Raw genomic sequence first — 60,948 nt, forward strand, 5'->3', positions numbered from 1 at the left:
TTCGTAGATTCTTAATCAAATACATCGGAAAAAATCTAGGAAAGACCTGGTTTCCAAGTACTCAGCGGTGGAGAAATACTTGTAAATGTGGAGAATGCTAGCTAGTTTACGTGATAAATTAAAATATCACGAAAAGTCATTGTCATGATTTAGTGTACAACCAGACAACATCTACACGAAGTAGCTCTGATTTCTAGAGTTGATGTAGTTGAGACCACAGACTTGAATTTTATAATCAGTTTTACATATTCAGGAGACATTTGAGTTGGAAAGGGGCATTGATGCAGGATGCAAAACATGAGACTTCTCTGGAAGACTGGAACCAACGAGTTGATTTCGTAGATTCTTAATCAAATACATCGGAAAAAATCTAGGAAAGACCTGGTTTCCAAGTACTCAGCGGTGGAGAAATACATAGGCTGTACTCTTAATAACATTGTGCTGTTTATATGATTATTTTTTTCTGTTAAGATTGTGAGAGACTGCTTTGGTTTCTAGGACAAAAAAGAGTTGAAAGATATATTGTTAGTTCTTCTATATCTTACCAGTAAACAAATTATATGCTGTTGGCAACCTCCTTTTCTCTGATATCCAAAAAACCTCTGATTTTGGCTGGCTATATAGCCCTGGGTCTATTATGACAGGCTTGGCTCTTTGATCTCTGCAGGGTTCAGAAAAATCCAATTTTTAGCAAAAACTTAAATACAAAATTGAAGATGAATACTCCCCTCCGCACCCTCCCTTAGGCTATGTTTGGATAAAGTGGAAGGATAGAAAGGGGAGAGGATGGAATCATCCATCTGGTTGTTTGGTACATAAAAGAGAAGGATGAGAGTCAATCCATCGAAGTTGAGAGCATTAAGAGTTACAAAAAAGGAATATTATAGGAGCCAATTCGCCATATTTGAAGTACAAGTAGGGAAAGATTGAAAGGATCCTTTTGATCCTTCCTTAGGTCTCCATCCTTGTTGTCAAACAAAGTGGACACCCAATTCCTCCTCCCTTATCCCTCCCCTCTCTTCCATCCTTATCCAATCTCACGCCGCAAACATTCCAAAAAGAAAACAGAGAGAAAGGTATAGAGAGCAGATAAACCACATACTTCTTCCATCCAATGTCACTGGTATGCTCGATGAAGTTAAGGTCTCTTGGAATATCAAAGAGTGTATGAAGAATATCTGTGAGGAAGAAAACAGAAACCACAAGTTAATGCCATCAGAAATCAATCTGGGCTTGCACAGAGTACAATTAAAACTTCCCAAAATTTTATAGCTAAAAAACTTAATGAAATCAGCTGTTTGCATGTCAATGAATGCATGGTAAAATAGAATAAGCCTTACCAACGCCAGGTTTTAAAGTTATGAAGTTAAACTATAATCTGTTTATTATAGCTACGCTAGTTGATGATTTGAACTCACCAATATGAACAAAAAAATAACCCTAAAATATCGACGTAATCAGTAACGAGAGCAAATAGTGCGAACGGTTGCTAAAAATGGCATGTACTAACGCAAATTTAGTACTTACTGATCCTGTTAACATGGAACCGTGACCATCATAATCAAGCCAAGAAGACAACAGAAGTTATGTTTGTGGCTAAGCTAGCAAGCAGAATTGCTGTTGACAGCAAAAACTAGGAGATGCCCATTAAAGCAAATGGATTTCTAGGTACTCCGTTCTTCCCCCTTCTCTTAAGAAAATGAACAAAGATATATATATATATATATATATATATATATATATATATATATAATATATAAATCACCGATTCCAAAGGAGGACCAAACCTACTTTACTTATAATCAAGTAGTAATTAATTACAAAGTATTGTATAATATAAATTATGCATTTATTACCATCTTGAGTCATCAAAGGATAATCAGAAGCGCTCAAATTGATAAACCAATCCCAAGATTCCCCATCATCAATATCCTTGAGCAAAATTGCAGCAGCATGAAGCGTATTGCTAACCATAGTTAGACCTCTATAAGTTACCAAATTGGATCTCACAACCACCCTCACATTTCCCACCTCCTCGAAAACCTTCTCCTCACTCACCCATCTCGCCAGCTCCAACCTCTCCTCCGCGGTGGCCTCCAAGTCCAAATGCACAGCATACTGATTCCTCGGATGGTAGAGTGCTTTTAAAGCCCGTTTCAAGCTCACTCCATCTCCAGCAGAACCTGAAATTAAGTAGGCAAGGCGGGGTACTTTATGTACGGGAGAAGAAGGTGAGTTTTTCAATTTAGGTTCCACAAAGCGTGGAACCTGCTGGAAATGGAATTTGTTGCCGTGTGATTTGTATAGCAATTGAGGGGAAGATGAGAATGATGCTATGGTAGTAAGAAGCAAGATGGTTGAAGATAATATTAACAGTAACAACCATTTCTGCTTCTTTTGTTGCAGAAGCAACTTCAAGTACTTGTTGTTTTCCATTCTCTAACTTTGTTGACTTTAACTAGTTTTCAGTAGCAGTGGTTGTAGGAGTATAATTCAGAACCAAGACCACCGGAGGGGCGGTGGACGGAATCTTAAAAAAAGTTGATGAAAGAAAGACGGTTGACTCATCATAAAGACCAATGCCGTCACTTTATTCAATTTCTTAAAAAAGACACTTGTATGTATGTATGTATGTATGTATGTGTAGATATATATAATAACAGTCACATCTATAAACAAGATGTATTTAGCTGGAGGGGGGATTTGTCGGTTGTCATCGTAAAGGGACCCGATGAGCACCATGCTTCTTTCTTCTTCTTTTTCTAATTTAGATTCCAAGCTTAAGAGCTGGATCTTAATTCCTAATAGATGGGGAAAGAATTGTATGTTTTGTATATAATTAATTTAATTCTTCTAAAATTACCTTAAAATTAGTTCAAAAAAACATAAATTACCTTAAAGATTATTTAAAAAAACAATCTTTTCTTTTTCAATTACAGAGAAAATGTAATATTTTTCAAATAATTTTAATTTGACTAAATTTGATATTAAATAAATATATAATAAATATTTTAAAATAGTCCAACCACTTTTCCTATATTTCTCTTGAGTTTTTTTGGTATTCAATGGTTTTCTTTACATGTCATTATTTAATTTTTTTCATGCGTAATTCTTTTTTAATCATAGATCCATAAAATCCTGACATGTGATATACAAGATAATGAAATTGGATGGAATGAAAAATACCTTGATAAAATAATAAAAAGATAAAATCTATTAAAAAAATTATGCACCAATAAATCTTTAGAATATATATAAAAAATTATAGGGAAAACATACGATTATCCCGAAGCCATAATTTAACCGGTTACAATTGACATTCTTGCATTAAAATAAAATGATGGCGTAATGCTAAATTTTGATTTGAAATAATGGCCTGCTAGAATCTTTCAATCCTTCGTCTTTTCAAGTGATTTATTACTTTTTTCCCAAGTTCTTGTAGCATATTCTAGGTGTTCTTTGTTCAGTATCTTGTACACATTATTTCACACTTCTTCTACAAAGATTCACCAAAGCCATTGTTTGTGTAGCATTTTGATTCTTGAAAAGGAAAGTCGTACTAATGAGAACCTTACTGCTTGTTGAACTCCTGTACCTCCAATTATTTGAACGACCTTTGTCTTAGTCTCAGAGTTTTTTTTTTTTTACTCTAGGCTAGTTATGATTAATAATTTAAATTGTTAGGTGAAATTTAAAATATAATTTATATTATTTTATAATATATTATCCCAAGTAAAAGTTCTTTAAATTTAAAATTTATACAAACTCACATTATTTTTTGCTTTATTTTTTATAAAATAAATAAAGATGATGAGATTTGAACATGTGACCGTTTGGTCATCAAGGCTCTGATACCATGTTAAATAACCATCTCAACCCAATAACTTAAACTGTTAGGTAAGGTTTAAGATATGATTTATATTATTCTCTAACACTTGCTTTATTATTTGTTGTATAATTATTTGTGTTGTTTTACTTTCAAATTTATTAAAACGTTTTAGGTTTTGTAGAGTTCTGAACAAGTTCAATATTCAATTTTATAAAAATAGGTATAGATTGTTATTCAACTATTTGATCGGAATGAAATTTTGTTAAATAATTCTAAGTATCTAATTATATAAAGGCAACTAGCAAACTTGTCGCTTTAGTTTTCAGACCCAAATACTATTTCAAAATTGTTTTTTTTTCCTTTTCAATTTAGATTAGAAATTTCAATTTAATTTGAATTTTACTAATTAGAACATTTTTTGTATTGAAATAGCCTTGTAAATTATTTTTCATAAAACAATTTATGAAGTAAAGATTTTTCAAAAACTATAAAGTTTTGAAACTTTTCTTTACAGTGAAGAGTTGTAACTTTAGGAATGAGAACCCTAGTTTATTTCTCTATAATTTAGAGTGTAAACTTTAAGAATTGAGGAACCATATTCACACTATACATTTGATCAAGTATTCTGCCAGACAATGAAAATTTAAGTTGTGGTGTTTTTTTCCTATCCTTAATCCGCGTTGCTATTTCAAAAAGTAGTTTTCCAAGTTAAAGAACTTGATCTAGGATGTAGGTTGGCGAGTTAGTATTTTCGTGCTTTGAAAGAACCCAAACCCATAATAGGGTGTTAACCCAATTGAACATGGGTTCGGCAAGATATCAAACCCAACATACTTAGATCCAATTATAAGTTGAACCCATGTTTTCTTTTGCTATACCTAATATACTGAGGTTTAACTATGAGTTGAACCCAAGTCATTCTGAGTCTAGCAAGATGTTGAACCCAATATACTTGGATGGAGCTATAAGCTGAGCCCGTATCACCCTTAGTTCAACAAGATACCAAACCCAACACACTTGGGTCCAGTTAAGAGTTGAGCCCAAGTCATCATGGGTATGGCAAAATGTCAGATCCAATACATTTTGGTACAACCATGAATTGAGCCCAAGTCTTCATAGTCTTGTAAGATACCAGACCCAATACACTTAGGTTTAGCCATATACGGAGCCGAAGTCATCGTGGGTATAGCAAGATGCCAAACCCAACACACTTAGGTTCAGCCATGAGCTAAACCCAAGTTACCATGGATCTAGCAAAAATGTTAGACCTTACATACTTGGGTTCAACTATGAGTCGAGCCCAAGTCATCATAGATCTGACAAGATATCAAACTCAACACACTTGGGTTCAGTCATGAGCTGGGTCTAAGGCATCATGGTTCTGATCAGTTGCCAAACCCATTTCCCATAGGTTTGGCTACACATCAGACCAGTCAGTCTTTAAAATCCATGTTAGGACCATAGAGTTGTATCTTAAGATTATTGATATGATAATTTCATGTCAGAAATAATAAACTCCCTACACTTGTAGGTGTGTAAAAGATTTTCCAATGACCTACAATATTTCTATCTTATTAATTATATATAAGGGATATTTACTCTTCATTAATAACGTGTAAGGAATATTTATTCCTCATTATTGTTATCAAAAGCTAATGACTTTCCGGTCCTTCTACTCCCTAAAGATGACAAGGTTTGGGGGCTATGAATACTCCCCTTAACCTTCTAGTGCTTAGAGTATTAATAACATACAAACAAGAACAAACATTCTTGTTGTTGGAATTTAAGGGTTTTCTTTCATTTATTACCATTTTCGCTTAAAGTTACTGATTTTATCATCGAATGGTTTTTAAGTCTCATCGATAAGGATTGTTTTGCAGGTACCAGGACTTCTACCATCAATTTTAAAGTTTATGGGAAAAGGAAAAGGAAAAGGAAATATTAACATGAATATCTAATTAACCATTATTCAAATACCAAATAACCTTATTCCTAAGCATATTAGATTTTAGATCATCAGTTGGCGCCGTCTGTGGAAAACACTTTTAAAAAGCCAGTAATTATCCTATTGTTTTATTAAGGTTCCAATTTATTATTAATGATAACAATCAAGACACTTTTGCATGGGACATGTAATTGATCTCTCTGTCACAACAGATACTCCTGCACATCCAACCCTTCAACAACTTATTGATTAGGTGCAATTTCTCATCTAAGTAGTGTTGGCGAATCAATAAATAAAAGAAAACACTCCTCAACAAGTCTTAGTGCCACCTCAACAAGCTTTCATATCCTCCTTACCACCTCCACAACATCAAGTCATAATAGTGCCCATAGACGGTTACACTACCTCGAGGAATATGGGTAGAATGAATCTATAAGAGGTTTTCAGCTTAAAGATCATCCAACCATTCCAATAAGCATACAAGCCCTTATAGCACTCGAGCATGCAATAGATATTCTAGGCATTTATCTTGTCATCACGGGAAGGAGCCTAGCCATAAATCTTGTCATATCACGCTAGAAACCTAGAGTTCCCCATCACTTTATACGCAAAAAAAAAGTGGATAGTAGCCTAAAAAGGAATACATGTAAGAAGAGGCTTACCCTTCTGCATCAAATTCCAGATTTTTTTCTATTAAGACGAGTGTTGAAAACTCGTATACCGAACGATTGCATCTCTACCAAGATGACATTGGATAACTATAATGGTCTCACAGACTCAAGGAAACATGTATGTAATATGTGAAGCAACTTGAAACTGGTTCTCTAAGATATCCATGTCATATGTATGATCCTCCATATAAATTTTAAGGGGTTGGTATATGTAGGGTACAACAACTTAGAGCCAAGCTCCATTACAAGCTTCAATGATCTATATGTCAAGCTAGTGGAATGATTTAACACAAGCATTCCAACAATGAAGAGTTCTATTGAACTTTTTAGGGTCACTTAGGCAGCTGATGAGTCCACACAAGCACCCCTGAAAAGGTTCAATAAGGAATTAAGGACGAAGAATTGATTGAGCTTGTAGCTTCTAAGATGGAGTGAAGGGAAAAGCTCTATAGAAAGAATTGTATGCTTCACCGAATAGAAGCTTGTTGAAAGTAAAGCAATCCATGAAAAATCATATTTAGGTGGAGAAAGCAAATGTGTTGGGTCCTTCCTATTTTTCTAAAAACAAATAGCCAGAAAGGTCTTCCAAACAAGATCGCTTTCCTAGGATGGATAGTAACCCTAGGAAAGGTTAAAAGAGACTAATCAGAGAATGCCTATGCTACCTTAAAATGCGTACCACCCCATTGAACATTACCCTTATAGAAGTCCTCATGGCTATTAAAGGTAAAGAGTTTGTTCGTTATCCTCCACCTATGAAATCTCCACCCAACACCCATACATCCAGGAAGTATTGTTTGTTCCACAAAGACAAAAGACATGACATAGAGGATTATTATATCTTAAAGAAGGAGATTGAAAGATTGATAACTAAAATCTACCTCAACCAATTTCTAAAGAGGAATTCTCACCATGAGTAGAATAGAGAAGAGTCAAGTCAATCTATACCAACACTACCCGAAATCAATATGATCTTGGGTGGTACCTCTATAGGAGGTGATTCTAATAATGGAAAAAAAAAAGTATAGGAAGTAGGCCCTCACAACTGTTCATCTATTAAACCAATAGCTTGAGCCCATCATCTTCACCCCTAGAGATGAAAAGGGAATAACTTTCTTATGCGAAGATGGTCTAGTCATCGCTATAGTTCTTTCTAACCATCAAGTACATCGAGTGTTAGTGATTGATAGCAGTGCATTCATTATCCTCTCTAATTGAGTAATGACCTGGATGGGGATACACCTCTTAAGACTAACTCTAGTGAAGACTCTCCTCATTGGGATAGAAAGCTTGGGCATACCAATGTAGGGCCTCATAAAAATCCTATTCACCATTAGCATTCCTTTTAAATATGTCTCCCTTCAGCAAACCTTTATGATTATTGACATGACATTGACCTATAACTCCATTTTGGGTATACCACTCCTCTATTAGATTAATGCAATCACCAACCCTAGGAACTTAGCACTAAAATTCCTAACTCAAAAGAGAGTGAATATAGTGTGAGGGAATCAACTTCAAAAAAATATGCCTCTATTTGCTTGAAGGGAAAAAATTTCCTGGTATTAAACCACCAAAGATCCTTGAAAAAAAAATTAAAGGTTTGAACTGAAGCTGCTGAAGAATTGAGGGACATCCTTTTAAAAGAAGATGAATAAATCGTCATGAAAATGGGCTCCACCCTAGCACTAGCACAATACTAGTCATTGAAAAAGCTCCTTTATATCAAAAGATTTATTTTTTCAACAAACACCTTTGACATCCCAAGAATTAGTCCAAAAGTTATAATTCACCAATTAAAAGGTTGATTTAAATGTTCATCTAGTCCACTAGAAGAAGATGAATTTTAAGGGTGAAAGACATAATAAAACAATGACACAAGAGGTAGATAAACTTTTGGTTGCTAGTTTTATTAGAGAACTGATGTACCATATCTGGTTAGCGAGTATAGTGATGGTCAAGAAAAGCAACGATAAATTGCAAATATGTGTGGACTTCACAAATTTGAACAAAGTTTGCCCAAAAGATAGTTATCATTTCTCTAAAATTAACTATCTAGTTGATGCCACTATAGGTTTTAAATATTTAAGCTCCTTGAATGTTAATTCTAGGTATCATCGAATCTTCATGCACCTTAACGATAAGGAAAAAACAACCTTCATAACTAAAGGAGGAACTTATTGATATAGAGAAATGTCATTCGGACTGAAGAATGTTGGAGCTACTTACTAATGAATTGTTAATAAGATTTTTAAGAATTGACTTGGGAGAAATATGGAGGGATATGTTAATGGTATGTTGGTAAAGAGCATGGCATTTGAGCAACACCTCTTAGACCTAGAAAAAGTTTTCTTCATATTAAGTCGTCACCAGTTGAAACTTAGAAAGAGTTTGGCTGCGTGGTGGCTTCCACGTTTTAATGTCACCACAGATATCAGTTGTTTGGTAAATGATAAACCATTATTTACTGTAAATGGGACCTACCAAAATTTGTGTATGCGTTCCGTTGAAAGCAGCTCCAAGCTGCTTTACCTGCGTCTGCGTGGTAACCAGTGAAGTTTTCTTCAAATTGTGTCTCAGCAAACAGTGTACCTTGTCATACAAAGAATGTTCTCATTTGATAATTTTTCCATCCTTGGATATATATAAAAGTGAATTGCACTGTTCACTCAGAACAAATGAATAGTGCAATTCACTTGCATTTTTTTTTCAATGTGTTTATTTTTTGTAATTTTTTTAAAAAAAAACTAGTTTATAATGAATTAAATTTACTCGTATTGTGAACAATATTTTCCCCTAAAAAAACTAGTGTAGAGTAAATTAAATTCACTTGCACTGTAATATCAAATCAATTTTATTCCTTATAATATTTTATCTAAATTTATTGCACGCTCAAAAAATTATGAAAACTGTAGTTCTTGTCGGATGAATTTCGTACATAATAGAATTGTAGATGGTTTAATGGAATAATAAAAAATATTTTATATAAAGTATTATTTATTTCATGATATAATAGCAATAGTTAAATCTACAATATTTAAATTAAAACCCATCAATATTAAAATATATTTTTAAAAATTATTTTATAACCTCAATTTCAAAAGCATTTTTAACCAAACACATTAAACTATTTTTTGTTCAACCTCAATTTCAACCACACTTTTAACCAAACACCTATTTTTTCAATCCAATCTCAACTAAAAGTACTTTTTATAAATAACTTTTTTTCAAATCACAACCACAACACCTACCGCAATACCAAACACAATATTTCTTGTCGGATGAATTTTGTACATAATAGAATTGTAGATGGTTTAATGGAATAATAAAAAATATTTTATATAAAGTATTATTTATTTCATGATATAATAGCAATAGTTAAATCTACAATATTTAAATTAGAAACCATCAATATTAAAATATATTTTTTAAAATTATTTTATAACCTCAATTTCAAAAGCATTTTTAACCAAACACATTAAACTATTTTTTGTTCAACCTCAATTTCAACCACACTTTTAACCAAACACCTATTTTTTCAATCCAACCTCAACTAAAAGTACTTTTTATAAAATAACTTTTTTCAAATCACAACCACAATAGCTACCGCAATACCAAACACTTAATCCTTTCAAGTGTGTCTTTGCCATCAAATAATAAACATTTTTAGGTTTTCTAGTTAGCTCCAAAGGAATCGAGCTAAATCCATAAACAATTCAAGTCATACTAAATAAGACTCCTCCTTTAACTTTGAGTGGACTTTTGATTGTGAGGAGGCTTGAGAGAAACTTAAAATTCATATTTCATTTCCCAAGATCTTGTCTCAAACAAGGGAGAATGAAAACCTCTTTTTTTACCTATGGGTGACAAATTCAGCTTTGAGCTTTGTTTTGGTAAGAGAGGATAAATGAATACAACATCCAGTTTACTACTTCAGTCATATTTTTTTATGATGATAAAACACTATATCTGAAAGTGGAGAAGATAACTCTTGCTCTGGTAAGTGCTTTCAGGAAGCTGAAACCATACTTCCAAGCTTGCCAATTTATAATCTTAACAAATCAACCTTTGTGATAGATTCTCTGCAAGCCAGAAATGTTTAGACACCTAGCTAGATGGACTATTAAATTAAGAGAGTATAGCCTTCAATATAAACCTAGAAGAGCTATAAAAGGTCAAGCCTTGAAATACTTATTGTTGAATGCTCTTTTAAAGGTCTTATATAGACATCTAAATCCCTATCTTCAACCACAACTTCTTTTACTATATCGAAGGCCCTAGTAGAAAAAACTTTGATGATCCCTAATTGGAAATTTTATGTTAATGGCCCTTCCAATATTAATGGAAAAAGTTAGGATAGTGTTTGTTAGTCTTAAAGAATAAATAATTGAATATAAAGTTTGTTTTAAGTTCCCAACTACAAATAATATATCAGAGTATGAAGCTCTTCTAGTAGGATTACACCTTGCTAAAGACTTCAAGCTTATAGTGACTCCTAGTTAGTCGTTTGTCAATGCGAAGGAATGTATGAAGTTAAAGAGCCAACCTTTTTAATAATTTCTTTAAAAGGTTCAGCCTTATTTGAAAGATAAAGACAAGAACATTTCAATCACTCACATTCCAATGGAAGATAATCACCATGCATACCTCCTGTCTAAGCTGGCAAATTTCAATCCTGTAAACCTCATTGTGAATGTTTAGGTTGAAGTTTTGGAAAAACCGAGTATGGGTAAAGAAGAGTTAATAATTGTTCCCATCAATATTGAGGAAGATTAGAGAACCTTAATCATGCATTACATGTTTACTAAGGGGTTACCTTCAAATTAAAATGAAGTCATATGCATGACTAGGAATGTCATAGGCTATTATGTAATTAATAATGTCTTATATTGACGATCTACCTCCACTCTCTTACTAAAGTGCTTATCTTTAGAAGAAAACACTTATGTTTTTAGAGAGATACATGAAAGTATATGTGGTTTACATACAGGATCCAGAGCTCTTGCTACTTAGACAACATGAGCAAGTTCCAACTAGCTAACCATACTCCATCATGCCACAGACTTAGTGAAGAAATGTGATTAATGTCAGAGGTTTGTATTAGTCTCTCGTTAGCCATATATAGAGATGATCGCCATAACCTCTCTTTGGACTTTTATACAATAAGGGATAAACATTCTAGGTCCATACCGTAAAGTTACAAGCCAAAGATAGTTTGTCTTAATGGTTGTTGATTATTTTACTAAATGGATTGGAGCATAGGCCAATAACCATCAAGAAAATACTTTTATTCTTTTAGAAGACTATCATATGCCAATTTGAGCTTCCCAAAGTCTTGATAATAGACAATGAAACATAGTTTGACAACCACAAGATAAGATAGCATTGTCAAAGGTTTCATAATGATTATTGGTTCTTCTTTGTATCACATTCTTAGACCAACAGTTAGGCTGAATGGACTAATATAGTTTTTTTAATAAACTCAAGAAAAAGATAAAATAAGCCATGTTAAAATGGGCAAATCTGCCGAATGAAATCTTATGGGCTTTTATAACAACTTAGAAGACAATCCATTAGTGAAACTCCTTTTCTCCTTACGTATGGGACTAAAGAAATGATCTTAGCTGAGATTGGATGTCCAAGCCACCGAGTCGTTCATTATACCTCATAAGACAATGAACAAGGTCTTAAGATTAATCTTGATTTCTTAGAGGAGTCTCGCCTGATTGGTATAGTTAGAAATGATACCTACTAGCTCAAAACTACTCAGTATCATAAATGGGATGGTCCTAAGAAAACTAGAGACCACAAGCAACAGAGAAAGTTGAGGCAAACTGGCCTTAAAATAGAATGGTCCCTTCAGATAATAAGAGTAGTTAAGGAGAACACTTATCATTTACAAGATATGGAGGGGAAGAATCTCCTATAATTTTGGCACTTTGAAAATTTAAAATTGTATCATAGTGAATAAGAATGTATATTTTCATCTATAAATGTCTTATTTCTTTTTAATCATGTCTTCATCATTGTCCCTCGTTCTCTGAGATATTGGTATATGGTCTCTCTAAAAGAAATAGTCCTCACAATCTCCAGTGTTATCTTCACCTGATATACTCCTCAGTAATGCCCAAAGACATGGGTCCTCATCATAACTAACCTAAAAGACATCATAAGCATACCTATAACTAAGAGTTCTTATTTATCCCACGCATGGGGACAATACTTGCCACATCACATAGCCAAGGCCAAAAAACCACCTTGCTAACCTCACCAACATAATATAGGTTTTAGACCCATATACCAACTTAGGAAGTTTGTATTTTGAATTTTTCCTAAACATGGGCTTTTAAGAAAATCGCTTTTATTTTTTTTAGTATGGGTGTTGGACCTATAATGGTTACTTAAGAACATCTCCCATATATTTTTCTAAGTACAGGACATTGGACCGGTTGATGCTAATAAAAGGCCTATAAAGAGAAAACCTTAGTTTATATATAAAAAAATGCATATACTTAGAAAATATAACATAAACAATTCAAAATCATATATATAAAGGCTTTATAGTCAAATCCAAGGCTTCAAAAGCTAAAATATCAATTACATAATAAAGCAAATCCATTAAGGCAAACATAAAAGCAATCATATATCCATGCTCAATTCTTTAACGAGGTAGACATGGTCCTTGGCTGAAGTGGCTTTTATAGGGAAGATGTCTTCAAAATCAAGAACCTGGCCATCAGAAAAGGACTCGCTGAAGTCCACTTATATTCCTCGGGAGAGGTTAAAGAAATACAAGTTGGAATTGACAAGAAGAGTATATCCTTTATGGTCTCTATCAAAGAGACAAACTCTTCAAACTTAGCATAGAATTCTTAAGAGGAGTTCTTCATTGCTTCCATCCTCAACCAGGGATTATGAGAATCGCCTTTGGTCATTCTCAACTTTCCCTTCAAGATATTTGTCGCACGTGTGCGGTGATCATCCTCCCGGGTCGAGATGGTTATGAATGATAAAGGTGGAAAAGACAAGGATTTCTTATCCTTTATCGATATAAAAGAGGGAATGAGAGTTGTCATCTAGTATTTTGGTTACTAAAAACCTTGACTAGTCTCAGAGTTCAAGTAAGGAGACTAATTATGTAAAAGGAAGATATTAGCACCAATAATACACCTGACATGAAGTAATCTGCATTGTTTATTTGCCTAATATAAACTAAGGTATTGTTATGTTTTCTAATCGCTGGTTTGTCTAAGGTTGAAGAAAAAGTTCTCATCAGTAAGGAGATCCTTATCTTATCAGGTTAAAAACCTAATCGTTCTAATTTCAATATAAAAATAAAAGAAACGATCTTTTTATTTAATATCGGGAATATATATTACATATAAGTTCATAATCTTGGATACTAATAGAAAACAAAATAAAAATATTTTAATGTTTTTAAATTTAATATCAGGAATACGTCTTACGTATAAGTTTATAATCTAACATATTAAAAAGAAACAAAATACTTTTTGAAATATAAGTCAAGTTCTCATGACTTTAATAAATCAGTTATTAAATCCAAAAAATGCATGCAAAATAACAAAACTATTTTGTTATGATATTTTTATATGAGAAAATATGCATATATAATCTATTTTTGAAAGACTTGGCCATATGCACACAAACAAAACACACAATTTTATTTTATTTTTTTAAATAAGAAATTTGAAATTTTTGAAGAAAAGCAAGTATTTTAATATTGGGTCAATGCATTAGAATATAAGTGTATTGTCCTGATATTAAATAAAAAAAAAAAGCTAAAAAAATATAAGGGACCTATAAATAAGTCAAAAAAGATCCTTGAATTTTGTTCAGATTTTTTTGAAATTATTTGACGATTTTTTTGGCAAAAAAAGAAGGAAGGAAGAAATAAAAAACTACTGGAAAAAAGGTAGGGCGTATTTTCCAAACACGCCCTTAACTAAAAATTGAAAGATTTAAAAAATACCTTAAGTCATATCTGGCAAACACGCCTTGAAAACAAAAAAAAACTTTTTTTTTTGGCAAAAGATGGGTATGCCAAACACGCCCTCATGGTTAGAATAGACTCAATTTAGTCACATGGGCTGAGCTTCCTAACCCGGGGCCCAAGCCCACAAACACAACCTAGAACAAAAACAACGAAGATCGAACACATGGTTTTTTGAAGAACATAAAGAACAACCAAAGAGAATCCAAAAACATAACTTCCAAATCAAGCTAGATCTTGTGAAATAAAAGGCACGAGAAGCTTACAAATCATGTAAGGATAAAAAAAATCAAACGACCAAACTCAATAATTACAAAGCACAGAGAGCAATCTTGTCTTCGTAAGTTTCGGTTCATCGAGACAAAAACCTAAGATTAAAACACTAAAACACATGTTTTTAATCAATCAAAACCTAGATTGTAAACGTATAATGACCCATTAAACTTACCAAAAACACAATAAAACAGAACATAAAACTAGTACTTGAGGCAAAGTTCAATGAATGAATGTTTGAATGTCAATCCCAAAAATAGAACAAACCCAGGAACTGCATCAAACCAAAGTAGAAACCTAGAAAATGCTATAAAACCCTGAAAATAAACCTAAACTTAGCAGCCCTAACTGAGACATACTTGCACAAACTTCTACAAACATAAAAAAAAAACAAAAAAAAAACATTCATAAAACACAGGAATCAAATGCAACAGTGCATACTCAAACCCCCATAACAAATACATCTAGAAATCTAATAAGCTAAAAACATTAATCCAGCACAGATTCCAGACTACAAATACATAAACTTAAGACGGCTATAACCAAAAAACAAAATACTTGGATTCAAACAATAGTTATAACATAGATTAAAAAGGGATGGAAGGGGGTGTGCTCATTAAGGTCCACCCTCATCAAACTTTGGAGGTTTACCTTGCAAAATAAATAGCAATTTCTTCCTTGGATTCTCATCTCTCTTCCCTTCGATCCTTTTCTGGTGATTTTGTTTTTGCTTTTTTATAGCCTCTTAAGACAAGTGGTTAGGAAACCACTTGTGGATTTTGGGTGGTTTTTTAAAACTAGGTTATAGAAGATCTCTTTTTAAAAGAAATGTTTTTTCTTTCTTTCTTTCTTTCTTGTTGGGAAGTTACTAGTTGAAGTTTGGTCATAAATGGCTAATTAAAGGTCCATGTTCTATGAATTAATCGTGGACAATAGGAGTTTGTTGGAGGAAAACAAACCATAGACATTATAAAGGAGGTGTTATTCTTCAACTACTTACAAGCCACATTTCATTTAGTAGTATGTAGCTTCCTTATAATCGATCCAAAGTTGGATTCAACACTGTTGAATTTTTCTAAAACAGTCAAGGCTGATTTGGGACAAGAAGTTAAGGACTTTCATGGGGCAGGTGAGGTATAAAAGTCGAGTAAAGATGGCACAACCTTGTGGAAGGAAACCTTCTCTGTCGCATGGTGGTGGTTGGAGACCTTGAGGTGGTTGGAGATGCTACGTTCATTCACCTAAATATTACAACTCGATCAGCCTCTTTGGCTGAAGAAGGGGATGCACAGTAGCCGAACAAGTCGTTGTCTAAGCTAAACCATATAAATTAGGTTTTTTAATTTGGGATTTGGTAAACTTCAATTTAATCCCTAATCTTCCAATTTCTTTTAATTTCACCCATAATTACCTTATGAAATCTAAATTTCATGCAATCTCGCTCTCACCAAAACTTAATTGTTAGCCCTAAATTTGAGCACCTTTTACAATTTCATCCTTAGTTTTTAATTTGTTCAATTAGACCCCCAGATGACTATCAAACTTTTAATCTTCTTCAATTTGGCCCCTGATTTCAATAATTTCAATCCTCGAAGTCACGAGCTTTTTACAAATTGGTCTTTAGTCATGAAATTCTTCAATTAAACCCTTAATCAACGTTCAAACTTTAAATTTCTTTTAATTAAGCCCTTGATTGCAATAATTTCAAACCTTAGAGTCTTGTGCATTTTACAAGTGGGTCCTCGGTTTCTGATTTGTTCAATTAAGTCTCTAATTACCCATTAAACTTCAATATTTACACAATTAAGCCACTAATTTGACCAAATTAACTCTTAAAAATTGTAATACGACCCCTAGACTTTAAATTCTTCCAATAAAAGCCAAAATTGACTTTAAGAATCAATGTTTCTTGAAATTAAGCCCTCAATAAATTCAATTAAACCTTGAAAAATTCAAATTGAGTCCTTAAACATATAATTTTGAATTTTTCTTAAATTGAATTTTCTATACCAATAAGGTCTTCAATAATCCAAGAGGTTGGCCTAGGGGTGAGCACAAAAACTGAAAACCCGATTAAACCAAGAAAACCTGGAAAAAAAACCAAGAAAACCTGGAAAAAAAAACCAAGAAAACCAAACCATGAAAAAAATCAATTAGAATATTTGAAAAAATATTCAGTTCGTTTCAGTTTTGGTTTCGTAAGCTTGAAATCGAAAAATTGAATCAAACCAAACAAGAAAAATAAATCACACCGAAAAAAACCAAACCAAACTGAAAAAAGCCAAACCAAACCCATTAAAAAAAGTCTAAAAAAACCCCAAAAAACAATGTTGTTTTTTGTTTTTACTATAAAATAACCAAACCGAATCGAATAAAAAACGGTCGGTTGGGTTTCAATTTTTAATATAAAAAACCAAACGAAATCAAATTGAAATTGGTTGGTTTGAACCGGTTTCCTTTTTTTATTATTTTATAAAATTTCAGTTTACTTGTATTTTATAGGTAAAAACCGAACCGAACAAAAAATGATCACCCTTAGGTAGGCCTATGCTTTTAGCTCCTGCTTGTAGCTAAGCATAAGCTGTTTGAGAGTTTTAATCTTAGCATTCTGAGCAGCATTCTCCTTCCTTAGCCTGTGCACCCCTGTTTTATCAGCACACTACTTCTCAATAGCTATTTTCATAGCCCTACTCTCTTTAGACCATCGACTTTTTGAATAGGCGTAGATCATAAAGTTCTAAACAATAAAAAAAGGAAAATGTAATCCAAGTCCTTAAAATTAATCCATGCATGAGAAAAGGGAAATTTCTTAAAGACTCTTCATATCCGGAAGGCCATGTGCCTAGTAATAACTAAAGCGTTAGTAGTTGGGGTCTATCAAAGCTCTAACATTAGAGGGAAAAATCAGGAGCCTGTCCAAGGTGTTCATCACCTCTAATCCTTCAAGCCCAAGGGTACACCTCCCTTAAATAATAGTCTTTATTATGCTCATTTCTTTTAAACTTAGGTTGGGAAAGCTGAGAGACCACGATCCAGGTTTAACCTCAAGAAGAAGTCCTCCAACCCCACTGCATAAGGCGCCTGACTTGAGGACTTAGTGAGCATGAGGACCAGTCTAGTTAAGCCCAATAAACTTAAGTTCAACATTAATTTAAGCCCAAGACATCGTGAGTCTGACAAGATGTCAAACCCAATAAACTTGGATGCAACTAGGGGCTGAGCCCTTGTTACCATGTGTCTAATATCTTCCCAGACTTAACATATTTGGGTTCAGCCACGAGGTGAGCCCCCAAATCACCATAGGTCTTATAAGATGTCAAACCCAACATATTTGGGCTCAGCTGTCGCACCCGACATCACGGCGGCCCTAAAAAATTTTACATAGAAAGAACAGATTTCTGACATCTTGTTCTTTTAGGGGAAAAGGTCTTGTTTGAGGAGTTGTCACCTAGTATTATGGTCACTAGGAATCCTAACAAGTCAATAAAGATTCTATGGCTCAGGATTGATTATGTAAAAGGAAAGATATTATCACCCCTTAAACGTTCTACCTAAGGTAGACTGCATTGCTGGTTTTGTCTTAAATTGTTAAATGTTTATTAGTTTATGCTATAATGATTTGTTTATAATATTCCCGACTCTGGTGCCAATGAATATTCGAGCTTGAATAATTCCAACTCTAGCATTGGTAAAAATTCATAGCTACGAAAAAAATTAGATCAATATTTTTTATTCCCTACTCTAGCGCTAGTGAATAAATAAATAAAAATAAATTTATTTTTACGCATGCACATATTTTTTATTTCTTATGTAGTTAAATAAAAATTAAATCAATGTTTTTTATTCCTAATTTTGAAGTCAGTGAAGAAAACAATAAATTTTCTATTTTTTTATTTTTTATTTTTTTTATTTTGGGGGTTGGGTCCAGCTCAGCCCACATGGGCTGGGGTGGACCCAACTAACACGGTTAGGTCACTGGTCTAGACCAGTGACCCGGCTGAACGCACGCCTGCCCAATGAATTATAATTCACTTGCTACAGTGGAAAGTGAATTATAATTCACTGCTACTGTAGCAGTGAATTAAAATGCAAAAGGGTAGAGATGAGGGACTACTTACCTGGTGCAGCAAGGCGTAGTTGGAGACGATGGCGCACTGTGCTGGACAAACAACGCTGTCTCCTCTTGTTCTTCCTCTATTCCTCCTTCTCTTCCCCGGTTCGTCCCTGTATTTCTTTCCTGGAGTGCCCTGTTTCTGGTGCAGTGGCTGCTGAAGATGCAGCTCTGGAGTTGCTGCTTCTGGAGGCGACGAAAACGGTTGTGACGCTGGTGGTGACTCTTGTCTACTACTTTCCTTGGTCTTTCTTATGTGCTTCCTCTGCTCAGGACATCAACGATGATGATGAAGATGTTAGGTGTTGTCGGTTGAATGGAAGCTTGCTCCCCTGTTTCTGTTTTTCTGCATGTGTCTTCCCTAGTTTTCCTTTCCTAAGCTGTTGCTTGTGATATTATTGGAAAACGAAGACGTAGACGAAGACGATGGTCGATGGTGATGGAGGTCTACACCCAAGAGATGGGGGTTCTTCTCCTGCGTTTTTCTTGTTGTTGTTCGTCTTTGTGTTTTTTTTTCTGTTCTCTGTTCTGGGTCTCTAGTGGCTTTTCGGTTATGCCCTCCCCTCTCTCTGTTTTCCTTCGTTTTTTCTTTTCCTCGTTTGCCCTTTTTCCTCAGTTTTTCTTTCTCCTGTTCATGGCTTTTTTCTTTAGCCTCCTCTGTTTCTTTGAGAAGAAACAGAGGAACGAAAGTCTGTTTTTTTTTTCCTCTAGTCTCTCCCGGTTTTGTGGTTCCTTCCCCCTAGCCTCCCTCTCTTTTGTGGCCTTTCATTCTCTAGCTTTTATAGCCAGAGAACAATGTCGTTTCATCCATTGATTGCAGGTGTAATGGTGGCGGCGGGCGGCTGAAACCATTGAGAAAGATGAACAGTGTCTAAAAACGGCATCGTTTTGTGTTTAATGGTTATTTTAATTTTGGCCCTTGACGTTTTAAACGTTTTGTAATTAAGCCCCTCGTTTAAACTATAATTGGCCCCTGCATTTGCGCGCCATTTTTTATGTAGGCCTTGGATTTTAATTTTACAATTTTGACCCCCAATTAACCCCAAACTTTGATATTTCTTCAATTAAGTCCCTGATTTCATTAATTTAATTAAATCCAAGTCCAATTAAGTCTCAAAACTTATCAATTATCCAATTAAACCCTTGATTTGATTAATTAAATTAATTCCAAGCTTAATTAAGTCTCAAAACTTATCAATATTCCCATGAAACCCTTGATTGGATTAATTAAATTAATTTCAAGCTCAATTAAGTCTCAAAACTTATCAATTCTCCAATTAACCTTGATTGGATTAATTAAATTAATTTCAAGGTTAATTAAGTCTCAAAACTTATCAATTCACCAATTAAACCCTTGATTGAATTAATTAGATTAATTCCAAAGTTTGATTAAACCTCAAAACTTCCAATCATGTTGCCATTAACCTAAATTTTAATTCATTCTTCATTTATTTCATTTTACTTGTTTTTCGTCATTATTATTTTTCATCATCATTTTTTTATCCTTTTCAATAAATAATAAATAAAATAATAATAATAATTAAAATAAAAGGGTCAAAAATTGGATTATGACAAACCTAACATATTTGGGCTTAGCCACAAGCCAATCCGTCACCATAGGTCTAGCAAGATACGAGACCCAATACACTTGAGTTCAGTTATGAGCTTAGTCTAAGGCATCATGGTTCTGATAAGTAGGAAGATTCATTTCTCCTAAGTTTGGCTACATACCAAACCTAGTCGATCTTAAAAATCCATATTAGGACCATAAAGTTCTATCTTAAGATTATTAACATGATACTTTCATGTTAAAAATAATTAACTCCTTACAACTGTAGGTGTATAAAAGATCTCTCAATGACCTACTATATTTTCATCTTATTAATGATATGTAAGAGATATTTATTCCTTATTAATGATGTGTAAGGAATATTTATCCCTCATTAATGCAATCAAGAGCTAATGACTTTCCAGTTTTTCTACTTCTTGAAGATGACAAGGTTTGGGGCTATAAATATCGCATCAATCTCTCAAGTAAAAGGTTTACTTTTCATACTCTCCAAACTTATATATCTTAGTCCTCAGAGCATCAATCACACAAAATTAAAAACAAACATTCTTATTCTTATAATTTAAAGCTCTTTCTTTTATTTATCATCATCCCCACTTAAACTTATTGACTCTATCGTCTAAGGGTTTTTTAATCCCATTGATAAAGACTGTTTTGTAGGCATCAAAACTTCTACCATTAATTTTAGACTTCATGGGCTATAGAGAAGGAAATATTGACATGAATATTTCATTAACCACTATCCAAACACTGAATAACCTTATCCCTAATTATATTGAATTTTGGGACATCATTATAGGTTTACTAGGTTCCTGGGAACATTTTTTTCTCTTTTAAATGATGTTTGTTCTGCAGCTTCTCCACCAATGCAGTTTGTTTTTGTTTCTCCTCTTTCTCCCTTTTGTTTTCAAGCTGATGTTTCTAATAATATGGTCTATTGCCTTATCAAAAAGAAAACTGGTATCTCCTTTCCCATCTTCGGCTCTTGCATGCTTTGTATGGACATTTTTCAAGGTTTCATAGAATGGTTAAATATAAACGAGGAAACAATCACCGATATCATGCATTAATTTAACTAATATTTAACCTATTTTTCATATAAATTATGTTTTTTTTATTAATTTAATCAAAAGGAAAATTAAAAAGAATAGAGATTATCCCCTACATAATATGAACACAGAAAAATATTACAGAAAAAATATTATTAGATAATTATTGTTTATTTAATTAATACAGCTAAAAAAGTATTATCATTTACATAAATATATGAAATAAAAGAAAGAAAAAAAGAGAAAATACCAATTGTGCATTTTCGATGTTCATTAAGTTTTATTGATTTTGCTACATAATTAGTTTACGAATTTACAAATATAAAGACTAACCATTATTGTCAATTGTATATGCAAAAACTCGCATATAAAAAACTTATTGTATAAAAATACCATATCATTAACTTGATTAAAAGAATATAGCGAAACTCCCAAAAAATCCCGACAATTTTCCAATTTGCAAACTCATAGAATTATAAAAAGAGAAAAAAAAAAAATCTCCCTCGCTAATGTATTATATATTTCAAACAAAATAAAATGTTTTACAACCTATCTTCTCTAGTAGCATAATACTATCTTGTCAATTGTATAGAATGGATGAAGTGGGCCAATTCAGCCTTGGTTTTCATTTGGGCTTCTCAACCTGAGTTTAAGATTTTTGGTTTCCATTTCAGACTTGACAAGCTTGAATGTGATTGGGCTCCAATCGTACCACCATCTAAAATATTTAGAGTGGAACACCTCTTTCCAACTATCATACGGTTTCTAGTTTGTCGCCCCAAAGGTAAATTCATTCAAAAGAAAGATCTGATAGGTGGTCTGGCCTACTATTTTTTTTTTCACTGTAGAAAAAATATTAAAATGATGCAATTTTTTTAAAAAAAATACAAGATTTTAGTTAGTGACTCGACTCGAGTCAAATCTAGTAAATCTATTAAAAAAACCCGAGTCAAACCTGATAAATTTATTGAATCCATGACCTGAAACATGATACCATGATAACTCTATAACAAAATGCAAACAAAAAAAAACCAATTTACAAAAAATTTAATAAAAAAACAAAATTCATTCAGATATTTTCTCAAATTAAAAGCTCAAGGATAAAATCAATAAATTTAATTTTATTAAAAAATAAATTTTCTTTTAAAGAAACAAAATTTAACAAAGGCCGAAAAAAACTAAGCTAGCCTTTGTTATTTTACATAGAAAGATAAATTCTATAGAAAAAAAATAAAAAAGAATGTTGGAGGATGAAATATGAATAAGAAAAGCAAGCTCGAGTAAACCTTGTAAACCTGTGTTAAACTTTTAATTCTGCAATTCATTAAATTCTTTACCCAGGCTCAACCCATGAGCTCAACACTTAGAAAATTAAATTTTGAAAGATCAAATCAATTAATTTAACTAAATTTTTTTAAAAAATTCCTTTAAAAAAGCTAAATTCAACAAAGAAAGAAAAACAAGGCAACTTGTATTAATTTCAAAATGACAAAAAAATATCATAAAAACTGAATTAAAAATAATAAAATGCTAGAGGCTAAAAAAAAGCTTAAAAAAGAAAAAAAACCAAAGAAACCGGTGTCAACTTTGTAAACCGGGGTTAATCTCTTAGACCCACATACCGTTAAATTTAAACTCGGACTCAACTAAGAAGCTAAACACCTGGCTAGTTAAACGTTGGAGGATGAAATTAAAAAAAATCAATTTTAAAAAATCTTGCACGATAAAGAAATATAATAGTAAAAAAAGGATTTGATTTGATTTAACAGGAAAAAAAACTAAAGAATGATTAAACTGTGAAAATAAAATTGCAAAAACCATCTAAAAAAATAATAATTAAAAGAATAGAAAATAAATCTAATAGGTGAAAATATTAATTGGGGATGAAATTGAAAACAATTCTTAATTTAATAAATTATTCTAAATAAAAAAAAATACAACAAAGAGAACAATGATGAAATTGAAAAAACTCTTTAATTTCATAAAATATTCTAAAATTTAAAATTTGTAATATAGAGAATATGAATAAAATCTAAAGTACAACAAACTTTAGAGGCTGATTTGATTTTTTTTAATTCCAACATGAAAATCGAGTAGGAGAGATTGAAAAAAAAAAGATCATATGCGCCACATCAGCTGCCATAGTGCTACATGCATTGTTGATTCGTGAAAGGGACACTGAGATGATTTGGAAGCAGCCTTGGAATCACGGTTTTGGCCATCGAACAGCGCCACACGCATTGTTCGAAGACGGCTAACAATGTTTACCCAATTTTTTTTCTTTTTAATTTTCGTATTTACCAAATTAACCTATTGCCTCCAAGGACACACAATAACTACACAATGACCACATGTAAATGATAAAAGAGCTCTTAAGTCAAAGACAATTGTTTTTAATTTCCAAGGATAATGAAGTAACTTGTCGAGGATAATGAAGTAACACTATGGTCGAGGATATGCAGATGGGTTGTAGTGTATCAACTGTTGGTTCCTCGCAATCAAGTTTGAGCTCCTAATATCTTGTCTTTCAGGAAATGGTATGGGAAAAAGCTGAATCTTAGATAGCCTGACTTACATTACCAGAAAATTCGTAAATACAAACAGAAATACCGACAGAATATTTTTGTCGGTAGATTGCAATGAATTTTACCTACAGAATATTCTCTCACTATATCCATTGGTGAACACTGACATAAATTTTTTGTTATTATATACCGAGAGGATTGCAGTGGAAAAATAAGAAATAAAAAAAGCTAAAAAGTACAATGACGAGTCATTTATACAAACAGCATTACCGACGATATTAATTCATCAATAAAATCTATTTGTAATATTTAAGACAGCATTGGAACTATAAAATACCAACAAATACACTAATAGAATAAGTCTGTCGGTATATTCCAGAGAACATGGAAACTATTACCTTCTCCCTAACACTGTTAATTGTGTTAAATATAGAGGATATCACTGACAAATTAAATATTTTGGTAGTGTTACTGCTGAGATAAAAACAATGCAGATAGATTGAAAATATAAATACTGAAAAATAATCACTATCGTTCGTAATACCAATTGATAGGAAAAAAACAAATCCTGATTACAAAGCCATTGAAACACCTGGACAGGCTGGGATCGTTGGACTCTATCTTGAAAGTTACATCACTCCTGAGGGTTCCGGATGGGATGGGCGACCATCTCTCCTCCGTGCATTGATGTGCTCAGTTCGGGTTTAAGAAGCAGTCAGGGTTGGTGATTCCTGAGCCAGTCAATAATGAAGCTATATAAAAAGAAAAGGTCGAAAAAACTTAAAATAATTACAAGAAGTGTAACCTAGCTGCTAGCTATGTGTACATTTTTTGAAAACTACTGATATATGAAAATAAACAGCAAGAAGGAGGAAACTGCCTCTGCCTCTTGCCATGTCGTCTTTAGCGCACCGCAAACTAGCATGGATCACAGTACGCCTTTTGTCTGCTTCACTAAGAAATTTTATAGTACTTCTTTATGTTTGGTCTGTAGTTCCCCAGTAACTGTCATAAATATTGCAATCCCAGATAACATTAAACTTCTGCTGACCTTATCACATACGTGCCCTTTAATTAATTTCAACCGTGCATGTGTATATTATATAGATTTAAAAAAAAATAGAAAGATATGTAGATTATCATGAAATATTACATTCACATCACATCATTTTTTTTTATTTTTTTTTACTGTGCGTACATAAAATCTCTTGAAAAATAATTATAATAACATACAAGAACATAAATAAAATAGAGTTTTTCAACTCTACGAGTGTTTTATCAAAAACTTACATCTCGTTAACAGTGTTGGCTACCATGTATACATAGAGAGAGTTTATAAATGTTAATTTTTGTGGTTGTAGTTTGAAAATACAAATTTAAAAAAATAAATAAATCATACTTTTTTTAATAAAAAAAATCAATGAAATTCATGTAAAACTATAGCAATTTAATTAATTAAACACCTTCAAATACATACCTAAAACAAAACGTAGATAAGATCACAGCAAGATAGAAATAAATAGAGCCTAAATGGGAAAAGAAACCTTGGAACGTAGTTGATTGTTATTATATATATGATCAGCACATGATCTGTGCCGGAGAATGCCAGGTCCCCTTCAAGTGTCAAATAATGGTACAAGTCCAAAAGGGTATCCAATGCCCGAAGTGTGCATGCAGACAAGTAAATGGAGAGAGGGTCTGACATGACAGGTGAAGAACAGAAGATTAGGAGACACTGTGTTTCATGGGATTCTCAAGAGGCAGGTTCATGGAGTTTGGTTAACCATTTATAGCTTTGCATGTTATCACCTTACGAGACACAATCACATGACTTCTCTCTGTTAATTTTTTAAAAAACAAAAAAACCTAAAATAACTTAGTCTGTTGCTGTCCACGCACGTACATTTTATTCTTAACTATATAAATTTTATAGTATGTTTTCAAGAATAACATGGTATTTTTCAGACACACATTTACTATTATAATATTAAATGAGAACATGGAAATCTTTTAACTTTTTATTTGTATATTGTAATATCTAAAATACTCTCAAAAATTAAAATTCCTTGACTGCTAGGGCATGGGGGTTTTCGGTACTTTCTCCTTCTTGGCACACTGTAATTACTGAAGTATACTTTGAGTCAAATAATTTATAGCTAATATCGAGGGGGGTTTTGGTCTTTTTGTTATGGTTTTTTTATTAATATTATATGGGGCATGGGCATTTAGGTATTTGTATAAATTAAACTATAAAAAAAAAAGTTGATAACGCTTGTGGGAGGTGTCTATGTCTTTTGGGCAACGCGCGCAGCACCTCCCGACAACCATACATCACATTTCAGGGTAATATTAGATGCATCTCATGCCCCCTTCACGATGGTGAGGCACATGTTGCCGCTCCTTATACGGTAGAGTTCCGACGATGTTTTTTTCCCCTCTTTTTTCTCTCACTTCAACCTTGAAAAACATGTTGCCTTTGTAAAAAAATCAGAAAAAATGTGTTATTTGTTAATTTTATCACATTTGATCCTCATTCTTTTAATTATATCACATTTAATTTATTTCAATTTTATCCTTTGGAATTTGGTTTTTATATCAAATTTGTCCTTTTATTTTATAATATTTTAGGTTTGCCCCTTAATATTTTGATTCTTAACCCTTTTATCAAATTTTAATTTCTTTTCAATTTTGTCATTCGATCCACAATCTTATTTTTCATTTTTTTCATTTTTTATCCTTATTCTCTTGAATTTTATTTTTGTTTTGGATTCTTTTATTAATTTAATTTTTCTTTTTAATTTTTCTCTTTAACTCAAAGTTTGATGATATTTCAGGTTTGACTCTTAATATTTTGATTTCAAACTTTGATTCTTAGCTCTTTTATCAAATTTTAATTTATTTTTAATTTTTATCATTAGATCCATAATCTTGATTTTTTATTTTTTTTAATTTGATCTTCATTCTCTTGATTTTTATTTTTATTTTTATTTTGGATTCATTTGTTAATTTGATCCTTTTTTTCAAGTTTTAGGTTGTCCTCTCATTTTGTTTTTCAAATGAGGTCCTCTCTCTTTTAATTGCTATTTTTTTACCCTTGTTTTTTTCATCATTGGACATTTGATTGATTGGAATTTGGTGTTCTCGGTTTTTCTCATTGTTTTTAAGCTCAACCCAAGAGTCAATCAAATCTTTTTATTTTATAAAAAATAAAAATAATATCATTTTGAAAAAAAAATCAAGGAAAATAGTCAATGGTTTTTATCCTTGATTAACTGGGACATGAATCAACCCGACTTTTTAATCGTTTTATACTGGATCAATTTCCCCCCTAATTTATTTTGAAAATCGACTCAGTCTATGCCGTGAGTCACCTGGGTCACAGGTCAACCCGTTAGGTTGAACCAAGTTTTAAAATAGTGCCTTTTTCCAGATGCGGTGCTTTCGATTTAGTCATTGGCTATGATTATGAATTTAAAAAGTTAACACGGGTTGATATTTTTTACTGATTACTTCCTTCAAAATTGTTCGTTTTGAAAAATAAACTTCATGATTTTTTTTTTGTTTTCTTTCAATTAGGTTATTTATATCTCATAATCTAGGTAGGAGGTTTAGCTAGGTGGCTGAGGCTGTTTTTTAGGTTGTTTTTTTTTATTCTTTTTTATTTTTCCTTCAAATTTTGATTTTTTAAAAAAATTAAACTTCATGTTTTTTTCTGTTTTGCCTTCTATTAGATTATCATATTCACATGATCTTACTCACGAGTTTTGAAGGTCTTACCTGATTTTGCTGGTACTTTGTAATTTTAGATTTTTTTTTATTGATTTGTTTTCCAATTTCATCCTTCTACGTTTTGATTCTTGAAAATTAACAATTGTTATTTTTTTCAATTCTCTTTTTATAATGTTGGGTCATGGATTTTTTTATTTTTTTTCATTCTTTAAAATACATTGATAGCAATATTTGAGTATTGTATTTTTACGCTACAAAAAAAATCAATTTGCTCGCAACAAAGTAAATGTCACCAATCTAGTAAGAAAAACAATTGTAAACACTAGAATTGTCTGTTGATTTTTCAGAGCCAACATAGTGTTATATTTGTTTTTTCTAAAACAAGAATCATATATTATCCTCCACTTGTCTCTTTTCTTTTCTTTTCTTTTCTTTTACAAGAATCATATATTATCCTCCACTTGTCTCTTTTCTTTTCTTTTCTTTTCTTTTACAAGAATCATTATTCTCTGCTACTGTTATCTTTCAATTCCGTGAACCAGAAGGAATCCTCGCAGTTACACACACACGTACACACACACACGTACACACACACACACACGTACACACGTACATGATGAAGAAACATATCTTTGGAAATGACTACGATGACATCGATTTCAAACCGATAATAATGACGGCTAATTCACAGCCATTCACTAACAGGAGGAAACCTTGTACCCCAAATTATATTGGATAGAGTCAAGTGTAAAACTGACTTCTACTCCCTTAGATTGTATTTGATACTGCACTTCCTTTTATGATTTTAAAAAAATATTTTAATATAACTTTAAAAAAAAGTAGGTTTTAATTAATATGTTTAGTTAAAATTATACCGAGAGAAAAGTTTACATGTGAAATAAACAAAAAAATAAGTTATTTTAATTTATTTAATATCAAGGTTTGAAATGAAATTATATGTAGAATCTAATAAAAAAATAAAAATTATTTGACTAACCAAATAATTTTTTCTTCATGGCTAAACAAAAAATATATATTATTAATTAGAATACCAAACAATTTCTTAGTATATATTTGCTATGGCAGTACATCACCTATTTCACCTAACAAAAACATAAAAATCATGTTTTCACCTCATGTATTATGAAGATTTTATAATGAGGATATATCAATATGGTATGTTAGCATATATAATATATTTAAGAAAGTGTGCATGTGTAATTTTTTAGAAAAAGATATATTAAATTAATATAAATTTCATAATATATAAAAATTCTATTAATTTAATATATTAATGTTAAATGTTTTAATTTATATAAAATTGTTAGAAAATATATTGTGATATACAACATTTTATATTATACAATAATAATACATATAATTGGATCATCAAGTAAATTTAAAAAATAAAAAATTATTAATTTTCAATGTACAACCAGCATAAAAAAAAATTCTACTTATTTTTCATATTGCATCCAAATATTAGAAAATAATCCGTTTTCCTGTAATATGTTATCCATGGGATTCATTTTGACGACAAACAAAACCAGCCTTTACTTGTTAGTCGTGGTAATTGAAGTACTGTCATTCTTGGCTTTCCAAACCAGGTAAAGATAGATATTGAGTGGAAAGGCAGTAAAATACAAAAGAATGTCATGAGATATGTAATTAATTTTCAAGAGATAAGAAGGAAGTATTCCTACAAGAATACAAATTGTCGTCAGGCCGCTTGTCAAAAGTCCCCCCCCAAACCTCTTCCCTTTGCAGGTTTCCGTACCTCTTCACCTCCATGTCTAAGGATCACAAAACCCAGAAGAATCTACAAAAACTTCAACAATCCGTATCACCAGGTCATGAACAAGAAGAAGGAGAGCTAGAGAATATTCAAGTTGATGATCAAGAAGAGTGCAAAACACCAACCTCTAGTGATCACAAGATACCTGCCATTCAAAGCTGCCCACCAACACCGAGAAAGAAGGTGCAAGTTTTTGAGCATAAGAGAAAACTTCCAGAGTTCTTCGAAACTACAAATAACGATGAGGTAGAGTCGTTTTTTCGATCAAGCTTTGAGATATCTAGTCGTGTCAATGAATCTCGTCCCGTGAAAAGAAGATGCAGAAGTTATTAATTAATTAAGATTTTAATTATATGTTTAAATCTCTTTATAGATGTGAAATTTACATGTGTGCATATCATGCTGCCAGATTCTCCAATTTTTCTTGAATGAATTAATTATATGTACTATGTATCTAGCCAAGAATACCTTATTCTATACATGATACATTTGATCTCATTGAGATATGTATGAATGAGTCTCCCAAGATGTGAAACAAATAAATAAAATATCAGTTACTGCTCGATTACAGATCAACACAAAAATAACTTGTTACAATTAACTCGTGATTATCCTTCTTTTGGTAAGTAAAATAGTTAAAAAAAAAAAATTCTTTTTTAGCTGCTCTTGTAGTCCAATACAATCTTTCATATATGTTTATTTGCTCCCTTCTATGTGAACAAAATTGCATTATTTATGGTAAATTTGTTTTGTTCAAAGATGCTATTTTTTTTTATAAGTGCAAACAAAATAGCAAAAAAGAAGACAGGGAGAAAAGGCTAAAAACTGCATTATGGAGGTTATATGTTGTAGGATTGCAATCTTAGCTAGGGAAACAAGACTTTGTCCTGATGGCCATGAAGATCGAAGGTCACGCCAACGAAGGGAAAAGGGGCATTCCTCAATATCTATACTTCAATAGCCTTGCGTCTTCTTTTTATTATTATTTTTTTATATATAGATATATCTTGCGAAAGTCGTGATTCATTAATTGACGATACCACTATTTCAAAACTGGATCTCCATTATTTGAAATTATCGTACGAGTACTTCAGAAGTTTGGACTGGTCAATTAGAAGGGGGGGGGGGGGGGGCTTCAAAGGTTGTTAATTAGTTAGAATTTTGATAATAAAATTAAAAAGGAAAGGAGTTTTTAAAAACTTTTAAAGGATTGTAGAGCATATCGGTGAAGAAACAAGAGAGGGGTATCCAAGAAAGTCGTGTTTTCTAGCGTCTTGCTCTTAATTAGGTGAGGTGGATGCTGATGTGTTGTCTGTAAAACTAGGAAGTCTTCTTTTTACATTATGAAACTCATTGATGATTAAGTTAAGAAAGGATGGAGGAATTCAACGATGGATGAAAGAGCTGAGAAGATGAATAGACGTGGGTGTGGAGGAGCAGGAAGTTAGATTTAGTGTATAATCACACGGAATGGCTTTAAAAGGATTGAGATCATTAGGAATTCTTTCTACTAAATGAAGTGAGATGCAAATCATAGGATAATGTCGGTATTTCGATCTGGGGACATCATCCAAGTTAAAGTCTTTAATTAGATCAATTCCTTCTACATTAACAAAAAAACAGGGAAATCATTACAGAGCTTTACTATCTTCTTTAAATAAATAAATAAATAATTCACCCCTCTCCCTTCTTCTTCTTTTCATTTTCTCTTTTTATTTCAATTTGGTTATTTCTTTCTCAACTTTGTCCTTATATTTTTTTAACCATTCATCTAGATTGTTTTTAGATCAATCAAGTTAACTAAGAACAACTCTCATAGAATTTAATTTAAACTTGAGGCTAAACAAGGTGGCTTGTCAAAAGTTTTTTTATATCAATTTTATTATTTTTTTTCAATTTCATCCTCATATTTTTTTACCGGTCAACCAAGTTGTCTTTGAACTAGCCAAGTCAATTAAGTCACGCATTACCAGATTTAACAGTTTTATCAACAAAAATTTTTGTCGGTATTTATACCAACAGTCCATCGATATGTATTTTACCAATGGAATCACAGACTTAAACAATCCATCAGAAAAACTATCATCAGTAATTTATAGACTGTAGATAATAAATATATTGATGAATTTACAGACAGAAAAAGCGCACCAAAAAAACTACCTATTTTACTCTATTGGTATTTCCATTGGTAAATATAACATATCACCGACAGAATACCATCTGTAATTTTATCGATGTGTTAACAATATTATTTTTTTCAATTCTCTAAAATATACCGACAAAATAGTTTCATGAGTAACCCCATCATTAATAGTGGCATTTGCAGTAATTCTTTTCCAACTTTCTAGAATATACTGACGGTTTAGTTCTGTTGATAAACCTGTCAGTAAAATTTTAAAAATATTTAAAAAATATGTATTGAACAGAAGTAAAAAAATAATTAAAATAAATTCATTTTATAATTTTAAAATAAATTAAAATAAGAATCAAATATTTATTATAAATTTAAACATTTGTACGTTTAAATACAGTAAATCTTAAATAGAGGCATGATAATGATGAAGATATGATGACTAATGGTTTAAAAAATAAAACATGCATTATTTAAAAAAATTAATTGCACTCATCAAATAATAAAGAAAATAAAGAGCAATTTGATTCATTTAGGATCAACATCTCTCTAAATTTGTGTTGATCATTCGGGATTGTTGTTTTTGGAATTAGTTTGATCCGACTAGAAAGCTTCATCATATTCAATGAATGATTGTGCGGATACTGTTTTTTTTTTTTTTTTGTCAATTTGACATTGAGTCAATTCTTGTCATTTTCATGGTAGCTAGAGGGACTGTATCCTTGCATCAAACCTTGATATAGTGGATTAATTCGACCTTTTACATCTATTCAATGAGAAATCAAATAGTACAAAATTGTTAATTAACACTCTAAACTAAAAGAATAGAGGTTTTTGAATAATGTTATTTACTATTCATCAAAATACATTAGACGGTTACCCGCCAATTATAGACAGGATCAAATTGGTGTTTTATTTTTTAATCAACTTTCACAACTTTATATTTATTTATTAGTTAAAATATTCTTTAAATTAATTGTAGTAAAAGTATATATCATTTTTCTCAATTAATAAATTTATGATATTAAAAAAATACATCTATAATATCAATTGATTTTTTTATGATAAAGATTAACTTAAAATTTATCTAGGTATATCAACCAACCGGACACGGAGAAAAATGTGTTAAGAAAATACATGGTTTGGTCATCCTTATCTTTTAACTAGCAAAGATGTACTAGGAAAAGGTGTTAAAAAGATATATGGTATAATGCTAGTTACAATGATTGTCTGGGTGTGATTCAAGAGAGGAATGATCGAGAGCTACGGTTAGGAATGATGGTTGATGGAGATGAGGAAGATGGATGTTAGAAAATAATATAAATTATATTTTGGAGTTTTATCTAACTGTTTAAATTATTAGATTGAATTGATTATTTAACATGGTATCAGAGTATTGATGATCAAGTGTTCACGAGTTTGAATCTCATTATCTCTATTTATTTAATAAAAATTAAGCATAAAGTAATGTGAACATTTATAAGTTTCAAGATATTAAAATGAGAGATAGTTGATGCAGTAGCTCCTAACCGCTTAAGCTATATATATATATATATATATATATATATATATATATATATATATATATATATATAGACACACACACTGTAACTAACTATTTCTTAATTAGAGTTCAAATAAATGGTCTCACAAGGAAGAACCTTTTTCTCTCATATAATACAAGCAATATATACTGATGCAGGTGTTACTATAGTAAGTTTTATTGTGTAGCCATAAGAGCTCAAGTGATTCAGAAAACAAAAAACCAAGTCTTAAGGTTTCAAGGGAGGTTTTCGATAAAACTCGTACCAGAATTATGGTGTGTTGACTTCCTAACTAATTAAAGTAAAACATGGGACTCCACAGAATCTTAAAGGATCCTCCCCAATTACCCTTAACTAATGATACCAATACTTCTTAAGCAACTAGTGATATGGGGCACTGGACGACTCTACAACGCCCTGGGAAGGGAATGAATCTAAAATCATTTTCTCATCATAGGTGATACAGCTTGACAAACATATTTCGTCAAAATCATGAATTAACTCATATATAACTTAATCATGAGTTCATTGTAAAATCATAAATTTTATAATTTTACAAGTTAACTTGTATATAACATATAAAATCAAGTTAAAAACTAGCAAACTTACGAGCTTTATAAAAATTACAAAATTTATTAACTCTCGGTCTCGACTTTGTATTTTGCCCACTCCCCTCCTCCCCTTTACCTTTTGCCCAAATCTTACATTCTCAACCCTAGCACTGCTAGCACCTGCAACGCTAATTTGGGTCTCGGATTTTGTTGGGAATGTAGACAGGCGGGTGAGAGGCAGGGAGGGAGAGGAAGAGGGGGGGGTAGTGAGGAGGTGATTGTTTTGGTTTTTAGGAGGGAAGTGGAAGGGAAGGAAATGGAAGGAGGAAAAGAGAGTTTTGTGGTATTTGGAGAGACAAGATATTTGTTGAGGGGGATTTGAGAGACGGAGAATTTTGGGGTGGTGGAAATAGAAGCCATAGGAGGAGGACTAAAGTAAAACCCCAAACTTAGAAATGCAAGAGAGGAGGAGAAGGAGGGTGTGGTTTTTAAAGGAGACCAACGCAATCAAAGCGGTAAAAAGGATTTTATGTGGTCCACAGTTGAAATGAATATTTTACTTTTACGTAATTTAATTAAATTGTTTTGGTTTTAATCTACTCGTGTAGTTAATATTTCAAAAACAAATTGACATGCTTTTGCAACTTGCAAAGCTGAAGCAGCAAATTAGGTTACAATAAGTGCCAACAAGGATTTTATTATCTTTTATGTTAATTATTGTTATAATTTCAGTACTAAGGAAGGATTTTATTGATGTTCTTGAAATATAGCAATAGCTTGTACCTTGATGAAAACCAAAATGAACAATAACATTGTTTTTGAAATGATAGCTAATCATGTGGAGATATTTTTATTTTATTTCAACCAATACATTTAGGATTTAGCTAATGAAACAACCCTTAAAACAGTTATAAAAAATAATTTAATATTTTAAATCAATTAATCATTTTAATTATATATTTTAAAGTGTTTGAACATTTATATTATTTATTTTATTTTTATTTTAATTGTGTTATATTATTATTTACTATTTAATTAAATTATCAATATATAATTAGTTAAAATATTTTACTTATAATTTTATAATCTGAACACTCCAAATTTATATTGTATATTTTATGTCTTTTTTAAAAAAAATATTTTTATCAACCTTGACACCATAAATGTCCTTTGCTTGAGCTGACTCTAACTTATCAAACCCCCCTTGATCACTCCATAAGGCTCTTAGGGGGGATTGAAAACAATTTAAGAAAAAACCTAAGGGGCAAGATTTAAAGATGAAACGTGAATATTTAATAGAAATTGAAAAAATTAAAAATAACAGAACGCTTCAATATAAATCAAACCACAGTTTAAATTAAATAGAATTATTAAAAAAAAATTACTAGATTTGTAGTCCTGCATTAAAAAAAAATAAAAAAATCCCACCCCATCGATTTCACATGCTAAATTCAAATAGCAGACCTCGATTGCTAGAATCTTAAGTTCTTCGAGAAGCAAGATCAAGTTTCAGGTCTAGTACTCCTTAACTGTCTCAAAAGATGATTTTCAAATTACGATAGCAGCATGCGAAGTTCAAGAAATGCCCGAAGTCAATTCTAGTTAGAAAATCCCAGTCAAAGATCTAGGCAATATCCCAATAAAACATTGCATTTCCATCAATACTCTTGTCAAACAATAAGGCTAGAACTTTTTCCATCTCACTTTCTGCTGATCATTCAGCCACAACAAGGTGGGGGTACGTACAATTCAAAAAGGATGCAAGATATCAATGCAATCATGCTTTCGCCAAAGGAAAAAAAAAAAACACTCAATCATGCTGAGTGGTACCAAATATCCTTACAGGAAAGTGTCCCAGCGCGCACTGTTAAACAGAAAGTATCATCAATTTGAGAGTTTTTTGGAATCAAGTATATGAGGGCGGTAATCCACTCGGCATCCGGGAAAAAGAAATGGTTATCTAAACACATTGACACCTCCACATTCTTCCACTCAATATTTTTTTATTCACATTTAAATAATGAATCAAAGAAGCCAAATTGTTATCTCAATCATACAATCGAATTATCAAAATCTTTGAGGAAAAAAAAAACCAGGAAATAATAAATACCTGGTTGGGGATCTAGAGGCAAGACAAGGGGGTGTTTGGATCAGTGATAGAGGATACTTTTTAAAATGTTTTTCATTTGAAAACACATGAAAATAATGTTTTTTTATTATTTTTTTTCAAATTCATTTTTGACATCAGCACGTTTCAAAAACACACAAAATAATTAATTCGAGGCAAAAACAAATTCAAAAATTTTGAAAATCATGGTCCAACCACAGCACCAAACACCCCCACAAGAATCATGCATTGTTAAACCAAACATACCGTTTCTTTCTACTTTGTCCTCTAGTTTCTCAACCATCAAATTATAAGATAGAGTAGGCATGGATAACATCAATTACAGGTGCCCTACACATTGGACATTTCTCCCCGCTTCGGACCAACTCATGAGCACATTTCGAACATGTGCACATGTGCCCACACCTGTAACAAAAAGATAGCCAAAAGAAAGGGGGGAAATGCAAGATTAGATAAATATGCAACAAGTCCTATTCTTATCTGGCCCATCAATGTCAGAAACTTGTACGGTTCCACTGAAATTTACCTGTACAGTAGAGAATCAATACTGCCATCACAACATATGCAGCAAATTCCTTTCCTCACATGATCCCATTTAGATCTATCCTCCGGAACACTATTCTCACACACACCTGTAATAAAATAATGGTATTTTTGTGGTCAACTCCGGAAGGAACAAATAAAATGATACGACAAAGTACAAGAGAGGAGAAAAAATCTAACTAAAGAAAAGGTTATAGTCGCGTGCGTACAATTTCTGAGAAACATATCCAATAAAAAATTAACATAGAGAAGTGTTTCAATTCCAACTGGAAAACATTAAAAAATGGCCGAAAGGTTAAAACTTCCCTCAACTAGTCATTTGAGAATCAGTCTCTCAACTTCCATTTTGAGGTTTGACCTCCCTCAATTATGTTTCATTTGAAATCAGATCCTTCTGTTACATGCATATTACTAGAAATAACATTTTCCCCTCAGCATTGGTAGTAAACCAGTCCAAATAAGACTTTTTTGTTCAGAAAGTAATGGCTTGCAGAAAACTATTTTCTTCCTAAAGCTGACTTAAGAGAAATGATATGTGTGGCCCTCGCTAGAACAAAAAATATCTATACAGGCTGGACCACAAACTGAAGCTATTTCCCTAAGAATTGCCTTGCACATATCATGATTGGCCAACCGAGAAAAAGAGCAGAAACAGAATCGTTCTGAAAATGGAACACACCTGGTGAATCAGAAGAGCGATTCAGGGCAGCTGAAACTTCTTGCTGTATTGACCGTTGCAGCTCAAGCTGCATGTCCATACAGGCTTCCAGCATCCCCTGCATGTTATTCATTCTTTGTTGGAGCCTAGCCATGTCAATCCTTAGATCATTTATGATGTCCCATTCCTGTATCAAATCAAATCAATGTTTCAGTTGAATATATATTTTTTATATTAATGTGAACACATCATGACCAACCCTATTAGTTAGTAGAAGTTATCAAAAGGTATTTACCTGCCCCTAATAAGCTATTAAAAAATATTCACCAAGAGAAGCAAACATTCAAATGTAGTTTTTAGTGCAATGATGTAAACAAGAATCCAGTTCCAAGAATCACTTAGGATGAGTGAACGCACAATTCCAAAGCGCAGATGCATGTCATGCTGTGGCCAGGTATAATGGTGTGACTCCTGATCCCAGAGCTGCTCTACAGGGGGTATAGTTGGGGAAGGTAGAGCAAGTGAAGGACTCTGAACAGCATTCCCCTGACTCTCATTCTGATCCACAGTCTGCTGCTCCAGATCTTGTTCTGCTAATGCGGGGATAGCTGATGTTTCTTGCAGTTCCCATTCTAGGGGAGTATGGCTTTGCCTTTCAACATATGAGCGTATCAATTGGTCAAGACTCTCACGGAAACCACTGTGAAGAAGTGTAGAGACGCTTCTCCTACCACAAGAATAAAAAACTTCCATAAATAATTTGATGACCTAAAACGGCAAAAAGAAGTGGAATCGGCCCTTCAGTCTTGAGCTTCATACCTGCTCAAGAGTTCCCTGAGCTCCATACTGTATACATTGTCATCATCAGAAAAATAAAATGGATCCATCCTACCAACTGATATAGCTTCCTGGTCAGAAGGCTCTGTTAGCCAACTTTGCACAGCCTCTTGAAAACCACCATCCTCAAGCCAAACTTCAGAGGCCCCTTCTCTATCTTCATTTTCCAACCATTCATTAGCAGCAGTTTCATGTTGACGTCCATCAATGTTATCTTGAACCCCATCTGCCCATTCTCCAGATGCTCGACTAGCTCCAAACAAGTGCTGCCCTTCACTTTCCAGGAGTTGGTTCTGCCACTGTTCTAATGGTTCAGCAGATTCATGCCAATTTACATCTTCATTTACAGTGGCTTCCAAATCACTCAAATGATTGGATAACGAGACAGCACTTCCCCCTCTATCTACCTCGGATTGCTGAGAAAATACTTCCCTTGTTGATAGCAGCTGCTTGTTCTCCTCAACTTCATTTCCCGTAGTTTTTTGGGATGATTCGCCATTAGTACCTTCCCGCTGGTTTCCATTAGCCTCTTCTCTAGTACCATCCCTCCTTTCAACAAATGCAATGTTGGCTAACTGTTGCCTGTCTCTCGCATTAGAGTCTGAAACTTGTCTTGGCCCCTCTTCTAAATGAGCAGTAATTTCTTGCCAACTTGCATCATCAACATTGTTATCTTCTATATCAGTTCTACTATCCATTAACCCAAGGCTACCATTTTCCTCAGAATTTGACTCAGTTTGTTCATAAAATTCATTTATGACCTGTTGTGAGTTTTTTGCTTTGATTTGTTCACTTCTATTACCATTAACGTAAATGTTAGATGAGGTATCATTGACATTGCTGCTTAGTTGTCTGCAAACAGAATTGTCCAATCTTGAGAAAAATCCTTCCCTACATAAAACCAACAGTTCACACAGCATTGTTAACAAAAAGCACTAATTTACTAGTTTAAAATCTCCCCAGAATTGTGCAGTAGAAATTAAAAAAAAGCGATAACATGGTGACACAAAACATGATCAGCACATAGAATTGACATGGCCAAACATAATATGGAGAAAACCCTAAATAATAAAGCATGAAAGAGCACAGTACCACTCAACACTGAGTTCACAGCAGCAGTATTGAATTCAGAAACACACTCTTACAATCAAATACAGAACCCTAAATAATAAACAAGCTTTCCTTTTTATTCTGGATGGTAAAAGAATTCAATGATATGGGGAAGAAAGAATATTTCAGAATAAAGGATTAGAAATCCTCCCGATCAAAGAAAAGGAAAATGAAAGAAAATACAATTCAAATACATCCAAAATTTAGGGCGTGAAGTGGCACTATAGTGCAGATCTATGCTTTGGAGGTATTCAGATTAATATTACCAATTAGAATAATTTATGGTTCGCTTGTTTGGAACAATAAAATGAAGTATCCAGGCTCCGCTTAGAAAAACCCAATTAGTACCATAAGAAAATGGTTGCAAAAGCATTGGATTCCTTAGAAAGAGGGAGTTAGGGGGGAAGATACAGCATGCAGATCCAATACCTGAGATCAGATACCGTATGTCTTTGCCTCAATAAACCCAATTCACTTGCTGCTGTGGATGTGGGTCTCTCATCTTCAACAATTCTGTCATTTCGCAAGAAACTGCCTCGAAGTAATGACTGCAAAACAAATGATCCACAGCAATCATATTACAAATGCTAGAAAACATGTCAAATAATTCACAAGCAAGCACATCAATGGCTAAATATCCATATGTTTACCACAAGTGCTTGACTTTACCAAGAAGAAATGATTCACAATGGAAAATATGAATCGTATGCAAGCTTTCAATCAGCCTCTGGTAAATAAATGCTCAAAACCCAGAATGTCCTATGATCATTGATTTATGGAACAATCCTCGTGTGTAACCAGTAAATATTTAAACCTCAAATGCCTTCATCCTAGTGCAATTTGCACCATTATGGATTATACATTGTGTTGTTAACATTAATGGATAGTATGCAATCAAATAATATACAAACAAGATTCATACATATTGAAAATGTCAAGATTTGATAGCAGCTAACCTGAATGCGGTTTCGATGAGCAAATTTTGTTACAGCGCGATACTCCAACAAACCTTGAAGCTCACTTTGCCTTTCTCTCTCAGCCTTCTTAAGCATATCAAGCAAAGCCTGTCTGCCACACAATCTGCGAATACCCCTCCTAGTATGCTCAGTTTGGCCTTCATTGTGGTTAACAACCAATCCATCGAGAACTTGTTCAATTTGACCAGCAACTTCAGCACCTTTTTCTTCTCTGCGATCAACACAAGCACCTCTCTGCCGGCTGTTCAGTTGTACCCACTCCCTTATAATTCTTACCCTTTCCTGCTCAGTTTCACCAAGCCATTCTGCTCTAGAACCACTGTTCCTTCGGGAAATGCCGGATGTACATTCCCTTGCACCACAATCCATCCATTCCTGAAAAATCTGCCTTACCCTCACCCTTTCAACCTCTCCTAGATCAGAAGAATCATCCTGTCCATTCTCCAATCCAATTGGAGATGGGGACCATTGTCCACACTCACTCTCCCCAGCACTCCCACCCTCTGAAGACCCACTTTGGTCATTACTGTGGCTATCAGATGCATCCACCCTCAATAGATCAGTACTCGATCCGTCACTCTGACATTGGACCAATCTATCAGTAACCCTCCCCTGGACATGACTCACCACATGCTCATCCTCAAGCTCCCTCTGTATTTGCAGGTGTGACGATGTCTGGTTGCTTGCCCTCCCATCATCACCCCATCTTCTCACTGCCTCTGATTGAGATTCCCTAAGGAAAGAAGAATCAAGCACAGAAACATTGTGTACACTAGCAACGGCCATTAGTCCAAACTCCAAATTGAAAAACAAAACCTATCAACACATCTGCTTAAAATGCGTTGACGAAAAAAAGTGCATCTATTTACAATAAATACAAGCAGGTGATCACTTCCAAAATTAGATCAGTGCACAAATCATAATTTTATCAACAACCCTTAAATTCATCTTCTTCCTCATCACCATCGGCACAAAGCCAAATGAATACAATGTAATGTAAATATCATATGGCCTCCGTCTTAAATCATCCAATCTTCTCCCCTCAACTCATCACAGACGCAACTCTTCCTCTGCATCAAAATTGAAAAAAACGAAACATGTCAATCACGGTATTCTCAGAAATTTGTAAATCCAATAAAACTCAAAATTACTCCTATGAAAAAAATTCATTCAATTTCTAAATACATAAGAAAACTCAAGAACTTGAAGCATCTATTGTTTCAATTATAGTAACCTTCACTCATCTGAATCCAACAAGTACAGATTCCAAAGAATCTACTCAATTCCTAATTCCTCCGCTTGGTCGCCGAGAAAACGCAGGAAAATACAAGCAATAGAAAATTCATCCTTCACATTTTCATTCTTTGAAAAAAAAAGTCAAAACACAACAGATTCATAAAATTACTCTAGTTTTCCATTATTTTAATAAATCAGCATCACCATTTCCATATCAGAAACCAATAAATCCAGTGAAAAAAATATACAAAACGCCGAAAATAAAAGAAACGACGCACCGTTTATATACATGGCTCGATTCCTATAAGCGTGAGACTGAAGCTCTGCTAATTTCGAAGTAAAGGAAACGAAACCGTAGCGAAAAGGACTGACTTAGACTCAGCGAGAGAGGGGGGAGAAAGAAACAAACTAAGAGTTTTTCGTTTTTGTTTTGTTATTTTAGAGGGAGGAAGGAAGGCAGGAAGGAAGGAAGGAAGATTTATCTTTATTGCAGACAAGTCGCCATAACAAATAGGTACAACTTCAGTTTAGTCCTTATATATTTATCAATATTTCGACTCTGATCCTATAGTTTTCAACGTTTCTAAATGTTAGCCCTCTAGTTTCTAAGAAGTTCAATGGCACCTTTGATTTTGAATAACCTATTTTTTAAATGATTGATTTTATAGAAACAAACAAACAATATAAATTTTATGATAGTTATTTGTTTTTTTCTTGAGTAAAAAATCATTTACTATTCATATAACTCACATTTTATTACTAATGAATATATAAATCAATTTTTAAGAGGTTTTATTTTCAAAATTTTAAATTATATCTTTATACAACTCAAGATAAATTTTGAAATAAATAATATAATTTTGTTAGGTGAAAAAACTTGACTAAAGAGCATCTTAAAGAATTGAATACTATATAAATATATATATATATATATATAATTATAATTATAATTATAAAAATATAAGAATATATTAAAAAATTGATTAATTGTTTAAAGATAGATTAAGTTATTTATCCCAGACTTTGTTTATAAATTTTTTATTTATTTCTTGAATGTTTCCTAAGTTTGGTGATTTGAGAGGGAATATGAAAGAAATGCGATGAAAAATAATAAAAAATACATGGAAAAAAATAGTTATTTAGTAGTAAGCTACTACGGGAAAATTAAATTTTTTAAAACAAATAGGGTTATAAGAGAAATGTTAATTTGTGGGGTAGAAATGTTACATTGATTAATTTATAAGGATAAAAATATAGTCTACCCTAATAAATGGGAAGGTGGACGATAAAAAATACAGTCTACCCTCATAAATGGGAAGGTGGACACGTCATGGTTTCACATATTATGCTCATAACTCTTGCCGTAACGTTAAAGTATTTAAATTTTCCGAGCAACCAAGACTCGACATGTGGTAAGTATCTCTTTCATGACGAGGGTGTTTTCGGAGAATTGCAAATCTTGAATGCAACGGGAAGTGAATTGAAGCTGGGAGACAGGTACTAAACGACACCGAATTCAAGGTTTGATTTTTACCTACCACACTAACGGCGCCGTTTCCATGTTTTCGCGTTTGGTTGTTGGGGAAGGGTAAGAATTTTAAAATGGGAGGGATTTTTGTTAGTTTAGCTTCGTTTAGTTACACGTGCCGCCAAATAACCGTTTGAGCTGCAATTCAAAAGAGTGACGTCATATTGCCATTTTTAAAAACAAATCTTTTCCAAAGGAACCTGACTTACCTGAGTGGAGTATATATTCATCAGGAGAGCTTTGATTAATTTTTGTTGGTGGTTTGATTGCACGTGTTTTTGAAAAGAACACACCGTTGATTATTAACGGAGGCTGGAGTGTGTCCTTTTTTATATAAAAAAAAATGTTTTTGAAATTTTTTTAAAAAAATTATTTTAAATTATTTTTTTAATTTAAATTTTTTATTAATGTTAATATTTTTAATATATTTTTAAACAAAAATATTTTAAAAAACAACTATTACTATAATTTCAAATATTAACTTAAATTTATATATAAACCACTTAAAACCGGGTTAATTAATGACTCGTGATATATTATTTTAGGCTTCCATCATAACTTTTTTTATCAATAATATTTGTGATTGGTGTTAAAGGGTTAATATAAAATTATTATTGAGATTTTTTTTATATTTAATTTTTTTAAATTAAGATAATTTTTTTATATGATATTAGAATCTTTGTATTCATTATCATAAATTTAAATTTTATTATTTTTATTTTCTTTAATTAAAACTATAAATTCAAATTCAAACAACATTCATTTAAAAAAATTATATTAAAAAATTAATATAAAATTAGAAGAGATGTTCTTAAGTTGAAATAGTAGTATTATACATTTTAAATTTTTCATACGTGCCAAATGGGTGAAACCTTCTCTGAAATTTAAATCATTTGATAATTGATTCTTCCACTAGAAAAAAAAAAAGTGAATTGATCTCTTGCAACTTTCATCCTTTTGAAATTTGATCATTCTGTTACATTTTGAAGGGTTCAATTAATAGTCCCTCTATTATTGAAATTTGGTCAATTTAAACTCTTTGCAAACAATTTAGTCAAATTGAATCCTTTATTTTTAATTTTTTGTTACTTTAAACATCCCATTTATTTTTTCGATTAGATTGATTATGAAGCATTAGCTGACCAAATCAAGACCTAGGTAAGCTCCACGTGTATGGATTAAAATAAAAAAAATAATTTTAACGATAAATTAAATTACATAAAAAAACAAAGAAAAACAAAAAATGGAAATTAAAATAATCTTTCTTTATTTAAGAGTCAAGTTCACATAAGAGTTAAAAAAATAAGTCAATAAATTAATGGTTTAGATTTGTTTGTGCACAAGTCACGTGACCTTCAAATGCAAGAGGTCAATTTTAACTTTTTTAATTGATGAAACAATTCTAAGTCACCTAGTTTCTCTGTCTCTTTCACTCTAGTCCCTTTATGTTTAAGGATGCCCTTCATCAATAAAATGACAGCAATTGACAACAAATCTGACTACAAAAAATTCAAATCAAAGAGAAAAAAAAATCGAATATCAAAATTAAAAATAAATAAATACTTGAATCTAACGTGCTACGTGGTGCATGTATGTATAGTAAAACCTCTTCACAACTTAGTTTTTATTTTTTATTTTTTTGTTTTAATCTCACAATTTAAACGTATGCTCTCTTAGCAAGATACATAAAATTAATCCAGTGTTATCTCAATTTGATTTCTTTTTATTCACAAGGGGCAGATGATACTAGATGTTATGGAACGCGATGCAAAATACGTTTCTCAAAAATTTTAATTTTTTTTTGCTAAAAATTAAATTGTTTTTTGTATTTTGAATTGTTTTGATACGCTGATCTTAAAAATAATTTTTAAAATTAAAAAATATTATTTTAATGTATTTCAACATGAAAAGCACTTTAAAAAACAACTGTAACCATACTCCCAAACCGATTCTAAACTAACCCAATGTGATGGTTTGTATTTATTAACAAAGAAACCGAATAAAAAAGGACTTTTCATTGTTGATAGCATGTGGCAGCTCTCATATTTCAATGCTCGCCCAACCTTTCGTAACTAATTTCCCCAACCTTAGTCCCTATGTTTTTCGTTTTTGTTTATTTTGATCACTAAACTTTATTTCTATTTCAATTTAGACCTCTCAATTACATCTTTCATCAATTTATATGCTGATAACTTTTCTCCTTTTTTTTCCCATCACTGGCCTTCTATGTCATTTGATATTCCAACATCAAATTGGCGGCCTTTTATTTATTTATTTATTATTATATGTCAAACTAATGTGTTTTTTTAAACATTATCATATATATTCAATGACAATACAATAAATATTTTATTATCATCATTTTTTATATTATTTACATCAATTTATTATTTTTTTAGTTTTTTTATACAATCCCATGAAAATAAACGAAAAACTATTTTTTGTTTTTTTAATTGTCTTACATGTCATGATAAGTTTTTATGTCATAAGTATGCTTTTGACAAAAAAAAAGTTCTTTTAAAATTACATAGAAATTAAAAAATAATAAAATAAAATTTTGGCTAAAAAAAATATATTTATTATTAAATTCAAATTATTTGGATTTTTAAAGATATTTATTTTGATTTCTTAAACTCTTTTCAGATATTAATAAAAAATTATTTTTTCATTAAAATAAAAAATCATTAATGATGAAAATGACTTTTTACACGAGTAAAATATTTTTACCTCATGATTATTTATTTTAATTACCTCAATAAAAAATTAAAATAATTTTCCTCTAAAATTTAAAATAAACAACTTATCTTTGCTTGATATAATTATAATAACAATAATTATATTGCTTAGCAATCAAAATTAGCCTCTAGAATAAATAAGCAAGTGAAAAACGATAGAGGAGGTAAAATATTTGAATGTGTATTTATCTTCTATTTCTTACATAAAAAAATTAATCTAGTTTTTAATTAGTGTTAATAAATATTTTGTAATTTCTCAAAATAAATACCTATCAATATCCAAATAATTTAAATCTAGTAACAAAAAAATGTATTTCTTGATCCAAAAATATAAGCAAAAAACTATTTTTTGTTTGTAATTGTTTTAAATATCATGATGAGTTTTTATTTTTCAAATAAACATACTATTAATAATTAAAAAAAAGGTCATAATTTTGGGTCAATTGGCAAAATATAAGACCTGTAAAAGGCGAAGAAATCATAATTTTAGGGAGAAAACCCTTGAATCTTTCTGTGATTTTGATTCCCCAAACCTAACTGCCTCTTCCTTATATTTCATTATTATTATTATTATTATTATTATTATTGGAGTTAGGGATGGTGGCTAGATGGTGAGGGAGAGGGAGGCGATTCAGGTCTATAGGCGTGGCTGTTTTATTTCGTGGTGGAGGTCAGACCAGTTCACAGCTGTGGTTATCATGGCTCAGAGGGGAGGATCATGGGTTGTTATGGTTGTTGTTGGTAGGTTGATTGGGTATTGGTCGGTTCGGTGGTTGTGTTACCGTGGGTTTGGAGGAGTTTTGGGTCAATTGAGAGAGAAGGCTGGGTTTGTCGATTTGGATGTCGAGGAGCTATTGGTTTTGCGTGGTGGCTAGTTCGGCTATGTTGAGGGACAGCTGGGTTGGTTCGAGTGGTGGCTGGTCTGTATCATTGGCTGAGGTCGGTGCTGTCATGAGCGTGGGCTTGGAAGGAGTGGCAACCGTGGGTATTTGTGGGTGGTTGGGGTTATTGTCGTGGGTATCCGTGGAGAAGGAGACGACAGTAATGGGTTTTATTTGGGTGATTTGTTGGTTGGGTATGTGTGGTCAAAAGGGAGACTTGATGGTTGTGGGTGAAAGAGAGGTTGATGATGGTGGCAGGGTCAATGGTAAGAGCAAGGAGGGTGGCTAGGCAGTAAAGGTTAGGGTCAGTTCTTGGCTGTGAGAAGGAGATGAGAGGGCTCTTGCTGGCTGTTGTCCTGGTGTTTTGTTGGTTTTTGAAAGCGAGGGAGTGTGGGTTGCTGGTATTTGTGGGTGGTTGTTAATGAAGGCTTGCAAATTTTGTTCATGTGCTGGTGTTTGATTGTCCTGTGTTTTACTGGTGTTTGGCCCCCCTTTTCTTGCAAGATTTAATTCACATAAAACTCAAGCTCGTCAAGCATATAATATGTTGACAGATTCGGTGCAACAAGACATCAACTGCAACGTGCTGAAAAGGGCCTCTCTCCCCTCCAACAGCCATAGCCCATTTGTCTAGTAGCTGGCCTTAATTTCAGGTGCAATTTTCGTTTTATTCTGATTACCATATAATATATGGATGGAGTTTATTCATTATTGGGACTGACAAGTATAAATTTATACTTTGTTCAATAGCATTGCTTGCTCGTTTAAGATCTAAATTAGTTAATTTCAGAAGAAAAAAAGAAGAAGTAAAAAGGAGTCCTTAGGAGTTCTAGCTCTCTCTTGCATATTACAGAAATGAAAAGAAAGTGAAGCACAACAACACTGGATAAAAGAAATTGTCATAAACATTGATGCAACCATCACTCATTGCGAATATGAACTTGGCAAACAAATATCATTATTGATATCACAAATGCATCTTGGACGTCAACATCCATACATTGAGCCTTTAAATAGAAAAAAAAATAAAAATTAATTTCACACAACAATCCAAGAAAATAAAGAAAAGTACAATAAAATGGTCAAGCAACTACCAAGGGTCAAGAAAAATTAAAAAAATAAAGACACATAGCAAAGGTAATGGAATAGCCCCAACACCGCATTGACACAAATTACCAATCCAAGTCACAAGAAGCAGTCTCGAAATTTTTTAATGAAGACATTTGCACTTTCACTGGAGAGCATGAGATCCTTAATGTATGATGCTTCAGCTTGAATATTCCTACCTTAAACCGAATTCTTGCCTTGATTCTGACATCCAATCCAATGTTTCCTGACTTTTTTTGAACCCTCAAGTCTCTGGACAAAGCCCCTGACAATGCCGCGTCACGAGCCACGAGTGTAGCATCTAGTCGAGTCACGTTTCTACGGGGTTGATGGAATGGCTCGAGGGTGTTGAACGCGATGGTTTGACCATCATATGCCACGGACACTTCAATTGGATCATAGTATACGGAGATCCTGCTATTAGGATTATGAGCTTTTATGAGAAGATCAAACGTGGCATTGAGGTGGTTATTCTTGAGGTTGAAATTGTGGACTGACGCGCTATCAATCCTGTAAACAAGCTGTTTGGGCTTGATTATTAGCCAAGTGATGAGGACTGCTAAACCAAGAAGAACAATTAAAGCTAGTATGACTACAACTATGATTCGAACAAGTTTCGAGGCTGGTGATGGGGCTGCTGGTGGCGGCGGGGCTGAGTTTGCCATTTTGAGAGGATCAGGTTTTGTTGTGTTCAAATCGTACGTGAATGATGTTGTTTTATAGAGGATGAGTAGGTGGAGAATGTTTTGTTCAACAAGCAACACTACTAGCTTTGGCATGGAAGGACTTGCTAGCTGCTGCAACTATTGAACTAAAAAGATTATCTCAGAATATTTAGGCTTTGCCCTTTTTCATTGTCATCACAGCACTTTTTTTCCTCTTTAAGATTTCTTGAACGTAACTCAAAACATCTGAGGGATTGATCCGGTTCCAATATTGTTCTTTTCTTCAGATTGAATGCTGTAAGATTCATTCACTTTGCACCAGGCTGTGTAGGCTGCTTTATGCACAGTCTACTGCATATGAATATGCTAAGAAAGAGAATATGCCAAAGAGACAAACTATCCATTGATGAGTGTCAATATTCAATATTCACTTTACCTGTTGTTACATATATATATATATATATATATATATAGATATAGATTTGGACAGAGAAAAGTTCTGGACTAGATCATCCAAGATGCTGGTAATTTGACTAGACTCATGCCACTTTGGAAGTTTTACTAGAGACTAATTCCCATAAAATATTGAAAAAGGATTAACATATTATAGGCTATAGTAGGGCCAAGCTAGAAATTTAGAGATTGAGGAGGATATATATATATATATATATATATATATATATATATATATATACTCTTGAAAATAAACTCAGTTAACTAAATCACCAGAACCAATCACAATTCATTACCATTACTTGACAGAACATGAGCATATGAAAATTAATCCAAGGAATTTATTGTTCAATTCCTAGTTGTTCCGGGTTCTTTGCTTCACCTCCAAGGTATTCCAACAACTGGAGACTGGACAGAAGAAGAACATTAATTATTATACATGTTAATTTCAAGGCCTCAGCTTCCCTTGTTATGTCCCTAAATTTGCTAATATTAGATCCTTGCATCTCCTAGATGACATTTTTCATGACTAACTTAATTAAAATGTGATTTAGGTCCGTTTGTTTTGGGTAAACAATATTTTACATGTCAATTTTTTTCCTGTTAAATGTTTTACTTATAAATTATTTTTCAATTTTTAGCTTGAAAAATAATTTTTAATAATAGCAGGGTGATTGTGGCGATGATAAAAAAAAAAGTGTGATGGTGATCATATTATAAATAAATTAATATTTGTAAAATATTTTAGAATTTTTTTAATAATGATAGGGTAATTATAGTGGTAATGAAAGATGATGTAATGGTGGTGAAGAAAAAAATAGTAAAGGTGTTAGTGAGATGACCGTGATAATAATTAAAAAGAAGCTAGTGATGATTATTAAGGAATGGACAATAGAGATGATAGTTGAAATAGTTTAATAATATTGCAAATGAATTAATATTTGTAAAATATTGTAGGAAATTTAATTAATTGAAAGCATTTTCTAACAAATAAATTGAATTTAAAGATTGACTATAAAATATTTTTTATTGTCTAGTTTTCTTGTAAAATATTTTACAAAAATAAACACAGGAAAATCTAAAAAATATTTTTCTACAAAATATTTTATGCAAAACAACATGTTCTTAAAAAAAAAAACTAAAATCTATCCTAAGAATTATTTATAAGTTTTATGAAAATTACAATTTCATCGCTGCCATTTATGGCAATTGAAAGTTGACAGTGTTCCCTTTTGCTCTTCCTCCAATCACTGAAGAAAGCTTCTCCATTCGGACCATCAACTTTTGTGTTCTGCAATGATTCTTGCCTTGCCTCGAAGAAAATCCGAAGCCAGCCTCCACACCATTTTCTACAAGGCAAATTAAGAGCATAATAGTCTCTTCCAACCTTTGGATTTAGTACATATGCAATGTTACAGTAAACAATTAACCCAACAAAAAACCTAAAAGAGAACGAGATTTATAATCTCTTTACAAAATACTATTCATTATATATATATATATATATATATATATATATATATATTATCTTAATTTTATATTTTAACATTATATTTATTGAGAATTAAACTCCATAATTGTTTTTTCCTGAGGTTATCTTAGTCTCATGATCGGGTCATTGATTTGACAGATTGACTTAATCGACTCGATTTTTTTTCTTTATTTAATTGAATTTTTTTTTCAATTTTATCCTTCAACATTGAGTTGATTGAGAATTATGCTTTGTGATTTGTTTTAGTTTTTTTCTGTAAAGTTATTTCCATCTCATAAATCAGGTCACGAGTTTGATAGGTTAACACAGGTTACCTAAAGTTTTTTTAATTAATTTTTCAATTTCAATTCATTCCTTCAACATTAGATTTGTTGGGGATTGAACTTCAAATATTTTTTCAGTTTAATTTTTAAGAGGTTATCCCAGTCTTATGGTCTAAACCGCAAATTTGACGAGTTGACTTGAGTTTTTTTAACCTTTTCTTTTTAATTTCATCCTTCAACATTGAGTTGATTGATAATTAAGTTTCATGATTTACTTAAGTTTTCTTTCTACGAGGTTATTCATATCTCGTGACTTGGGTCATAAATATGTCAAGTTAACTCGGGATGACTTGAGTTCTTTATTTGTGTTCTTTTTTTATTGTTTTTTCTTTTAATTTTGTTCTTCAACTTTAAGTTTATTAAGTATTGAACTTTATAATTTTTTTTAGTTTACCTTTTATGAAATTATCTCAATCTTACCTGAACCACGAGTTTGACGGGTTAACTTGATTGACATGAGTTTATTTTTCTCATTGTAATAATTGTTTTTTTCCTCAATTTCATCCTTCAACATTGGGTTGATTAGAAATTAGGTTTAATAATTTATTCTAGTTTGCTTTTTATGAGGTAATTCATGTTTCATGACTCGAGTCACGAGCTTGGCAAGTTAACCTGGGTTGACTCGAGTTTTTTTTTGTGTTTTTTTAATCATTTTTGTTTTCAATTTCATCTTTCAACCTGGGTTTAACTGAGAATTAGACTTCATAATGTGTTTCATTTTTTTCTCTATTAGGCTATCTTAGTCTTATGAATCGAATCGCGAATTTGACAGGTAAACCTAAATTGACTCGAGTTATTTATTTTAATTAGATTTTTTCTTTTAATTTTATCATTCAATATTGAGTTTATTGAAGATTTGACTTCATAATTTATTTTGATTTATTTTCTTTGAGGTTATCATGGCCTCATGACCTGACATGCATATTGGTAGGTTAACCTGAGTTGATTTGAATCTATTCATTATGTTGTCGTCTCAATATTTTTTTAAAAAAATCATCTTAAATATTTATTTTAAATCAAAATATATTTTTATTGGTTATTTAGATTGTCTTTGGACTTGCCAAGTCAATCATGTCATACAAGGTAAATCTCCACACAACTTAAATTATTTTCTACTAGAAAAAACATAACCGATGCCTATATATATTGTTTTACATTAAAAATAAATAAATTCGACTCATAGTGTAATGCAACTAATTATCTAGTTCATCACTATTCTTGATTGATTCTTGTCCTCCAATGGGCATCGATGCTATGTTGTAGTACTCTGGCTTAAGTTTTAATCGCAACCATATTGGGTCCTGTTCTAACTTGATGGAAATTAATTTTCTTTGTAACTGTAATTAACAAAATGCTCAACATAATATTGATTTTGAATAAAGAATTTAACTGGACTCTATCTGAATATCCTGTGGGATGCTGGGTTATTAATTTTTTGTTAACTTAATGTGATTATTTAGTCCTGGAGGTTTGATAGACTTTATGTCAGAGAATATGTTTTTTTTACTTGCACTACATTGTGATTCAGATTATTTTGTTTCAAGTTTTTAAACAATATAAAAACGTTATGAAGTTAAAACTTTGATGCATAATTGCCGAAACAGTTTTAAAAATACTTAAATGGTGACATGTTAAATCACATATTGAATGATTTATTTTTTATAATAAAAAAACATTGAATTAATAGCACATTAGATCGGTCCGGGCCGACTATGATTAACCTACAAAACCCACAATCTAGAATGTAAGATCATGATATAAAACCATGTAAAGCCCAGTTATAATGAACAAAATATTAAAGCCTCAACATGAAAAAAATATTTTTTTAAAAAAAAATCCAATAAAGTGATTTGAAGAAACTTATATTGGTGGCCGGTGCAACATCATGAGCCAAGCCAAATTTTTCCAAACATTAGAAGAAAAAAGTTCATGCAACATTAGGATTTGTAAAGAAGTTAAAAAATTTGAGACTCAAGACATTAAATCAATTGAGTTTAATAAGTTTGGTTAATTTAATAATATAAAAAAGATAACCCTAGATTAATAATATGAAAAAATAAACAAACCCGAGCAAATTTTCTAAATCTAGGTTAGTATTTCAAAATTGCAAACCGTGAAATCTCAAACTCAGGCTGAATTAATAAGCTCAATTCTTAACCAATTTAATGTTGAAAGATAAAAAAAAAATCTAAAATACTTGTCAAAATAAAAAACGTAGCAATAAAAAAAATAAGGATCAAACCTGATAAAAAAAAATAAAAAAGGAAAAAAATCAATTTTAGAAATTATCTCAAATAAAAAAAAATATCAATCAAAATAATGAAATCCAAATATGAGAGATAAAAAAATTGAAAGAGAATGAAATTGAAAATAATTTTCAATTTGAAATATTTTTTTCAAATAAAAAAATTGTAATTAAAAGAATATGATTTAAATTTGAAGGGAAAAGAAATTGAAGGGTTGCTTTGAATTTTTTCAGGGACAATACACAAATCGAGGTGAAGAAGATAGAAAAGAAGAAGGAAATTGAGTTGGTATCAAACAAAACAGAATCATCATGCATGCGCTACTTAGGGAGGTTCGCCCCGCCAAGATGATTGGAAAATACCAAGGAAGGTAATTTTTGCCACTGTAAGTTGTCACGCACAACGCTTTAACACAGTAGGGAGGCTTACACGTTGGCACGTGCAACAGCCTCTTTTTAATCATTATTGATATTAATTAAAAGACCAAATTGTCCCTAAGACCAAATAATTATATCTAAAAAACCAACATATGATTATGAATAAGCCCTCGAAGTCAAGCTTTAAAAATTTTGATTTTAAGGGAAATAGAGTAATTACACCATGCTTTGAAAAGTTAATTTTTTTTAAAAAAAAAAAACTAGGCCCGAGTTAAGTTTTATTTTACTTTTAAGGGTATTTTAGTAATTTAACTATGTCAAAAGACAAAAATAACCTTGATCAATTCAAAAGTGTATAATTTACGGTCATTGAAAAAGGGTAAGCATGGTAAATATATTGTTTTAATCCACAATAATTGAACAAGACAAATCTTCTATACCTAAGTTAATGTTTCAAATTTATAATCTGCGAAACCATAGATCCAGGTTCAGTTAAGAAACTCAATTCTCAACTAATTTAATGTTAAAAGATAAAATCAAAAAAAAAATATCAATTTAAAAAATATACTAAAGCAAAAAAATAGCAATAGAAAGAATGATTATCAAATATGAAAGAAATAGAGGGTGAACTTGAGGAAACAAAAATCAAAATAAAAAACTATCTCAAATATAACAGACTAAGAAATTGAAGGACGATAAAATTTAAAAAATTTTAATTTTAGAAATTAATTAAAATAAAACAAACAAGAATACGAAAATGGATGAACCAATCCAAAGAGAAAAGGCGTGAAAGGCTGAAGCGTGAATTTCTAAGAGGAGAAGGAAAAGAAGAGGAAAAAGAAAAGGTTGTCTAGAGAGGAAGAAGACATCGAAAAGAATCGAATGTCACGACGGAACAATGGTTTCAAGCACTGAAGTCAATAACACACATTCGCACGAAAATAACAGGGCTACTCACTTGCTAACACGTGCAATGCTAGCGTAAAAAAATGTTTTTTTATTTTTTTATAATCAAAATACCACTTTGCTGCTATGAGCAAATAATTATTAAGAAAGAATCATTGTACAATTATGAATAAACCCCTGCAATCAAGCAATTTGACAGCATTGGCTACAGTTTTGGACTAAAGGGCACATCTCGATTTTCATTTATGACTGGAAGACGGACCAGAGCCCCCCGTCACAGTGTTTGAGCTGCTTGTATCAAGAAAATACGATAGGATTTTACACGTGAATTATATCCATTGGAATATCTTCTTCGTCAACCGTTGTCCTTATTCCGTAATGGGTTAATTATTCATTCGCACTCAAACTTCGTATTGCCTTACCATTTGAATAATTACACCGGATGTCCACGTGGCAAGCCGTGATACTTTCCCGCGACCACTAAAATATTCGAATTTACAGAAATTCCAAGCTCCCTGCTCTCTACAGTTACGTAAATCAAAGAATCCCATCACGCGCCTTTATAAAATAAAAAATAATTACAGCACCAGAGAGTCACCGGGGCGTCTAGAAGATTCTTACACTGGCACTAGACACGTGATGCAACGCGCTATGAGTCGACTGGTTTTGATGCTTCGTCTGTTTATGCATGATTAGCTCGTAAGATGGGTTTACGACTCTATTCGTCCTTGTACCCCTACAACTATCTACACAGACTACTTAAGTTCCGAGGTTGTTGTGTTGACTTTAATTTACTTGTGTTTTTTTAATTATAATTTTGTAAATTCTTATAAAGCTTTTTAAGTAGTACTAAAATTAATTGATTAATAAAGATTATAATTGATGTTTCAATTCATTTTATTCAACATGAATTAAAATGAAAAGAACAAAAATTAAAAACTTTGTTAATTTTTAATATATTTTCTACCAACAATGAAGATGAATTAAATTTTAAAAAAATTATCAATTAGAAGATTATAAAACTTACGTTTCAATTCATCCAATTGAGAATTAATTAAGAATAAAAATATTGTAGTTATTTTTTAAATCCTTGATAAAATAAATTGTACTTTTTTTATTAGTAGGTGAAAATGGCTAAGAAACTAATTTTGTTTCCTAAAAAATAGTTGTTGAGAAATCATTTTTAAATTTTTATGTGTTTATTTGCTATTAGGAAAGGTCGTAAATGAAAAACATTTTCCGGTCAACAGAAAATATTTTCTAGTCAAAAGTAAATTTGAGTTGGTTTCCAGGAAAATATTTTTCCTTTTAGCTGTGTTTGTTTTCCGAAAAATGGTTTCTGGAAAACCACTTTCCAAACTTTCATGTGTTTGTTTGCCATTAGGAAAGTTGATCTACGGAAAATACTTTCCAGTCAAAGGAAAATTTGGCTTGGTTTTCAGGAAAGTATTTTCCTGTAAAATTTGGGCGGGAAACACTTTCCGGAAGTTGTGAAAAATTTAGAAATGTCATTATTTGCTGATTATATCAAATTTGATCCTCAAACTTTTGATTGCTATATATATTTTGTTTTGGATATTTATTTTTTAATTTCATCTCTTAAAATTTAATTTTTATATTAACTTTGGTCCTTATTTTTATAATTGCTATTTGTTTTTTCCTTATCATTTTTTTTATTGAAATTTTTTATTTATCAAATTTGATCCTCATTCTTTTGATTGTTAATTAATTTATTTGAAATAATTTATGAAATGTTAATTATTATTATTATTATTTTAATTTCTTCATCTTTTAATTTTTTTATTTTTTATTTGATCGCTATTATTTTGATTATTATTTATTTTATGTGAGATAATTTATGAAATTATATTTTTTTTCAATTTCATTCTCATTCAAATTTTTAATTTATAAGATTTGTTTCTCATTATTTTAATAAACTTGAAAAAAAAATATTAATAAGTTATTTTCTAACTCATTTTCCATAACATAACTAAACACTGAAAAATATTTTTCAATTTATTTTCTATTACACTACTAAACATCAGAAAACAATTATTTTTTTTAAAATTTATTTTTTAAAAAAAATTACTTTCCAGTAAACAAACCAGATCTAAATTACTTTTTAGAAAATGTAAACAAGCAAGAGTCCAAGGGACTCGTGCCGCACAGCTCTGCTAGTAGCTATTCAATGTTGACGCTGTTACAAGTAAAGGGATGAGATTTGCTTGTAAGAAGGACTTATTCAACTATTTGTACGGTCGGGGTGCTTAATTAAATATGTTATAATAGTATAGGGATGAATAAGGTCGTAAAGTGCTTAATTAGTTTATAGTATTTTTGGATTATTGTGTTACACACAAGTTCTGGAACTCTTATCGACTTTGCATTTATGCCCCTGCTCTGTATACTTTATTTTATGTGAATGTGACTAAAATATAGAATTATTTTGCTCATTGAGTTGAAGATCTACTCATCTAATTCAAAACGATTCCTGTACTCTTGTATCGCTTAAATATTCAAATAAGTATCGAAGTTTTTATTGCTTTGGTAATCTTGTAGAAATATGATATTTCTGGATAGATTTAGTTTAAATGCAAGCTTTTTCTTTATGTGGAAAATGTTGCTGTTTATAAACTAGGGTTTTGCCAATCTCCTTGCATTAATGTTGAAATTCAATAAATAAAAAGAAACAAAAATTACAAGATGCATGAAAATGAGAGACATCCTTCAAATAAAAATAATAAAAATTAACTTATCATTAAGAAAATTAATATGATTAATTTGAATAACTCATGAAATATCAATATTATCGTATCTTATAATTTAGGAACTCAAAAACGCAATTTGCAAAAGCAAAACCATCCCATCTTCATGCAAGTATCGTCATTCGATGATTCAAGAAATAAGTATAATCTATTTGTTTTTATGTTAAAAAAATATTTTAAAAAAAAATTATTTTTTTTTTGTTTTTTTGTTTTAAATTAATATCGTTTTTGTATTTTCAGATTATTTTGATATGCTAATATCAAAAATAATTTTTAAAAAATAAAAAATATATATTATTTTGATCTATTTTTTTAGTGAAAAGCACTTTGAAAAACAACTGCAACTACACTCTCAAACAAATCGATGCATCTCAAATCATCCAAAACCACTGGTCATCTTTGTCAAAGAACCATCTCAACCCATAAACTTAAGGTTTTAGGTAAGGTCTTAGGATATGATTATATTCATTCATAATATAATCATATCCTAAGACCTCACATAACAATTTAAGCTATTAAGTTGAAATGGTTTTTTGACATGGTATCAGAGCCTTGATGACCAAGCAGTCACGAGTTCGAATCTAACCATCCCTATTTATTTGATAAAAAATAAAAACAAGGTAATGTGAGTCTGTGTAAGTTTCAAGCCCAAAAAGCTTTCACTTAAAGGGGTGTGTTAGAGAATAATATAAATCATATCCTAAGACCTCACTTACTAGCTTAAGACCTCACTTATCAGCTTAAGTTATTAGGTTGAGATGGTTCTTTGACAATCTTCAATACTTGAGTTTTTATTTCTTTAAAACAAGAGATATTTATTTGGTTTTCACATAAAAAAAAATGATATAAGTTCAAGTATTGATTTTCATTTCAAGGTAGAAGAAGGGGAAAAAATTTAAAAACTAGAAAATCGTCAGATCTGGGTGGGAAACCTATTTTTATTATTAGTAAGGGAAAAAAAATCAACTTGACAGTGATACCAGAGTCGTTGTATCATGATTGAAGAAGTGAAACACTTAAACCTCCTTTTATTGGATAATAAAAAATAAATAAACTTCTAAAATTTTATTTATTTATTTTATTAAAATAAATGTTCGGATCAATTTGTACCTACTTTAATTAATTTTATGAACTTTAAAATTAACTACCGTGAAATTTTATCAATTTTTTACTTTTACGTTGTAGACATTTTGAATCAACTAAAAATTTAAAAAATAATAAAAAGATAAAATTACATTTGTATATAATATAACATAAATGATAGTTATTATGTCAGATTTTTTTTTTCTGATTTCTTTTCTTTACTTCTTCCCCTTCTCTGCCTTCCTTTCTCAGTACGGGTTCTATAACCAATAAAAATAAATTCGAGGAACCACCTTCAAAATGTAAAAATCTCAAAACTCTAAATCTTTCGTTGTAAGAACGGTGTGACTGTGGATGTATTCATCTGTTGTTGTATTTATTTTTTAAAGTGTTTTTTATTTAAAAATATATTAAAATAATATTTTTTTAATTTTTAAAAATTATTTTTAACATCAGCGCATCAAAATGATCAAATATTAAATTTTATTTTGTGGGCATCCATTTGCCAAAGAGACTTTTATTTCAAAGATCCACCGACAATTTAACTCATTATATTAACTATAATTAAAATTGATCGGTGTTTTATTGTAGCATGTAATACTGTTCATTATTAGTGAATTCATTATGGATTACACTGTACTACATTGTGGATGCATTACGAGTGCTTTCACTGTGGACTGTGAGAGCTTTCACTATGAACTGCACTATTTGACAAGGATATTATTGGGTTGGAGGGTAGGGGTGTCAGCCTGGAAGCAAGCCCCCTGACGCTCAATCTGCTCGGCCTTAGGGCTGTGGGCAGATCAAGAGCGCACGTGGCACTTTGGCTGCCACACCCACAGGTCGGTCGTCCAAGCACCATGTGGTGCTTGATTTTCTTTCTCTAGGATGAAGGTCAAGCGCCACATGGTGCTTGGGCTGCCAGTATTTTTAGTATAATTGTATTAAAAATATATATTTTTAATATAATTAATATTTAGAGTATTAATGGTAAAAATATTATTGTTTATTTTGTTGATATTATTTTTTTAATATAATTAATATTAAAAGAATTATTATATTATTTCTTAATATATTTTTTAGTATAACTGATAGTATTGATATTAAAAGTATTATTATTATTTTAGTCTAATTAATAGTGTTGATCTCAAAACTATTATTATTTGTTCTATTAATATTATCTTTTAGTATAATTAATAATATTAGTCTCTAAAATATTATTAAATTTGATGTTATAAATAATATTATTTTTATAATAATTCATATTATTGCTACTAAAAATATTATTATTTATATTATAAATATTATTATTTTCATTAAAATTTATAAGAATATAAATATTATTATGGACAAAATACACTTCTAATTCAACAAATCCTAAAAAATGGTTTACTTGAACTTAAAGCTAGGATGATCATTTTCGATTCGATTCGGTTTTTATCTTCAAAAAACAACCAAACTGGAAGGAGAAAAAAAAAAGAGGATCCAAACCGAACCGGGACCGGTCCAAACCGACCGGTTTCGGTTCGGTTTTTGAGGTCCAAAACCGAAAAAACCAATGGTTATTTGTCTGAAGCCGCTTTTACTTCTTTCTTTCATTCCCCTTTTAACAAATTTACTTTTTGGCTTTGTAGGAACAACATGATCATAACCTGGAGGAACCTCTTGAGTCTGCATTTCCTTTCTTCACTGCATCACATATTATAATAAAAGAAACCAACCCATATCAATCTTTCTTCATACAGATACACACATAGCAGAAAATTTAAGAGAATGGAACCAAACCCATGATTCTCCATATCAAAGAAGAGCATACCAGGGCCCCTTTAGATTGGTAGACGGCGACTTTGTCTTGGGGGTATAACCAGCCCGAATCCAAATGGATTTTCTAAGGGTGCCGCCAGGTTGTCTGCTGGGAGTCACAATCCTCTCCCCTTCTTCTAGGGTTTTGTTTCAGGTGGGAGATTCAAATTGTGCGTGTCCATAAGCTGTTTTACCTCTGTAAACCAAAATAGATCTTGTATCTATGAGGAAACAAGCATTTAACACTCCAACTCTGAGCCTTAACGATGACGTCAACCCTGACTGCCTTTACAACGACCTGGCCTGGGATCAACGAACTCAACTCTTACCAGGGTCGAGAAGTGTGAATGAAAATTAAAAGGGTTAGAGGGGAGGGGGCGGCTGTGCGAAAGGGAAATCAGATAAATGGTCTGCTAGGATTGTTGAAAAGTAAAGTAATGGGAGGAGCCGGCCTGCGGCTTGGACCGCTTGGTTTATTTTTTTTCATTCCTAAACTGAACCGGTTCGGTTCAGTTCGGGTTGGCCGGTTCAGGCACATCAAAACCAGAAACCGAACCAAACCGGATATTTTCTTAAATATTTTAACCGGTTCAATCGGTTTTTTTTATCAATTCAGTTTTTTCAAGTAATTTTTTTTCAGCTTTCTCAATTAAATTGATTTTTTAATTTTTTTTCTCACCCCTGCTTGAAGCACTTACAAGTGCTAAAGTGGGGCAACTCTTATACCATTGAAGCACCGTAACTTTTATCAATCTAAAGTGCTAGTTGGAGTTACTTTTGGGGTAAATGCATCTTATATCGAGAATCTTATTCATTTACAACTACTATAACGATAAAAATTTAAAAATTATATGCCATGGATAATATCGTTGTTGCTTATTTGATTTTATTGAAAATAATTTTACATGAAAGTAAAAACTAAAAATAATGTACTAAATTTGATAATTTATTATTATTCAATATGTTAGAATGTCAGGTTAATTTTATTTACACATGCAAGAAACTTTATATTATTATATGACACCAGTGTCACTTGTATTCACCTTCTCTTATCGCCAATAATTCTCATATGATAAGATCATTCTTGGAATATCGGATTTTAATTGTTATGTGAACCCTGTAAGCACTTGGTCACATTGTCCACACGTAAATGATACAACTCCTGAAAAGCTATGAAAATAGATTTGGAAGTGTGACATATAAATTACTTTAAATCCAAGTACCAACATTACTAGAATTTGAAACTCTCACCTAATGAATAACGATTCATAAACGAGAAGTATAGGATGACATCACAAAGACATTTGTTTTTTGATAAGTCGATTTAGTTTGTTAGAGAACCATAGTAAAAGAGAAAATCC

The 60,948-nt window shown here is 31.7% G+C and overlaps 3 protein-coding genes and 1 long non-coding RNA gene across 6 annotated transcripts in view; all 4 read right to left on the bottom strand.

The window, feature by feature from the left end:
• LOC133679558 (beta-glucuronosyltransferase GlcAT14B-like) overlaps window positions 1–2,621 on the bottom strand; it is a 5,739-nt gene extending 3,118 nt beyond the window's left edge. Inside the window, exons 1-3 of the mRNA XM_062102185.1 lie at window positions 1,857–2,621; window positions 1,103–1,178; window positions 546–661 (exon numbers count right to left, since the gene is read on the bottom strand). Coding sequence (XP_061958169.1) covers window positions 546–661; window positions 1,103–1,178; window positions 1,857–2,436 — 772 coding nt within the window. The 5' untranslated portion in view covers window positions 2,437–2,621. The remainder of the gene's footprint in view (window positions 1–545; window positions 662–1,102; window positions 1,179–1,856) is intronic.
• Window positions 2,622–35,717: 33,096 nt separating this feature from the next.
• LOC133680341 (uncharacterized) lies at window positions 35,718–41,691 on the bottom strand. Of its 3 annotated transcripts, none has more exons than XM_062103221.1 (8): window positions 41,502–41,690; window positions 39,967–41,057; window positions 39,440–39,558; window positions 37,883–38,791; window positions 37,481–37,790; window positions 37,085–37,250; window positions 36,389–36,494; window positions 35,718–36,267 (listed from the first exon to the last, which is right to left on the bottom strand). In XM_062103221.1, exons 2-8 carry the CDS (start codon window positions 40,771–40,773, stop codon window positions 36,150–36,152), a joined length of 2,535 nt encoding a protein of 844 aa, XP_061959205.1. In that variant the 5' UTR covers window positions 40,774–41,057; window positions 41,502–41,690; the 3' UTR covers window positions 35,718–36,149. The 3 variants fall into 3 exon arrangements, with proteins under 3 accessions (XP_061959205.1, XP_061959207.1, XP_061959208.1); XM_062103223.1 differs by lacking the exon at window positions 41,502–41,690 and adding an exon at window positions 41,222–41,444; XM_062103224.1 differs by lacking the exons at window positions 35,718–36,267; window positions 36,389–36,494 and having other exon boundaries at window positions 37,119–37,250; window positions 37,359–37,790; window positions 41,502–41,691.
• Window positions 41,692–47,308: 5,617 nt separating this feature from the next.
• LOC133679482 (uncharacterized protein At1g08160-like) lies at window positions 47,309–48,274 on the bottom strand. Its single transcript, XM_062102087.1, has one exon. The coding sequence runs from the start codon at window positions 48,251–48,253 to the stop codon at window positions 47,540–47,542; it is 714 nt and encodes a 237-aa protein (XP_061958071.1). The 5' UTR covers window positions 48,254–48,274; the 3' UTR covers window positions 47,309–47,539.
• An 11,163-nt stretch (window positions 48,275–59,437) lies between these two features.
• Window positions 59,438–60,016, bottom strand: LOC133679152 (uncharacterized). Its single transcript, XR_009836117.1, has 2 exons — window positions 59,601–60,016; window positions 59,438–59,473 (listed from the first exon to the last, which is right to left on the bottom strand). It is a non-coding gene; the product is annotated as an uncharacterized LOC133679152 (long non-coding RNA).
• Between the last annotated feature and the right edge of the window lie 932 nt (window positions 60,017–60,948).

The sequence above is a fragment of the Populus nigra genome, chromosome 19, assembly GCF_951802175.1.
Source record: "Populus nigra chromosome 19, ddPopNigr1.1, whole genome shotgun sequence".
Lineage (NCBI taxonomy): Eukaryota > Viridiplantae > Streptophyta > Magnoliopsida > Malpighiales > Salicaceae > Populus > Populus nigra.

What these genes read in the sequence shown, in the direction of transcription:
- LOC133680341 (XM_062103221.1), bottom strand. Translation starts at nt 40,773, where the DNA reads ATGGCCGTTGCTAGTGTACACAATGTTTCTGTGCTTGATTCTTCTTTC. An exon ending in CTCATCGAAACCGCATTCAG is followed by an intron (nt 39,559 to 39,966) that starts GTTAGCTGCTAT and finishes TTTGTTTTGCAG; the next exon opens with TCATTACTTCGAGGCAGTTT. An exon ending in CTCAGGGAACTCTTGAGCAG is followed by an intron (nt 37,791 to 37,882) that starts GTATGAAGCTCA and finishes TTCTTGTGGTAG; the next exon opens with GAGAAGCGTCTCTACACTTC.
- LOC133679482 (XM_062102087.1), bottom strand. Translation starts at nt 48,253, where the DNA reads ATGCCAAAGCTAGTAGTGTTGCTTGTTGAACAAAACATTCTCCACCTA.